Genomic DNA, 71,345 nt, shown 5'->3' with positions numbered 1-71,345 from the left:
TATAAGAACTGCCTTTTAACTGTCTTGAATCTCCCATGAATCAGCTTCATGGGATGTCCCCGGGTACTACTGTTATGAGGGAGACATATACAATTTGTCTGCACCCACACACAATTTCATACATTTTTATCATGGCCCTCCGGTTCTTTATTCACTTATTTTGATGCTAAGGAGCTTTAGAAATGGTAACCTTTCCTCATAGTGAGTTGGTCCATTTCCTCTATGTTTTTGGTTGCCCTTTCTGGCACCTTTTCCAGAGGTACAATATCCTTTTATTTATTATTATTTATTATTTTTTACATTTATATCCTGCCTTTTTTCCTCTTTAAGGAACCTGAGGCAGTGTACATAATCCTCCTCCTCTCTATTTTATTCTCACAACAACAACCCTGTGAGGTAGGTTGGGCTGAGAGGCAGTGACTGGCCCAAAGTCACCCAGTGAGCTTCTATGGCAGAGTGGGGATTAGAAACCAGATCTCCCAACTCCCAGTCCAGCACTGTAGCCACTACACCACACTGGCTTTTAGAGATGCAGTGGCCAGAACTGTACACATTATTGAAGTGTGGTCACAATATAAATTTGTATAAGGGCATTATGATATTGGCAGTTAAATTTTTTATTCCTTTCCTAGTGATGCCCAACTAGGGATATCGAAGGAATACATTTGTGAGAGGAGCTTGACAAGTTTTCCTTAGTTCACTACACACACACACAAGCACACACACATGGACTTCGTTCCATTTTCCATTGTGTATCCAGACTTCATCCACAGTGAGTTGGGCCAGTTTGCAGAATTTCTTTTTAGTATGTGCAAAATTACTGCTGAATTTTGTGCAGATGTGTATAATTTGCACAAATTGCAAGAGTTTGCAAATTTCAGGAGCAAATTATGCAAATTTGTGCACATTTTGACCACAATTTGCACAAATCTCTGTATGCTCAAATAACTGCTCCACACTCAACAAATATACAAATAATTTCTGGAAAAACCCACAGCTCAGCCCACAAATGCAAACCAAGTCAGGCACACCATGGAACACCATCAAGCCAAAAAAGAACCAGATTTCACAGTGGCAGACAGATAGCCCTATGCCCAACATGGAATTTGCCTTTTTCACAGCAGCCACACATTGGGATTATATTTTCTTCAAATAATCCACCACAACCCCAAGATCCCTTTCCTAGCTAGTCAATGCCATCAGTGTGTGTGTGTGTGTGTATGTGTGTGAAGTTAGAGTTTTGGCTTAATGTACATCACCTTACATTTGCTTACACAGAATTGCATTTGAATTTACCATTTTAATGCCCATTCTCCCATTTGGAAAGATAATTTTGTAAACCTATTTGCTATGGTTTTATATCCCACAAATACAAAAACATGATCTTAATTAAAAAAGAGCAAAAGATAAAAGCAGATTAAAAACAATATCCATAGAACAGTGGCTGATAAAAACCAATAATCAAACAGGACACACACAGCAAATATTTATTAAGATAATATGAAATACTTCTATACCATCTTTCCATTAAAAACACCCAGGCAGGTCTCACCATGACCAAACATAAAAACCTTTAAAACAAACAATATACAAATAATAAAAGAAATAAGAAATAAAAGGCAGTATATAAAATTCAAGATGCTGATAAGCTATCAAGATTAAAGCCATCTGCTTGACAAGTGAATTGCCTGCTGGGGGGAAAAGTATTTCCATACAGATGGAAAGCCATAAAGGAAGGTTAAATGAACACCTCCATGGGGCACTTCCAAAGCCTGGCCATCGCCACTGAGAAGAGAGGAGAGGGGGATGTTAATATTAGCTTCTGCCATCATCCCAATTTGTATCTCCCCTGCCCACCCCCACCCCGACATACACACTCAGCATGTATTCACAAAGAAAGAAAAGTTCCCATTTGCACCAAGATTTACCAGCTGTGACTCAGGATTTGGACTTGCTGATGAATTGAAAAGAAAGAGATGAGGTCAGTAGTTGACTCCTTTTAGCAATGGTCAATTTGCTGCAAATGCGTCTTAGGGCATTGTGAACTTCTTTGTTTCTCAAGCTATAGATGAGAGGATTGACCAAAGGAGTCAGAACTGTGTAGAAAATGGAGAAGATTTTATTGAGGTCTCTCAGAATGGGGGTATCTGGCAACATGTAGACAATGATTAATGTACCATAGAAAATGCAAACCACAATGAGATGAGAGGAACAAGTCGAAAAGGCCTTTTGCCTCCCAGTGGTGGATGGAATCTTTAGGATGGTGGCAATGATGCAAGCGTAGGATGTGAGAGTCAGGAGAAATGGGGTTACAGTGAAAATGAAGGTGAAGAGAAACAAGACAAGCACAATGATGCTTGTGTCACTGCAGGACAGTTTTTCCACTGGGATGAAGTCACAAAAATAATGATCTATGATATTTGGGCCACAGAACTGTAACTCAGCCAGCAGATATGTTATTAAGCAGTTAACCAACAAACCACTAATCCATGTCCCAGCCATGAGCTGAAAACACAATTTATGATTCATAGTGGAAACGTAGAGCAAAGGTCTACATATAGCTAAACAGCGATCATAAGACATAGCTGCTAGGAGACATGTTTCGATAGCTGCACAAGAGCCAAAGAAAAAATATTGAGCTATGCATCCACTGACAGTAATGTTTTTCTCACCAGTTAACAGATTGGTCAACATTTTGGGCAAGATGGTTGAGCTATAGCAAGTCTCTAGGCAGGACAAATTTGCCAGGAAGAAGTACATGGGAGTGTGAAGGTGCTGATCAAACAGAATTAGTAAAAAGATTAGAACATTTCCAGTAATTGTCACCATATAAATCACCAGGAAGAGCAAGAAAAGTAGAAGCTGTAGCTCAGGAGGATTCCCAAAACCCACAAGGATGAATTCGGTGATGGTTGTTTGGTTCCCTTTCTCTGAGTTCCACATTGATTTAATAGAGTGCAGGTCACACAAAAACTAGAATACAATTAGAAGAACATGCATTTTAATGGAGAAATATCAATCAAAATGGAGAGATGAGATCTTATTGTAACTGCATGACGTCTGATTGAACCCCAGGAAATTCTGAGTTTTGATATTTTTCCAGTGAGAACTCTGTCATACTGCATTGGTTTCCAAACTTTTTTTCCATTGATTTGATTTGATTTAAACATTTTTATCCTGCTCTTCATCCAAAAAGGTTCCCAGGGTGGCTTTCATGCAATCAGTAAAACAAAAACATCCCTATCTTCAGGCTTACGGTCAAAAAGAGACAATGCAAAAGGGGAAAAAAGTATGGGGAGGGAAGAGGGGGAAAGCAAACTCAGGCACCAATTGTTGAAGTTCAATAGTAGCTCATACAATGTTCAACTGGAAACCATTTAGGGGGAGGAGGAGCTTCATGGAGCTGGTCTTTAAGCAGGGCCCTTAGAATGGCCTAGTTTGCATCTCTCTCTGCTACAGCTTGATGCCAGGCGACAGATGAGCAAGACAGTTTTAGGGACCCCTGGGGTTCTTTGGAAACTTATCCAGGATTCCTTAATGACAGATGTCTTTTTAAAGACAGCTTCCCACTGCTTCCTATCTTTCCTTGCAAACTTCAGGAGCATGCTGTGTAAATTCTTGGACACATTCTCCATTCTCATGGGGCAAAGGGGAAAAAATAAAATAAGAAAGTTACTGGATCATTCCAGGTCCTTCAAGTCCAAAATCTGTTACCAAGAGTGGCCAGCTAGATAAGGCCCATAAGCAGGGATGGAACACAACAGCCCAGCCTTGCTGTTTGCCCCCTACAAACAAGTATTCAGAGGCATGGTGCCTTTGAGCCCAGAGTCTCTGTTTAGCTGTCACTGTGGCTAATAACTACTGATAGACATTTCTTCCATGAATTTGTCTAACCCACCTTTAAAGCTATCTGAGTAGTTGCCATATAACTTTTGATAGTCAGTATATGAAGTTGTCACCATCTCACTTAGGGTAGTGAATTCTATAAGTACTTTAGGCAGAGTGTGAAGAGGTGCTGCTCTTTAGTCTGTCCAGAATCAACTTAATCAGGCAAATTGTCAATCACAGAGCAAATGATATTGGCCCAGAAGGCTACGTGTTCATGGAAGATTCGACAGTGCATCATCTGCCATACACAAAGCTGACCCTTACAAGACATGCAAGGGTCTCTAAAGGATAACACAGTATATTTTGCCAGAAATGAACGCAACTGTTTTAACTGTGGGATGGCAGAAGACTATAGCATGAAAATATTTTGGTAAGGATAGATTCGATTTTTCCCACTGCCATTGGTCCAAATATCCTTGGATTCATGAGGTGGGGGTGTCGGAATGCCAAAGAAGGCCTTGAAAAACAGAATAACCCTGCCAAAGAATAGCAGTGACTGAAGTTAGAACTGACCTGCAGCAAGTTACTTTTACATTTCTGGATGTCCCGAGACTCTTTTCCTTCAAATTCTTGCTGAAAAACTGGGCTCTGAAAAATGTGAAGCGTTCACAGCTGTGAAGAATGAGTGTTCTCAAAATAGCTTCTCCTGATCACTTAAAAGAAGTGATCTTGGGAGAGTAGCTGCTGATTTTGTCACTTTCTGAAAAATATTGATGATGCAACCAGCCATCTAAACCCAAAGGAGATCCCCATGTGGCTTCTTGTCCCATGGGATTCCTGTATTGTTTAAAGCCCAGTGCTTCTGTGGTGTAGCTCAGCCATGTGTATTCTTTTTCAAGCAATGTATCTTGAGAGTCCACAGGGTCAGAGTCATGCAGAGAGCATAACAAGCTGCTTTTATTAGCCAGACAATTTGCACATCTAGCCCAGTATTGTCTATTTGGACTGGGCAGCATCTCTCCAGAGTCTGCATACTTCTGGTCTAGAGTAGGAATGGGAGAATGAGCGATGTTTGAGATCACCAACATTCTCCAAACATCGTCTCATCGCTCATCTCGTGCCCTATTCCTGTTTGCATTTGTGATCATGGCTTTCTCTACACAAGTGGGGAAATCATGTAAATCCAGCAGTGATCGAACATGAAACTTTTGCAAATTCCCAAAATGTACTCCAATTTTCCTAATTTGCACAACATTCCTCCATAGACTAAAGCAGGGAGGATCCAGTCTGCAGGGGAAACTTGTGCAAATTAACAAAGCTGTGCAAAATCGAAGTGGGAAGTTGTGCAAATCAAACATGAGCACATGCCTGGCAGTTTGCAGACATTTCTGCTTCGAACAGGGCATGGTCTCAAGTTTTGCGAGCAAAAATGAAACTCTCACGCATCCCTTGCCAAGAGGCCAGCTGCTACTGATCCCTTTAACTGGAGGTGCTGGCGATTAAATTTGGGATTAAACATTCTGCATGCAACGTATGTGCTCTACCACTGATTATGGCCAAAAGCCCAATTCATTTTCAAGGTGGACTGCAGGGGACCAGCCTCTCCCTACTGAGAATTCCAAGGTTCTTCAGTCACAAAGACAGAAAAACCATCAACCTAATACCTTGCAGAGTATAGGAAGGATAGAATCATAGAATAGTAGAGCTGGAAGGGGCCTATAAGACCAACCCCCTGCTCAATGCAGGAATTTAAGTCAAAGCATCCCTGACAGATGGCTGTCCAGCCTCATCTTGAATGCCTCCAGTGTAGGAGAGCCCACTACCTCCCTAGGTAATTGGTTCCATTGTCGTATTGCTCTCACAGTCAGGAATGTTTTCCTGATGTTCAGCCGGAATCTGGCTTCCTGTAACTTGAGCCCATTATTCCGTGTCCTGCACTCTGGCATGATCCAGAAGAGATCCTGTCCTTCCTCTCTGTGACAACCTTTGAAGTACTTGGAGTATACTATCTTATCTTCCCTCAGTCTTCTCTTCTCAAGGCTAAACATGCCCAGTTCTTTCAGCCTCTTCTCACAGGGCTTTGTTTCCAGCCCCTGATCATCTTTGTTGCCCTCCTCTGAACCCTCTCCAGTTTGTCTGCATCCGTCTTAAAGTGTGGTGCCCAGAACTGGACACAGTACTCCAGATGAGGCCTAACCAGTGCTGGGTAGAGGGGAACTAGTACTTTCCAAGATTTGGAAGCTATGATTCTATTAATGTAGCCCAAAAGAGCATTTGCCTTTTTTGCAGCCACATCACATTGTTCACTCATATTCAGCTTGTGATCTACAACAATTCCAAGATCCTTCTCTCTTGTAGTGCTGTTGAGCCACATATCCCCCATCTTGTAACTGTGCATTTGGTTTCTTTTTCCTAGATGCAGAACTTGGCATTTATCCCTGTTAAATTTCATTCTGTTGTTTTCTGCCCAGCACTACAGTCTATCAAGATCACTTTGAATTTTGTTTCTGTCTTCCAAGGTATTAGCTATCCCACCCAATTTTGTGTCATCTGCAAATTTGATCAGCATTCCCTGCACCTCCTCATCCAAGTCATTAATGAAAATGTTGAAGAGCACTGGGCCCAGGACTGAGCCCTGCGGTACCCCACTCGTTACCTCTCCCCAGCTTGAGAAGGTCCCATTGATAAGGACTCTTTGAGTCCGATTCTGTAGCCAACTGTGGATCCACCAGATCGTTGTTTCATCTAGCCCACTTTTAACTAGTTTGCTAATCAGGATATCATGGGGCACTTTGTCGAAAGCTTTGCTGAAGCTGAGATATATTATGTCCACAGCATTCCCACAGTCCACAAGGGAGGTTACCTGGTCAAAAAATGAGATCAGTTTAGTCTAGCAGGATTTTTTCTTGACAAATAGGAACCATTGAGTTAGCCTGACCAATGATCTCACACGTTATTACATGGCCTCATAAATTCATTGGCTTCACCATATCACCACCATCTGTTAAATTGCTGATAATTGCAAACATTTTCATCACAACACCTAATGGGAGATACACAGAGAGAGAGAGAGAGAGAGAGACATGCATCCTTTTTATATCTCTTTCCACCCATACAGCAAAATGACAGATACAAATAAAAACTGTTTGTTCTCCCAATGATATCTTCCAATGAGGCTTGCGACAATACCCATTTCTCTCTGGCCTCTGGCCAGATTTCTTTGCCCCTGAATACATTTAGCTGCATCCCATTTTTCAAATATTCTTAGACAATAGACCCAGTGATTGGTAGGGGGGCCATGTATCCTTGTTTACCTAGGACAATTCTCTATTTCAAGGGCTGTCCAGCCAAAGCCCGGTTTAAAGACAACCATAAAAAGGGAAAGCGGGGGCTGTGACATTGCCTGCAGGCTGGGCGGGCAAAGAGGTCACCTGTTCACAGTCTTCACCACTATGGTGAGATTAAAATGTATTTCATTTCTATTTAAATTATAGTATCTATTTCCAAATGTGAGTCTATATGCATAAATTAGCTTATGCAAATTTAATGCAAATTGGCATGCTCTTTAGGGGGTGATGCATTTCCTCTCTTTTGGCAATGCACAAGTAGCCACCCAAATGGTGGGGGTGAGGGGATTATTTGTTACCTGGAGTACAGTATACTACATCACTACATATGTAAGCCATCATTTTATTTCATAAACTGTTTGAGAGATGAAATATCATGCCCTCAAGGACCAAAATATCTTGTGCTTCCAGGTCCTGGTTGTGAGGCAGCACACTTGGGGTGTGGGTGGGGGAAACCATTCTGTTGTCACCTTGGAATCTTGAAAACTTCAGGCAGAATGGTGGGATAGATAGAAATGTTCTGAATTTATCCTCATTATTGTAAAAGTAGCTGCCCTGTACACTAGATCATTGTAGGAACTGCAAGCTTTCTAGCAACTTTTTTCACTGCCTCATTCACATCCTTTTTTCTTAGGCTGTATATGAGAGGGTTGACAAGGGGAGTCAATATGGTGTACAGCAGAGAAAAAACTTTGTTTAGATCTCTCAGGGTGTTTGTTTTTGGTAAGATGTAGACAATGATCAGGGTTCCATAAAAAACTGTTACAACTGTAAGGTGACAGGAGCAGGTAGAGAAAACCTTGCACCTTCCAGAGGTGGATGAAATTCTCAGGACAGAGGTGATGATGCAAACATAGGACACCAAGGTCAACAGGAAAGGTGGAAAGGCACACAGTGATGACAGGAGGAAAACCAAGATGTCTATTATTCTGGTGTCACTGCAGGACTGATTTATCACTGGGCCAAAATCACAAAAGAAGTGGTCGATCATATTTGTGCCACAAAAGTCTAACTGTGACATTAAAGACGTTGTTATGGTGATAGCCAAGCCCCCACCCACCCAGGAGCCAGCAGCCAGCTGGACACATGATCTGTCATTCATGTAGGTAGCATAGTGCAATGGCTGGCATATGGCTAAGTAGCGATCAAAGGACATTGCAGCTAGGAGAAAACACTCTGTGGTAACAAGTATGCCAAAAACGTAAAACTGGGTGACACAGCCAATGAATGAAATAGACCTGTCTCCTGTCAAGAGACTGTACAGCAATCTGGGCAGGATGGCTGAACTATAGATGGTCTCCAAGCAAGACAGGTTCCCCAGGAAGTAATACATGGGTGTGTGAAGGTGCCGATCATACACAACAAGCAGAACAATGAGGAGGTTCCCACTGATGGTCACAATGTAAATCACCAAAAACAGCAACAGAAGAAGAAGTTGTACATCTTGACCACACCCAAACCCCAGAAGAATGAACTCTGTGATTGTGGTTTGATTGGCTCCATTTTGCTTTTGCCAGGGAGGCATGGAAACAAGATCCAGAACACTAGAAAAAGAAAACAAAGAACCTTCTTTAAAAATTAGTTTAATGATCAAATGTAAAGCAAAGTTGAAACAAGCCGCAGAATCCATAATTTTGGATCTCATGATGTGAATGTTGTAACTTTTGTAGCACTTTGCTGACCACTATTTTCCCCAAATTTGGATTTTGTTGGCCACAGCCTTAACTAAAATTCAGGTTTTTTTATGTTGGTATCTTTTAAGGAAAGTTTGAATACTAACATGCATATTCAAGTTGGGAAATTATGACATCATTGACCAATTTAGGATACTGAAAAAAGACAGAAAAAAGGCCTACAACTCCCAGCATGCTGCAGAATGCAGCAGCTCAGCTGTTGTCAGGAGCTGCCCCTTTTCAGCATGTAACTCCTTTGCTGAAGGAACTGCACTGGTTGCCTATTTGCTACCAGGCCAGGTTTAAGGTATTAGTGTACAAAGCCTTAAACAACTTGGGACCTGGATACCGGAGAGAGCGCCTCCTTCCTTACCAACCTGCCCGGTCACTGAGGTCATCAGAGGGCACGTTCCTGGTGGTTCCACATGGACCCATGGCCCAGTTGGAGTCCACCAGGAAAAGAGCCTTCAGTGTGGTAGCCCCCTTCCTATGGAATTCCCTACCTTTAGAGGTCAGGCAGGCACCAACATTGTGTTCCTTCCGGCACCTCCTGAAGACGTTGTTCTTTCAAGAGGCCTTCCTTGCATGACCAGCCGTCGTTTGTTAAACTCCACTTTGTTGGGGTTTGCCTTTTTTTAAAAATGTTTTAACTCTTTTAACCATTGTTTTATTCTTTTATCATGTTATTCACCGCTCCGAAATCTTCTCATGAGCAGCAGTATATAAATACTGTAAATACATAAAATAAGTAAATAAATAAATGGTTTGAATATTCAAAAGTCACCTGGCACATGCCGCAATGCACCATGGGCTGTGGTGATCATGCAAACTTGGTGATTTTCAAATACTTCAGTAGGTAGCAACTCTTGGAAAATTGAGATTGCTACTACTATATAGAATGTCAGTGGCTGTACCTCTCGTGTTTCATGGCCTTCACTTTTAAATCTTTCTCTCTCTCTACCTCCTCCACTGCCCACTGTCCGTCTTTTGTATCCCCTTCCTCTAATGGAAGCAGCTGCTTTAGATTCAGCCCACTGCATGTGTATGTTTGTGTTTCTGTGTGTGTACCTGCCAATGGAGTATAAACTTCATGCATCTCACAAAGTGGACTCTAGTCCATAAAAGATTATACCATAGCAAAACTATTCATCTTTATATGGTGCCGCAAGATTGTGTTGCTTTTTAAATAAGCAAGCAAGCAATTCATTTCTTTTCTTTGTTTGCATCTTTTCTCCCCACACAGTGCCTCTCTCTCTCTCTCTCTCTCTCTCTCTCTCTGCCCCTTTTCATATGAATGTGTGAATGGACAGTACAATTCAAAGAGACAACTACATATTGATCTATATGGGGTTATGACGCTGATTTTTGGAACCTACAGAATTTCCTCAGGGATGGAATCCCAGCTCATTGGTGCTTTATTTCTTGCAGTCCTTCCTTTCCCATCTACCGGTCCCCCATTCGTAGCCATTCTGAAAACATTTGGTCTACAAATGTGTTTAAACATTAATGGCACAACCCTTATATGCCTACTCAAAAGTATTTCCCATTTAGTTAAATGTGGCTTAGTCCCAAGTAAATGGGTACAAGATTGCAGCCTAAATGAGCTTAAACAGAAGTAAAAGCGGGGGGTGTACTGACCAAAGTATCAGACAATAGGTTGGATCCATACTTAACTGTAGTTAGAGTACATTGATTTAAATCAATGGGATTTAAGTTAATCATGACTAATTTAAGTACCATCGATTTCATTGGGTCTGCTCTTTGTATGAGTAATTCTGGATCCAAACCAGAATTGGGAATGAAATATCCCATGTTAAAGGAACAGGAAAGTCTTTAAAAAAAAAAAAAAAACCGAAACAGAACCCTTTCTTAGCTTCTTAATAAAACAACAACATTATGACATTTAATGACAACATCTGAGCAATGGATCTCATAAGGAATGCTTTGTGCGCGGAGACCAACCTTTTTTCATCTGAGTATTAAGGTCTGACAATGTTTATCCTCTGGATCCTTTACAATGTAGTTGAACACAAGGAAGTATGAAACTCCTCCAGTCGGTCCCCTACACCCTGCCGCCCATTAATCATGTTCGGTGTCTCCCAATGAATATGTTGATGTGTTCAGGGATAACCTGAGAATGGATAACTTGTTCATCTTATTTCATGGGCATTTTGCTATTGCAATCTTACATGAACTTGCCTGATGTTTTATTTGTATGTGCTTTTTTATTTATGCGCACAGTTTTAAAAAGTATGGGCTTTGATTCCATCAGAGATCCTATAATTCTACAATAATATAAAACTGTAAACAGAGGTCCCTACTCATTTTAGGGAGCAATCCTATGGGGATAGATGGCCGCCTCCAATGCAGGGCAGGAGAACCACAGAGGGGATCATTCTCTCTGTGCTTCTCCTTCCCTGCGTTCGTGGCTAGACAGCTGATTTTGGCTGTCTAGCCACAGGAAGGCAGAGAAGGGGAGGAGGCTGCCAGACAACACATAGGATGTGTCGTACAGGCATTTCCACCCTCCCCGCCCCCGGAACATTCCCGGAATGCCCCATTTTGGCCATTCCACGCTCCTCTTGCGAGCACGGAGCACAGGACTGTTCCATGATGCCTGAGAGGCAGCACAGAAGGGGGGAAGGTTCCCAGAAAACCAAATATCCTATGGCCATCTAGCTGCTGACTAGTGGCCATAGGATTGCACCCTCAATTGTTTATTTGCCATGCCTACCATATTCCTCAACCCACCACACAACTGTAATTTTTTAGAAGCATGGAGCAGTGTCCTTGGTGGGCAATATAATGAGGCCAATTGCTGTGGAGCTTCATACATAGAGTGGGGGCAGATTGACACCATCAAACTGTATACTGTGACTGAGAAAAGAAGGAAAGGGGGGATTTAAATGAACATTCAGTCCCTGGGCCTCTCAAAATCATAAAAAGGCCCTGAATGGAGCATAGGTGTTGATCAATTGTGTGGCTCATTCCTGTACTTTTTCCAACGATCAACACACTATACAAATAATGAATTCATTCTCCAAAATGGCACCATGCACACACAAGACAGAGAGACCACTTAGCTTGGGGGAACCCCAAAGTTTGCAGAAATAGAGAGAGGGGACCTTGGTGCAGGTCCCACTTGTTTTATTAAAATCTCTTGATAAAAAGTGTGGTGTGAATTGCAAGATTATTTTTTTATTTTTTTATTTAGAACATTTGTATCCCACCCTATCTCATTAAGAGCTCAGGGCAGCATACAGATAAAATCAATTTAAGCATTACAAAACAATAAATAATTTAAACAGCTAAAAACATATTAAACCATTGAACAAGTTAATACCAAATAAAATCTAAAACAATGAAATAGTTAAAACAGTGTGCTACTTTAGGGAATGGATTTTAGCCCTCAAAGGCTTTGTTAAAAAGCCATGGTTTTACTTGGCGTCGAAATGAGGCCAATGTCTGTGCCAATCGGGCCTCCAAGGGGAGGGTATTCCACAACCGGGGTGCCACACCAGAAAAAGCTCTCTCCCACATCCCACCATAGTGTATGTCTCATACTGGTGGGGTGCAGAGGAGGGCCCCTCCAACAGATCTCAGTCCTCGGGCAGGCATATATACGGAGAGGTGCTCCCTCAAATATTGAGATCTCAAGCCACTTAGGCTTTGAATGTCATCACCAGAACTTTGAATTCCGAACGGAAGAGTATTGGCAGCCAATGCAATTCCTTTAAAACTGGTGTTATATGATTTTTATAATGTGTTCCAGTCAGCAGTCTAGCTTCTGCATTTGGCACTAGCTGCAATATTAAACATTTTGGGGTAGGAAAACATGGGCCCTGCTCCATCCCATTCTAGAAATATGTGTGGAAAAGGGTGACTTACGTTCTGATGTCTACCCTATGCTGAACAGCACTGGGAGTCGCAACTTCTGTCACCAACAATGCCCAGGTCTCTATACAGCTTCAAACATCCCATTATCTTCATTCCAGCATCTGGCTAAGTGCTTCTTCTAACTGACAGCTTCAGATAATCAGTCTGAATAATTATTGTATATTGCATCTACACAAATTCATCACCTTGATTTAGTATTTATCCTATAAGTTACTAGAGAGCTCCTTTCGTTATTAATTCCTTTTATCCTGCAGGAAGACAAGATCTCCCTCGATATTTGTGCACAGGGGAATTGTAAACTCTTTTAAACTTCCAGGAAATGGATTCTACTTTGAAACACACTATAATAATTTAAGGTTGGGGGAGAAAACAAAATCATATTGTTTTAATTTTATTTTCAATGTAATGTGAAAATATGTAACAAGACACTTCTAAAAGTTAATTGGGTGTGAACCAGTCAAAGTGAATCATTTTAAAATTCACTTGGATTTCAATGGAAAAGTTAAGCATGTGCTTACATTGAAAAGAAAGAACCTGAAAAGTACTTATTTTTGGCTAAGTTTCACCTATTAATAGCTTGTAGCCCTAAAATACCCACACACAGAGCACAATCCAGGCAAACATAAATAATATAGGCCAAACTGCACATGTCATTTGATTGCATTCATCAATCTTTCTTTTAGGTATATTTGAAGCACTGTAGTAACTCAAACTGGATCTGTGGTGGGTGATGGCGATCTGTTTCATCATAGGTATTTTCAGTTCATGACACAAACACACACCACAAAAAGCATCAGCACCATGGTTTGTAAAGAAAGGGAGGAAGTAATTGTATGCTCTGGCTTTTGCAATGGTAGGTCCCTCTGATTTCAAAGACAGAACATTCAGCATGTGCTTCCTTCTTCCACTGAAATCAAAGGGACTTGAGGCCAAAACACCAGGGATGGCAGAGAATTCCACCACGGATCTCAGTGAGGCCGACTGCCAGTGCATTCGGCCCCCCCAAAATCCATGGCGGAACGAAGCCCCCCTGCCCCACCACTCCGCGAAAGGTGCACGAAACGGAGCACCTACCTGGTGCCGTTCGCGCTGCTTTGCGAATGGCGGCCGCACATGCGGCTGCCATTCGCTTCATGATTTTTCCTGTGATAGGCTACGTAAATACTTACATAGCCTATCACGGCTAACTCAGGGATGCCATTTGCGTCCCTGCAGAGGCCGTGATAGGCTATGTAAATATTTACGTAGCCTATCACAGCGAAAAAAGGGAACGCAAATGGCAGCCGCCGTAGCCACCACCATTTATGTTCCCTTTTTTTTTTGCTGTGATAGGCTACGTAAATATTTACGTAGCCTATCACGGCGAAAAAAAAGGGACACAAATGGCGGCGGCTATGGCGGCCGCCATTTGCATCCCTGTGCAGCCCAGCAGCGGCTGGATGTTGCTGCAGCCAGAGCTGCCAGGTAGGCTCCATCCTGGGGGGATTCCACGGGGTGGCAGGGGGGGAGGCCATTCCGCCACGGACTCTGGGGGGCCGGATTCTAAAGAACTAGATTCCGTGGCGGAATTCTCTGCCATCCCTAGAGTCGACAAAGATTCAGCTCCTATTTGGCACCACGTTAAGCAACTGGTAGCCTAGATGAGATGCATTAGTTTCACTGAAGGATTTATCACTTCTTCCCTACATTTAATAACATCTACCCGCTTTTACTATATCCCAAATTTTGCTCATTTGGTGGTTGATTGGGGAGGTATTGTCCCCCTTCCTAATACTGCACTATTAATAATCTTGTGGATACAACTGGATTGGAGAGAAATTCAGATGCTTCAGTCCTGCAAGGCCAATGTACAGTACATGAAATCAAGCCCCCCCCGGTTTGCACAATACCAATTGTGGTGGTGTAGATAGAATGTTAGGTTTGGACTGGGGATATCTTCAGATCATCACTCAGTCATTTTATACAGCCCTTTCTCACACATGTTAAATGTGTGGATGACAGGGGAGCACAGCTTCCAGTCATATCAGTGGTGGGATCGAGGCTAACCCACACAGCCCCATGGCCCCCTCACACATTCTTTGGATGTGTAGTGGAAGGCTCTGACTCCTCCTACAGATATACCACAAAAATGCATAACTGCCTGTGAGAGGTGCTTTATGTCCAAGATTTAGGGCCAAACAAGATATGATGGTGGAGTCCTATGTATTTATTAACATGGCGGCCTCATTCACACATGAAGCAGTAGCGAGGAGCTTTTTTTGGTCATGAAATAGAGTGCACCAATGAGGAGAATGAAACCATCCCCACACTCAACTAAGGATTTGTAAACCAGCAGAACTCACGCTCATTGAGGTTCTCTGTGGGCTTTTCTACATGAATCCTTTACCCCGCCACTTTACCAAGGCTTCTGCTTCCGAATTCTTTGTGGGATCAAGATTGGGTCCTCTACACATGGGTTTTTTCTGGGAGGTTTTGTCCTTCTCTGCCTTTCTATATGTTCCATTGCATAACCTCTAGGTAGTGCTGTGGTATAGCAGAATTGTGCAACTATAATCAGGTTTAATTCTGCCATTTCCGGATATACCAGACTTTCCTCAAAACAAAACAAAATGCAAAAATAGTTGTGAAGAATGGGAGAGGCCTGGAGGATGACAACATCATGTAAAGCACTGCATACTACCATGAGTGAGGAATTGTGAGCACAAAATAAATGTCTCATGTAGAAAGGCTCTGAATTTCTACCCCAAAGCTTGTTCCAACTCATGTCCATATCAGACTGCAAGCTTTGTTTCTTCTTTTCATATGAAAATTCATGCCTATTTCTGTTTATAGTTTCCCAAATTTGCACATCAGTTGTGCACAGTTTTGAAATGTATGCTCCCATTGATACAAGTGTGTTTGTGTACAATTTTCAGAAGTATGCATTTTTTCATACCCTTTTTGTACATGTTTCTTGAACCCATTTTTTTCCTGTTGGTCTGTGAATCACATTGCAAGCTTGGAAATGTATGGACTTCAACCACGGAATGTGTTCTAGTCTACATTCCTTTCTGAGAAGTAAGGTGGTGAAAGAGGGATTATTCTGCTCCTCTCATCCCATTTCATGTAAAAAAGAAAAAAGAGGGGAAATGTTGCCCTACTCCTTGCTTTATATGTGAATGTGGCATACATGAATAAATAGATGTGGCTGCCCAATTTGGCCCATGCACACATACAAACAGTAGGGGGGAAAAAACACTTTTGAAGTTTATACCATTTGTGCACCTTTAAAAAAAGAAAAGAAAAACTCCAATTTCTCACAATGTTAATTTAAACTTCAAAATACAAGTCATTTGTAAAGCAAACTATATGAAATCAGAGAGCAAACACAAAATAGTGATTTCCCTTCTCTCTCTCTCTCTCTCTCTCACACACACACACACACACACACACATACGAAAACAAATATAAATATATTTTGGGAATTGCAACAATATAAAGAAGTTTGTTTCTTTCCCAAAGAAAAATGACATCCCTTACAGCAAAACCAGCATCTCAAGATGCAGCTTATTCAATTACAGCCCTGCGTTCTTTCAAATGTACAAAATTTAGTGACAGCTTTTCTGAAGGCCTCCTTCACCTCCCTGTTTCTGAGGCTGTATATCAGGGGATTGAACAAAGGAGTCAGGACTGTATAGAAGAGAGAGAAGATTTTGTTGAGGTCTCGCAGTGCATCTGTTTTAGGCAACATGTAGACAATCATTATTGTGCAGTAGAAAATGGACACCACAATGAGGTGTGAGGAGCAGGTTGAGAAGGCCTTTTGCCTCCCACTGATGGATGGTATTCTTACAATGGTAGATATGATGTAAACGTAAGATGCCAGGGTCAACAAGAAGGGAGGCAAGGAACACACAGCTGCTAGGAAAGTAGTTAAAAGCTCAATCACATGCGTGTCACTGCATGCCAGCTTTAATATCGGACTGAAATCACAAAAGAAATGGTTGATTTCTCTGGGGCCACAGAACTTTAATTGGTGCATTAGATATATAGTTATGTTAATAGCCAATGAACCACTTATCCAAGAGCAAGCTACTAACTGGAGGCAAACCCTGCCATTCATAAGTGCTGTGTAAAGCAGTGGCTTACATATTGCCACATACCTATCATAGGACATTGCTGCTAGGAGATAACATTCGGAAGCAGCCAGGAAACCAAAGAAGTAATATTGTATCATGCAGCCCATTACAGAAATGGCTCTTTGGCCCCCATTGAAAAAATTAGACAGCATCACGGGAAGGATGTTGGAGCTGTAGCAGGTCTCTAGGCAAGACAGGTTGCCCAGAAAGAAGTACATTGGCGTGTGCAGGCGGTGATCAACCACCACCAGGACAATGATGAGGATATTCCCAATCATGGTCACAATGTAGATCACCAAGAAGAGCAGGAAGAGAAGGAACTGCTGATCTCCAAACTCTCCAAACCCCAGCAGAAGGAATTCAGTGAGTACTGTCTGATTTTCCAGTTCTGCCTTTGCCATAGTACAAGCTCACACCTGCAAAGATCAAATAAACGTAACTTCATATGGGTGGAAATGATTCACGAAGTTCTTCTCATTTTCTCCTATAAGAATTATGTTAGTCACAATGATAAAGCAGATACTAAACAAGACAGAGGTAGACAGAGGAAGATGGAAGTGGGCTTTCCAGTGCCCAATTCCAAGTTACAATCACAGTTGAACAATATTGGATGCCTCAAGCAAGTCATTTCCATTTTGGAAAGGATGAATGGATCGAGATTGGCCAAATGTCTTCTGAAGAGTTCACAGAAGCATGTTCATCACTCAGTGATTTGTGATAGATGATGACCTTTTGGGGCAAAGCAGCCATCACAGATAAAATGTCATTGATAGAGCTTTACATTTCAATGAAGACATTTCAATAAAATATGAATCTCTACCCAATTCATATTTTATGTTGATAACAAATCCATTTTATGTCAGTACTCAGAAAGGTCTGCACTGCAAAGATGTGTTAGTATAATGGAATGGACTAGGAAGTAATGTAAGGCTGTGATTCTCAATCCACTTACTTGGGAGTAAGCCTTATTGAATTCAATAGGACTTACATCTGAGTTGATATGTATAGGACTTAACTTAATTTTGTTAACCAATCATCCTTCTGAGGATTGACTAAGGGTGCAAACCTTTGGGGATAGTCAGCCACCTCCGAACTCGGAGGCCACCATCCAATGCAGGGCGGGCATAGTGCGGAGGGGATCTTCTCCTCCATGCTCCAGCCACCCTGCATTTGCAGCTAGATGGCCAATTTCAGCTGTCTATACTGGGCGCCTAGGAGTGGTGGTGGGGAGGCCGGACAGCACATAGGAAGTGTCATAACAGTGCTTCTGCCATCTCCTTCCCTCCCTGCCCCCAGGAATGTCCCCTTTCCCCCCACTCCTCACTGCAGTTATGAGCACAGAGCCAGGGATGAGCCAAGCCACCTTCAAGGAGTGGGGGAAGGGGAGAGGAGTCAGTTTTCTGGGAACCAACTTCAGAGTGCTGCCTCTTATCTCAGTTCCCAGAAAATGAAAAATTCTATGGCCATCAAAATGCTGTCTACAGGCCATAGGATTGCACCCTAAATGTCCTTGGTGATAAATTTAGGTGCATGACTTAGCCATCCACTCTTTTTTCTTCTGAGTTGACTAAAAGGATAGGGTGGGATCTAGATTAAGTAAGTTGAACTTAGGCCCCATTGATATCAATCAGAGTTGAGCCAGCTCAACTAGTGTAATCTGGATCCAATCCATAGTATAGAAATGTGGGGCATTATGAGGGAAATAATAAGGGAATGGGGGAAATAATAGAATAGAAATAACAGAAGACCTTCATATCTAGAAAAGTTCCCCTTGAGCTTGCAAAACAAGTTCCACAGTTCTGTGGATCCTAACCTATATGAATGTCCAAATAGCATATTTGCTGTAGCACTGATGTTGTGAGGTCCTTCCTCTCTCCCTGTTTTGAACAGCAGAAACATGACCACTGTTGCAAATGTGCAAAGTGAAATAGATGGCTGGGGAATGCTGGGAGCTGTAGGACTTTTTTTCTGTCTAAACATGCATAGGATTGCACCCTAATTTACAGAAGGTATAAACTTGTGAAATACAATTTCTACCTCCTATTCCCCAACTCCTATTGCATAACATTACAGACTCGGGTCTTCATAACCAGGTTGCCTACCTCTGATTCTGTTATACAACTGCAGGATCAGCTGAACAAGCAAAATTAACATGAACACATTGATATTTTATTATTATCCCACCCTTTCTCAAAGGATCTCAAGGCAGTATCCATGCATGGTGTCCCCACCATTGCCAGTTCTACTTTTTATCCCCTCAACAACCTTATGAGGTAAGGTAGACTGCCCAAGGTTACCCAGTATGTTTTGTGACTGAGTGGGCATTTGAACTCGGGTCCCCCCAGTCTAAGTCCAACACTCTACCTACTACACCATGATGGATCTCATTCTCCATGATTCCATTCATTCTCTGTCTCCTCCCAAGATTGGTTTTAATCTGTGGGTATGTGAGTGAAGATAAGAGCCAGGACATTCATGGACAATTCTCCCAAATCCAGCTTTCAAAAACGAAAGCCACAACCTTTTAAAACATCTCTGCATATTATAAAGGGCTGGAATTCCATTTACCTGATCTACTATTCTTCTCTTCTAGACACAGCCTCTATTCTTTTCGCCCATCTTTAGGATCACAGTTCTTTCTTGAAATTAAAGGAAAAGCACACTTGTGTCAGCTTCAGTTTTTCTACCTTATATATTTGTATATGATTCTCTCTCCTGATTCATTGCTTCTGTGTTTTCCCACAGGGAGATCACAGTCTCCTTTGACGTACGTTTTATAGTAAGTATTTTAAGACTATAGCAGCATTCTACTGGCAAGCTGTGTTCTAGAGCCTAGGGACAGCAGCTAAACATCTGTCTCTGGAGAAAACCATCAGGGTTCTCTCTGTCTCTCTTCAGATGATCAAAGACTGGAAGAATTCAACAAAGATAACTTTCTTCCAGTTCGATGAATAATACTTGCATACAGAAAGAGGCAGATTAATGTATTATATTCATTGCGCTGTGTGGGAATGCAGCTCTCATCCACTCCCATGATGAGGGAACAAGTGTGTAATAAACATTTGCCTCAGGATTGCAGAAAAGGTGGCTCTTGTCGGTGCCTCAGCATGTCCATTGCCTTCTGCTTCTTCTACAGTTCTTTGTATAGGGGCCAAGATTACTTAGAACATGAAAAAGGGTTATATGTCAGTGCTATGATGATGATCATGATGTGCATTTTTAAACTCACTCAGATGTGTTCTGTTATCTATTTATTTATTTATTTATTTACAATATTTATATGGTATCCTTCATTAACAAATCACAGGGTGGTGTACAAAGTTCATTAACCCAACCATTGAAATAAAATACAATAGTAGTAAAGGAGGGGGGTTCACATCAAACTCTAAACCACACCGCATTCTCAAAGGTGACAGTTGCGCTGCCCTCTGTTGAGACAGGAAGTCCCGCCCTAGCCAGAAGTCCGACGTATGCTATCAGCCTACCCAGTCATATGACCTTCAGTCATGTGACCCCTCTACGAACTTGTCATGCCGCCATGGACCAATAGGAGGAGGTCTTAGAGCCTGGCCCTGTAAGGTCACGCCCCCCAACCCACTGACCAATAGGGACAGCCTTGCCCCCCAGAAAAACAGCCTTTTTCTTGCACAGACATGTTTTCTGCACAGAGAACATGGCACGGCCAAGCAACCCTCTGGGGTAGGGATGTACGAAAGGTACTTACCTTTCCGCGGATTATGCTGATGCTGGGGGGGAGGCGTTCCATCCCTCCCCCCGGAATCCTGGCTGGGGGGGAGGCGCTCCGTTCCTCCCCCCCGGAATCCTGGCCAGCTGGCTCCACTCTGCAGGGATTCTGCGGAGCCGCCGGCCAGCTCCTCCAGCAGCCGGACATCCGGCCGCTGGCTAGCAGGGACGTAAAGATTTACATAGCCTATCACAACTAGGTTTAAAAAAAAAAAACATGACAGGCTACGTAAATGTTTATGTAGCCTATCATGTCTGACTTTTTTAAAAAAGTGCGTACGCAAATGGCGGCGGCCATGGCCGCCGCCATTTGTGTACGTGCGTTTGGTTTTTTTAAGTCAGCCATGATAGGCTACATAAACATTTACGTAGCCTATCATGGCTGACTGCAGGGACGCAAACGGCGGCGGCGGCTATGGCTAGCCAGTGGCCGGATGTCCGGCTGCTGGCGGAGCCGGCCGGCGGCTCCGCAGAATCCCTGCGGAGCACAGCCGGCCAGCCAGGATTCCAGGGGGGGAGGAATGGAGCGCCTCCCCCCCGGCGAGGATTCCGGGAGGAGGGACGGAACGCCTCCCCCCAACCATAAACATAATCCACAAAAGGTAAATGCCTTTCGTACATCCCTAATCAGTACCAGTTCTGATGACACTGCTTTTCAACCACCTAAACTTCTACGCGAGGAGGAGGCCAAGGTTTCCCAAATGTGGCAGAACATGTTGGAAGCCATTTCACTAGAGAATCTTGTAGCACAGGTAAGATTTCAATGTTTCTATCTATGTGGATGGACGGGCAGTTGGGGGGGGATATTTTGTGGTCGTTTCTGAAGTTTGCAAAAGGGTTACGGGCAGGATATAGCTTCATAATAGATTGTTCCATTTTCCAGGATCCCTGTGTGAATAATGTTGGTGCAGAAGGCCCTGGAAAAACTGTCAAAATTAAAGGAGAGTTGCCATCACCGGTGGCATTATGGAAGATGGCTTCAATAGGAAACTTTCAAATACAGGTACATGTGATTATTTGTAGCACCAATATTAAAGACATGCTGTGTGTGTTTAGGAGACACCAAAGTATTTTCTTAATTTCTTTTTAGAGTTGTGCTGTTCTGTCAATGGAGCAGCCAGGCCATGTCATCCTGAAAAGTATTCTAGGCCTGGAAGCAGATGAAACAAGCTTCAGCTCACCCAGAAAGCACTGCAGAGGAATGCAATGCATTGTCAGAACCACTGTTTTTGGAAATCAGAAGCACTGCTTAATTGAATATCTACATGATACATGTATTGGATGTACAATCCAGGCACCAGGACAATCCTCACATGAATGCTTATCTTGGCCGAAGAGTGTCATCTCTAGAAAACTGAGAATTGTATGTGGGAAAATATGTTTTAAAAGTATACTGCATATTATTACTCTAATTGGATATAGTCTGAACTGTCTGGTTTTAATATAAGAGTCTGTTAATGAAGTATTAATCTTGGTGACTAAAATTGGTCGTTCACACAAGGCCCTGAAACTACTGAATAAAACCCTGAAAAATACCGATCATGTATTTTTAAATCATGTAATGAAAGTGATTAGAAACAGGTCCTATAAATATTTTCTTACCTCTGTAAAGCCAAACTCTGAATAAAATGGATCATTTGAAAACTGCTGCATTTTTGTTTTGTTTTGTCAGAAACATTTTTGAAAGAATCATTAAACATAGAAATCACAGGGGCTGAAAGTAAAACCTTCAAGAGTCTTTAAAAAGTAAAACATTCCTTAAGCGCCACTTAGGTTTTCTAAAAAAACCCTAGCTAGGGACCCCCAAAAACTATGCTCACCCCTGTAAAGTGATTTTGTAAAAAAAACCCTACATGGCCTGCCCTAGAACAGAGCAGGGGGCAATGGACTAGGCTTCTCACATTTGCTGTTAGCAGCTTGGTAAAATGCATTAATGTAAACATCTGATATTGGAGAAAAATTATCAATAACTGTCTTTAAAATGATGGATACATAGGTATACATTTAAAAATAAACATGATGGGGTGGTAGGGGGCATCCTCCCTTTGCTCATTTATATGTAGGGGAAAACTATGAATGTTTGTTTGTTTGTCAGAAACATTTTTGAAAAGAATCAACTTTTATCACTAGTTTCCATTACAGGGCAGAGGGGTGGGCCCCGAAATGCGTGATGCCACATTTTTTCAGATGGGGGTTTGAGATTACAGGGATCCTGGAACCCCATTACGTGTTTTGAGTAGGGTGGTACTAAATTTTAGTGATGGGTGGGAGGCCAACCTCAGGGGCGGGGGGATCCTTAATGTTATCCAATCACAGTACCAGAATTCACACAATAGGACTAGCACTGATAAAAAGAGCCCGCACTTCTCTGTTTCTTTACCCACACCCACACCTGAAGTAAAGGGCCTGGAAGCCTACCTACATATGAATATACCTTAAGTCTTTTTCTTTCTGCCAACTATTGTATTCTTATAGATGGGTGCAGATAAACTAAAATAAAATGCAATACAGTTTATGCTTCTTTCCCAATTTATCCCCGCAGAAAAACTAAAACAACCTTTAGTATTCTAAAAGAGGTGCAGTATGCCTGCAGGCAAGTTCATTTCATGTATATATTTCTCTTTCTGTGTTGGTATATTGCAAAAAAAAAAAAAAGGCTCTTTCTCTAAAACTGGTCTATCTTTTTTCTAATCCATAGAACAATCCCCAAAAGGTTTAAGTTTCTGACGGAGTACACTATTGCCATACCCCCACCAGATAATTATCACCGGCAGTGTAAACGATTTTCCACCCCTGCAATTCAGTGGTTGAGCTACATAGAGCATAAAGAAAAGATTCAGATTCAGCACGCCTTAAAGGGTGGGGAATTCAAAGCTGGCCCTTATTTTCTAGATGGCTATGCAGTCATAGATAATAAGAAGACAGCCTTTGAATTTCACGGCTGCTTTTGGCATGGGTGTGTAGTGTGTTATTCTCCAGAGGATAAGAACCCCCGGCAGGGTAAAACATATGAATTCCTGTACAACTCCACACAAAAAAGGATTGCTGAACTGAAACTTATGGGGTTTGAAGTCAGGACTATATGGGAACACGAGTGGCAGCATATGTTAAAAACAGATGAGGACCTCAAGAGTTTTCTTGCTGGTGCTCATTTTCCAGACCCTCTAGAACCTAGAGATGCTCTCTTTGGGGGGCGTACTAATGTGGTCTGTCTGTATTATAAACCTGAAGATGGGGAACGGATTCATTACTATGATTTTACAAGCCTGTATCCCTATGTGAACAAGAATAAAGCATACCCTTGTGGTCACCCTGAAATAATTTATGAGAACTGTAAACCGCTCTCAGATTACTTCAGGATTGCAAAGGCTAAAGTTTACCCACTCCAAGGTCTTTTCTTCCCGGTCCTCCCTACCAAGGTGGACGGTAAAGCTCATATTTGTCCTGTGTGCAGCTTGTGCAGCAGCTCATCAGCAGGAAACGTGTAAACATTCTGATGAGGAATGGGCTCTGCTAGGAACATGGTGCACTGCTGAGCTGAATGCAGCTGTAGAAAAGGGCTACAAGGTTGTGAAAATTTATGAAGTCTGGCATTTTGAAAAGCGGACCACCTGTTTGTTTTCAGATTTCATTGAAATGCACCTTCGCCAAAAACAGGAGGCTTCAGAGTACCCACACTGGTGTGTCAGCACAGAAGATAAACAGTGATATATCGCTGATTATCTCCAAAATGAAGGGGTGGCATTGCACCCCAATGAGATTGCCATGAACCCTGCAAAATGGCAAATTGCAAAATTATTTTTAAATTCTCTGTGGGGGAAATTTGGCCAGAGAACAAACCTGCCTAACACACAAGTGGTGAGAGACCCTGATGAGTTATTTCAGATTCTGTTTTCTGATGCTTATGGGGTTTCAATGTGTGACTTTATCGATGCTGATGTAGTCTGCGTGTCCTGGAAACATTCTGAAGACTGCATGGTGACTCTAAGTAGGATTGTTCATAGCTGCCTTTACAACAGCATATGCTTGGCTGAAGCTCTACGCTTTGTTAGACGGCTTGCAAGAGTGTTATTTATACCACGACACAGATTCTGTGATATTTTTGAGTAGGGAGGGGCAGTGGATGCCCCCTCTCGGAGATTACTTAGGAGACCTCACAAGCAAAATCCCTGCAGATGAATTTATCACAGAGTTTGTGTCGGCTGGTCCTAAGTCTTATGGTTTTAAACTTTCAGGACAAGGGAAAGTTTTTTGAAGGTCAAAGGCATTACATTGAACACTGCTAACTGTGAAAAAATTAATTTCAACAGTCTCAAAGAATTAGTTTTTGCCTTCGTCTCAGACAGGAAGCACAGACCGCCTTGTGAGATTGTCGTACAGCAGCCAGGTATTGTAAGGAACAAAAGCCATTGGACTCTGGAAACTAAGACTCTCAGGAAAACTCAAAAGGTGGTATATGACAAAAGAGTTATTACTGAAGAGTTTAACACACTGCCTTATGGTTTTTGACTATGGATACACACTGTCAACACCCCTTTTCAGCTATTCTAGTGCAGCCTAGCAACTGTGCGGAAAGCTTTTTCATCAAAAATATGCTGGACAATGCTCACAGTGTGTTCTTGGCTGTACCTGAAAATATTGTGTGGTGTTATGGTTGTTGGCAGCCTCTGTACAAAGATCTGCTATGTAAATACCCATTCATTCAGTTTGTGGAGGGTTTGCCTGCAAAATGTGATGATAATGATTTGTTACCCCTCAATAACGTAAAATTTTTGGTGATAGACGATCTGATGTTGTCGGCATCTGAGAGCTGTGAAGTTGAAAAGGCCTTTACTCAGTATGTACACCACAGGAACTTGAGTATTGTTTTCATCATGCAGAATATGTTCTGCAAAGGAAAAAGCAACCACACCATCAGCCTAAATGCAAAATATATGGTGCTGTTCAAAAACCCCAGGGATAAATTACAAATTGCGATTTTAGCTCATCAAATGTACCCACAAAACAGTCAATTCTTCATGGAGGCGTTTGCAGATTCTACAAGCAAACCTTATGGTTATCTGGTGGTAGATTTAAATGCAGCTACCCCAGAAACTTACAGGTTAAGAACAGGTCTTTTTCCACCAGACTGGCCTGTAGTGTACACCATGAAAAAAGTTCCATCTGGTTACAAAAGGCTTCGCCTTTAGTGCTGGCCCTTCTATTGATGCCCACCTCCTCTGCAAGGCAACATGTCTACCCGTATAAAGAGAAATTTGGTCCTCTTAAAAATTCTTATTAAGGCACCGCCACACCAGAGGAAAACCATTTTATGTGTGGCATCATTCTGATGACCTGATTGCAGCCATCTCAGAAATAGCACTCAATACTTTAAAAGGCAACATTCCTCTATCTCCCCAACAGGTACGTACATTAAAAAAGAAACGTAACCTTATTAAAAGCCTGAGTAACAAGAAAGGCTCTCTGAGAAGAAAGAAGCATCTGGTGAAAAAATCTGGTGGGTTTCTTGGACCGTTACTAAGTTTTGCAGTCCCCCTGCTCACCGGGTTTTTAGCAAATCAGTGATGGAGTATGCTGAAAAGATGTATTTGGCCCCTAGCCACCAGCTGGAAAAATTAAAGAGTCCACCTCCTAAGGAGGAAGACATCAGAACTGCAGCAATCAGCTCACTAGATACTGAGATGCAGGGAATTCTCCACAGGAGCGAATTAACAGAACATGAAAAAGCTAAACGTTATGCTTCTTTGCTTCAAAAATATCTAACTCATGTAAGACAGAGGGAGGCAGAGAAAGAAAACCTAAACCTGTTTCTACCTCAGCCACAACAAGCCTCTGTGGAAGCGTCAGTAATCTCTGACAATGTCTTCCAAGTAGTACTGGACAGTCTTCCTGCTAGATATAAGAACCATGCAAGGCTCCTATTGAACAAAATGCCGCAAAACAGAGAAGTTTCTTCATGGGATGAGAAAGGAGCCTTTGTGCACCAGGGGGAGGCTGTACCTGGTTCCAATATTCTGGATTTGGTGAAGGGGATCACACAGACCCTGAAAACCAAGCGTGCCCCAAAAGGTTGGGATGTTTTTATGAGTGCTCTGGCTGAACTAAATGTCCCAGCATCTGTAGTGGGTAATCCTACCAATAGAGAAGCCTTGGACTACCTAAAGACACCCAAAGGCACGATGCCAATGTTGTTCCACACATCTACGAGCAGTAAAAAACAAAAGCGATCTTATGCTCCTACCTGGCTCAGCTTATAAAGTTACCTTTTGTTTTATCAGGACTAAAAATAAATCAGTATTTTAAAAAAAAAACTTATTTAAAGTTATCTGCACTGTGCCTGTCTACTTTAAGGGTAAATGGTTAGAAAACATACAGACAAGAAATTATTTGGTTTAAAAAAAACCAAAAAAAAAACCAATAGAGGTTGTTTTATTGGGAGATACGGCTATGAAAGTCACAGCTTGATCTACAGCCTTGGGCAGGTTGGAACATGTCTAAGGCATGCCTGGACATGTTCTTCTTGTTTTTTACAAAATGTTCCACCATTTGATCATCTCTTTCTAAATTGTAAGAATTCTGTTCTTGAATCTGTTTAAATGTTAGGCCTTTACAATGCTGCTGCAGGAAAAATACACAATGGTAGCCACAAATCACAAACTTGTCAGCTTGGAGTTGTCTGGGTTGAAACACAGTCTTGCTGGCATTTTTTCTTAAAAAATTCATGATGGTTTTAGGGACGAGACGGTGGTTAGGAGGGTGCCCATAGGAATCAAAAAATTCTCCACTATTATCCTCTGTCAATTAGATGGCCAACCAGTGCTCTCCAGGGAAGTTGTGGGGATGGGTATTGACTACTAACCCCACAGGCCTTTGGTGTATCCTCCCACTGGGAAGCATGTCACAAGGAAACATGCCATAGAAAATCTTTCTGGTGTAGTGGCTTGAAGATAGCACACAAGTTAGCTGCATGCTGTCCATGTTACATATAGTCAAACAGGACATTTCTCCTGTGATTTATTTCTATCACATTGTCAAAAACACCATACACAATCATGTTGACCATGGTGGCCAGGGCTTTAGCAAAACAGAATTCTGCTCTCAAGTTCCCAGTTTTAATCAAAGAATAGTAATCTCCCCATTCTTGGTCTGGCGTCAGGTCGAATGCAAAAAGTGTGTAATATCCCCTATACAGGGTAAGGTCCCCATATATTTTTAGGATGACCATTTTAAGTTTAAAATACCTAGGATCTCCGGGGGCGAAAGTGCAGCTTCACAACCACCTTACCAAAACGAAATGGTACACTTTTGTTCTGATCCATCTTTATTTCAACAGTGATGGTGTCAATGTGATGCTTACTCACACGTATGTAGTGAGGCTTGTCATAACCAACATTGACACATTCCTTGTTCTGTCCACGCACTGGCACACAGTGCAGTAAAGGTACATAAAAGTCCCCAACAATCTGGTGCTCCACAATGCCTGTGTAGATGTATAAGGTGTTAAAGCTGCCTGTAATGTCAGGATTTCCAGTTAACAGCCCCAATATGTGGATCAACTCTGTACTGGCTAGTAAGCTATATGGTTCTGTGGCTTTAACAACAACTTTTCCAGACACCGCATCGTAGTGCATAATCACTTCCGGGCCACCCTGTTTATCTAGTATAATCTTGTTTATGTTTTTGACCAGATTAAGAATGCTCGCATAATAGCCACTGCGCAGAAAAAAGGTCCACTTGCTTTTCGCTTGATGAATTTCAAATTGTGCATTGCTAGTTAGAGTGTACCAGCTGTGCGGGTATTGTATCTCAACCAGACCCACTTCCCATGACCCTGGAAGGTCCAGAAATCTTGCTAGGTGTATAGTAAATGCCAAGATGGTGTTCTGTGGGAAAACCTCTGCACAGGTGTTACTAGGCAGGGTAATGTAAAACCCACAGTCACCCATCCTGTTCTGCCATTCTATACAGGTTCACAAAGATCAGAAGCATGCACCCAACTGTTGAACTTGCTAGGCCAGCCTAACCATTTCACTAGGTAATACTTTCTCCTACCCCTACCTTTTGCAGCCAGGACTTCTTCGATCCTGTACACCCTATCCTCCATGGCATTAACCTTCTGTAATTCTTCAGGATAGAAGGTCCCCACTACAGTGTCTTCTTCATAATCTTTTAACTGGTAGACAGGTCTCTTTGCTCTTTGGATGACTTGATCCACTATACATAACTCTGTGGTGAAATTCTGTTTGTAACCCTTGGCAAAGACACCCTTGCTTTTAGAAATCTGCACATGATACCCTTTACTGAGCAGGGGTACCTCCTGTTTCCTTTTTACAGAGCTCCCATAGACTACTTTCCAAATGGCCAGGGAGTTATACTGATTAACATCCACAGGTCTAGCTTTGATGGCTCTGTGAAAGCTATGGTTATAACTTTTTAGGAATGGCGGTAGCACGTCTATATAAATGAAGGTGTTGTTGGCTGTGAAATACCTCCACATTTTTGTTTTTAAAGTTCTGTTGAACCTCTCAACAACCCCAGCTTTGACCTCGTTTTTGGAAACAAAGTGGTATACCCCATGTTTTTTGAATAGATGACCCACATCCTTGTTTAGGAACTCCGTTCCTTTGTTGGCCTGTATTTTGATAGGCTATCTTCCATCTTGTGTGAAAACCACTTTAAAAGCTCCAGACACCTCCCTGCCCATTTTGTCTTTTAGAGCGCAAGCCCAGGCATATTTAGACAGAATGTCTATCACTGTTAAAATATACTTGTAACCGTTGTTGTATTGAGAAAATTGCTTCATGTCGACTAAATCAGCTTGCCATTGTGCAGCCACTTCAGACACAATGGTCCTATTTCACTTAAAATGGATCCTGGCTGGTTTATGCAGTGTGTAAGCCTTCTGATCTGAGAGCCATTTGGTAACCTCTTTTCTGACCAGTGTTTTGCTCTCTTTCTTTGCCTCCTGAAATAAGGGGTTCACTCCACCCAAACTCCCAACATCACCGGGGGTATAATAAATCTTCTTTAGGATTTCTTCATGCTCTGACATTTTGTGGGTTAACACAAGAATGGACGCATAGGTAGGGATGTCAGAGAATTCCGCGATGGATCGTGGTGAGGCCGAATGCACTGGCATTCGGCCCCCCAAAATCCATCGCGGAATGAAGCCCTCACCCCCCCAACCCACAAAAGGTGCGCGGGACAAAGTCCCCGCCACCCCCAACCACAAAAGGCATGTGAAACGGAGCACTTACCTACTCCAGTCTGTGCTGCTTTGAGAATGGCAGCTGTCCTGCGGCCACCATTCGCTTCCTCTACATAGCCGTGATAGGCTACGTAAATACTTACGTAGCCTATCACAGCTAATGCAGAGATGCCATTTGTGTCCCTGTGGAGGCTGTAATAGGCTACATAAGTATTTACGTAGCCTATCACGGCGGGGGGGAACCCAGCGTATGCAAATGGCGGCTACCGCCATTTGCGTATGCTGGGTTTTTTTCCCCTGCAGTGATACGCTACGTAAATATTTACGTAGCCTATCACGGCTAAATACAGGGACGCAAATGGAGGCAGCTATGACAGCCGCCATTTGCATCCCTGCAGGGCTGCCCAGTGGCCGGATGTCTGGCTGCGGGTGGCCGGAGCCAGCCGGTGGCTCTGCGGCTTGGCTGCGGAGCGGAGCCAGCCGGGTAGGATTCCAGGGGTGAGGACCAGATCATCTCCCCCCCATCAAGGATCCCGGAGGGAGGGACGGAGTGCCTCCCCCCCCAGCGGAAACAGAACGGAATGGAAGGTAAGTGTTCCGTCCATCCCTACGCATAGGGTTACTACAAAGCATTTTTATTGGTGCAAAAGAAACAACCACCACAGAAAGCATTATATTTCTATGAAATGTTGACTGTTGGTGAACTCTTGATGTTCAGGTTCTCAGTATCACCACACATTCCATGTTCCTGTGTAACACAATGAAAAGCTTAGAGTCAGCCGCATGTACCGCTCCCGGATTTGCTCTCTAAATACTATTAAGAACAAATCTCAGAAATAAACACTTGCCGGTGTGCCTCCTTTCTCTGCCACAACTTCCATCTCCTCTTCCAGATCCTCAAGGGCTGTGCAGTAAGTAGACCAGTCTGTGTCAGGATCCCCCAGTTCCATTTTCTCTAACAGCGAGGTGGCTATTTTCATAAGCATCCTGCCATCCATGTCTTCAACAGGCTTCACCTCAGTGCTATCCATACTCCAATCAGCATGTAACTCAGTTTCAGGAGAAGTTCTTTGTCCCATGGGAAATACAGCAAAAGGTAAGCTCTCTGTTACAGCTGCTGTGACACCAGCTCCCTTCCCTGGTTTAATGTTTATGACTGCAGGTGTCATAGGTGCAGTTTCCATCTTTCTGGGCAGAATGCTCAAAGGTACCAGGGGATGAGTGAAACCTGAAGGTCCCTCAGTTACTCTTGGCCACTGCACGTTCTTTAGCCATTCCATGTTCTCTGTGCAGAAAATGTCTGGGCAAGAAAAAAGGCTGTTTTTCTGGGGGTAAGTTTTTCCCTATAGGTCAGTGGGGTTGGGGGGGGGCATGACTTTACAGGGCCACATGCGGCATGATGGGCCGATCTGAAGTTCCTGCACATGTCAGGGCTCTAAGACCTCTTCCTATTGGTCCACGGTGGCATGGTGAGTTCGTAGAGGGGTCACATGACCCCCACTGGGCCAATCTGAGCACAGCTTGGAAATGGCCCTGCAGGCCATCTCCACACCCGTACCTGCTAGGGCTCTAAAACCAAATCCTATTGGTCCATGGAGTCATGGTGAGTTCGTAGAGGGGTCTCATCACCCCACCTGGCCAATCCAAGTGCAGCCTGGAAATGACCCTGCAGGCCATTTCCTCGCCCGTGCCCCTTAGGGCTCTAAAACCAATTCCTATTGGTCCATGGCAGCATGACGAATTCATAGAGGGGTCACGTGACCCCCATCAGGTGACCCTGAAGGTCATATGACTGGGTCAGCTGATTGCATATGTCGGACATCCAGCTAGGTTGGGACTTCCCATCTCATCAGGGGGTGGCGCAACTGTCACCTTCAAGAATGGGGCCTGGTTTAGAGTTTGATGCGACCCCCCCCCTTTACTACTTACAATGCTACAATAAAATAAAAGGTCTACTAAGCTAGATATTCAAAACAGCAAATGCTTGGGTAAACACATGAGTTTTTAACAGGCACCATCAAAGTTGGCAGCTGTCACACTGCAAGGGGAAGAGAATTCCAAAGGTGGGGCACCACAACAGAAAAGGCCCTCCTGGTTGTTGTCAGATATACATGTGCGGGAGATGGAATAACTAGGACAACCTTACCTGTAGATGTCAATGAATGGGCAGGTTAATATGGGTGATCCCAAGTTGTTTAGGGCCTTATATGTCAAGATAGCCTTGTCCTGCTCTGACAATGGCCCTCTGAGATGACAGCAGATCAGAAGGCCCCCACAGGCTGGGTTGGAGTACTGGAGTTCAAAAAGCCAAGGACAAGACAAAAGTGTGGTCAAGAAGCGTGCCAAGGGTCAAGAATCCAAAAGGTGATAAACATTTGAAGAGTTCCAGGGAGCAGGCAATAAAATGAGGATGTAGACAGTCCAGGGGATAAATCAAGGATGATGGCAGGAGCAGCAATGCCAGGAATGCCAGCTGAGGAAACAGAACTGGAACAGCTGAGCAGTTTGGGTAAGGCCTCTTCCTCATCTAATGGGGAGTCTCCAAGGCTAGTCATGACAAACCTTGAACCTGGCCCAATAACATATTGGCAGCCAGGGCAGTTCTCTGAGCAAATGTCTAACATGTTCACAGTAGGCTGTCCCACTCAGCTATCTAACCTTTACAGCTAATTTTATGATGGGGAGTGGGGGGATGTCACAAAGGCCTTAGTGAATTCATGATCCATATTGCAGAGTTCCCTGCTTAGTCAGCCCTGGACATGCCATTGATGAGCAGGGATGTGCAAAACATTGTCTCACTATTTCTTGGAATATTATTGTAATCTTGCAAGACAGTCGCAAACATCCTCTGCTTCCGAAGCAATGAGTCACATGTCTGTGCAGGTCTCAGGCCTTGTTCCTTGTACCAGTGATAGGGTACATGCACTTTCAGAGGGAACTAAAGCCAGTGCAGTTTGGAGTAGCCTTGATGAAGGAACAAGCTTTCCTCTCCTCCAGACCCTGGGAACAAAAAGATCTTCAATGGGAGGGGGTAAATATGCCATCTGTATCAAGGCCTTTGTGAACTGTGTGTACCTTCTTCTCATCTCCTACACAAGCAAATGTACTGTATTCCCCCAGCCCCCTAGCATGAGATTTGTCCTTAAAGTATGCAGGAGATAGCAAATCTCATTTCAGTTCACCTTTGATAAGGATTTAATAAAATTCTCCAAGTTCTTCATATTCAGGAGGGAAACAACTTGAGAAGTAAGAAGATTGAATATGGTAGAAACCACAATTGACAGATTCATCCATCCAGGCCTCAGCCTTTGTGTGAATAGCTTTTAAAAGTCTGGGTTTGAATCTCTGTGTATCTAACTATGTTTGTGATGCTGAATTAGGGTTGTCATCTCTTCTTCTGACAGGCTCCCCATCTTTAACATCTATTTGGCAGGCGGGTACAGCATAGTCCTCCCCATGCTGGTAATAGCTGTACCTATTGAATTTAATCATTGCAGATGGGTAAGATTTTTATTTCAGTTCATTTAAAAAAATATATATTTGCCAACATTTGTATATTTCTTCCTGTTCAGGATGGAAAGAATTTAAGATTTGAACAATTCAAATATGAGAGAAAGTGAAACTAACAGATTCATCCATCCCAAGGTATGATCCCATCATGAGTAGTGTAAGACCTAAATGTTCTATCCTGATTGGATGGAAAACACCAAAATTATAGGCAGAACAAACCTCCTGGCTCTTCCATTGAAACCAGCTGGGAACAAAAACGAATCCAAATGACAAAAATGGGCAAGATCTGTGACAAAACGAATGGTATTACAATGAATCAACAATACCCATAGAGGTGTTAATAATGAAAATAGAGTTTACAAAATTCTCTTACCCCATTCTACTAGCTACACAGGCTTGCGTCCCCAAAGGAGAATATATGGTTCTGTATAGCAGTTATCACACAACTGTTTTGAATACAGATGTTTGTTTGAGAAGTTCATTTAGAATCTCTGCCAAAAAATAACATGTTAATTCCCTTTGCACAATTACATATTGTACAGGGAAAACCGAAAACCCTTCTGGAAAATATATAAACATGCAAACAAGCAGCAGAGCACTTTGGAAACACAAGCATTCAAGAATGCTCAGTTCAACAATGGCAGCAAACTGAAAGAGGAAGTCTCTGCCACCATCTACTTTGGAAATAAATTCAACTGGTGCACAAGTATGCCCTGACATCTAGTCTGATTAATTCCATTGCATTAGGTAAGGAGCAACTCATTAAATATCCCAGATTGATGTTTAATATAACACAGTAATGTCAAGAATGTCTCAGTTATTATTATTAACAATGAGGAGGTATTAACATTACCTTCGACATGTAATGGATGGGAATGTAAAGTGTGAAGAAAACCAGCACTGTATGATAGGGCACTATAATAATACCAACAGAAAACAGCAAAGATGTATCCCATCCACAGTGTTTCAGACAGGCAAGACTGTTATAGATATATGAATTAATGATTGACCAATAGCAAATTTCAGATTGACCAGTAGTAAATTTAGGTTGGATATTAAAGTGCCTAATTATCAGATCTGTACAATTCTGGAACAAGTTCCCCAGATGGTATTTTAAAGGTTAGGGTACAAGGGATGTATCCAGACTGGGTCATACTTAGGGTAGATACATTGTCATACTGAGAGTAGACTCTTTGATGGCCTTGTAGGCCCCTTCCAACCCTACTATTCTATGATTCTATGAAAGCAATAGGACTGGTTAGTCATTACTAACCAAGTCCCATTGATTTCAATAGGGCCTACTCTAAGTACAACTACATCTCAGTCCAGCTTCAAGAGTTTACAAAATAGATTTATTTAACACCACTTCGCTATGTTATCCATCACTGTGGAATGGTTATGGAAAGACTGGAGGTCGCAAGATTCAAGGTACATGAAATGAATTTCTGACACAAACCATTTTTTCCCCTCTAATATCTCAAATCTGGCCAATTCGGAGCATAAAAGGATTTATTTCCTGCCACATTTAAGTTGTGTGTGTGGAGGGGGGGGTCATTTCCATCAGATACTGTCACAATCAGAGACAGGATGTATGATCATATCAAATTACAGCTCCAATGTGTTGTTATTTTAAATGATCTGGGAAAGTCTAGGATCCTCATGCCTAGGCTAACTAATGGATATATATTTGCAACCAAAAGGGAATTGTCCCTCAGATCAAAGCAGGGTGTCTGTCTCCTTCCCTACCACACACACGCAAACACACTGCACGTCTTCATACTGTATTGCAAAGCATATTTGAAACTGGCTGGAGAAACCCAGCTTATCATTTGGTGCATACAGCTGTTGTCATGACTCTATGGGTGGTAGATTAACTAAGACACAATGTTTCAGATTGAATCTGATTCCAGCATTCAGTTTGATGTTCATGCTTCATAGAGAACAGATCTGTCAGTGTAATCAGCCATGATTAATAAATGTGATTTCGGAGCTCAGAGGTGGCATCTTACTAAATGCCAGTTGTTGGCTAATTTCAGGGGAAAGGCTGTTGCCTTTGTGGGCTTCCTCGAAGTGGCTAGCTTGGCCACTGTTGGAAACAGGATGGTGGACTAGATAGGCCTTTCCCAACCTGGATCTCTCCAGATGTGTTGGCCTACTACTCTCATCAGCCCCAGCCAGCATGGGTGATCAGAAATGATGGGAGTTGTCATCCAAAACTTCTGAAAGGGACCAGACTGGGGAAGGTTGGACTAGATCAACTTTTGATCTGATCTAGAAAGACTTCTCAAATGCTGTTATGTTCTTATAAAAGTCATCCTTCTATCTGTTGAAAGCATTTGCACATCAATATATCCCTGTCCTGTTGCCATGAAGATAATCAATTATCTTTTCTTAGATTGTTGCCAGTTAACATGGAGATTCTGGTTCCCTATGTATTTGATTTTTTTAAAAAAAAAATGATCTGGATAAAGGGAATGCTGATGAGATGAAATCCACAAGGAACCTCAAAATACTATGAAATTTAAGTATGCCATTTTCCTTGGTTTGGGTATTTCTTAAACATATAGAGCTGGATCCAGATGTAGTCATGATTAGAGCAAACCCATTGACATCAATGGGAAAGTAAATCATGGCTGACTTTTCAATGAGTCTACTTTAAGGATAACTAAGTTTGGCTCCAACCCATAATGTAATGTTTCCTAGGTCCATCTAATTTGCATTTTTGGTTCACTAGCCAGGCAAAGTGGACAGATTTTGAGTAATTCACAGGTCCTTTTCTCTGTCTGTCTTTTGTTTTGATTATTCCATTTGCAGTTGCACTCATTTAAAGTCTCTTTCATGTTTCGTTTGATTTCTAGCTGATGCACTCCACGAGTAGCACTCAACAAGGAAACCAAACACTCATCACACATTTTCTTCTACTGGGATTTGGTGATCACCAGAATCTGCAGCTCTTCCTCTTCCTGATTTTTCTGTTGATCTACCTTGTGACCATGGCTGGGAACATTCTCATCATTGTGCTCATGGTTGCTGACCAGCACCTTCACACCCCCATGTACTTCTTTGTGGGAAACCTCTCCTGCTTAGAGACCTGCTATAGCTCAGCCATTCTGCCAAGGATGCTGGCCAGCCTTCTAACTGGGAATAGAACCATTTCTGTTAGGGGGTGCATTATACAACTCTGGTTCTTTGGATTTCTAGCAGCGACAGAATGCTATCTGCTGGCGGTGATGTCTTATGATCGCTACCTTGCAGTATGCAAACCGCTTCACTATGCATCCCTTATGAACAGTCGCCGCTGCATCCAGTTAGTGCTTGTCTCTTGGCTAACTGGCTCGTTTATAGTCACCACCATTATACTAACCATGTCCCAGTTTAGTTTTTGTGCCCCATATGAAATTGACCATTTCATTTGTGATTTCATGCCTTTGATGCAACATGTCTGCAGTGGTGCTCATCTTCTGCTATTGTCTAGCTTCATAACCACCTCTGTGTTAACCTTGCCCCCATTCTTACTTACACTTGTATCATACGTTTACATCATCACCACCATTCTGAGAATCCCATCCACCACCGGGAAGAAGAAAGCCTTTTCTACCTGCTCCTCTCACCTTGCTGTAGTAACCCTATTTTATGGGGCATTGATAATAGTGTACATGCTCCCAGATACTGACACACTGCGCAGGATGAACAAAATCTTTTCCCTCTTCTACACGGTCTTTACGCCTCTTGTCAATCCTCTCATATACAGCTTGAGAAATAAGGCAGTGAGCAAGTCCCTAAGAAGAGTCATCACCAAATGCGTGCCAACTCAAGCACTGACAATGTGTTCTAATTCATTTTAATGGTTGTGAAACAGACATCATCCCGGTGCACTGATGCAGCCTGGAGAGGGTTGGCAAGTGGCAAACCTGAGACCTATGCTCTACTTTTAAGTGCCCTATGCAGCAAGATAAGAGGCAGCCACAGCTTCTCCCTCTCATTTACTGTCTGATCCTACCCCTGTTCTCCTGAGCCAGCTGTGCTACACACCTGGAGTCCTGCTCATTGCAGCAGCCAGCCAGGGAAAGAATGAGTGGGAAATGTTATGGCTTCCTCAACTCCCACCATAGCTGGATATTAAAGGTACAAGGCAGTTTTTCTTGTTGCAATCTGAAAACCCTAGCACTGGATCTAGTCCTGACCAAATCCAGGGGTAGGGGATTTGTTGTATCTTACTTAACTGGTTCACATTTATTTGTTCATTTGGAAAATGTCTACTCCTCCTTCTTCTCAACTAATCAATGTGGTCAGGAATAACTTTAATGAACATACATGCAACTCTTAAAAGGATACAGATAAAAGCAGTGAGAGCAAAAACCTCAACAAGCATACAGAATTTCTCAATGCCTGATCAATGAGGAAAGTGTTTTCTGAGTTCCTCAAGCACTGGGGCTTTGGTGGAAAACCTTGAGGAGCAAATTTTGAAAGAGTGGGTTATAACTGAGAAGTTCCCCTTTGTGCCTTAGTAAACACAGTGTGCACATGTGTGTGTATGTATGGTGAAAAATACATTATCAGGCATTGTGCTTCCTTCCATTGTCAGGAAACTGTTGTTTAGGCAGAAAATACTCCAAGGTGACTGAGAGATAATACACCCATTAGGTTACTTAGCTCTACCTATGCATGAAGTTGTTTATATTAGGGCCACAGTCTTTACTTTCGAAAATCCATATTAGGATAGGACCTATTTTAGGCTAATTCAAAGGTCACCCCTCCCCACCCAAAAAAAAGGTGAAAGTTTTCAAGATCTCTTCATTGCCTGGCACCCACATTGCACTCCGGCCAGGTGAGGACCTTTTTATTTTCCTAGTGTTTTAGCATTCTAGTCTTTTAGCTCTGCAGTTTTAAATCTGTATTTTAAATCTCTGCATTGCTGCTAGGTTCTATTCTGGTTGTACTTTTATACTGTAGTTTAAGCTTTTATATTTTATATTATTTTATGCTGTACCTTGAGATTTAAATTTTTGTGAATCACGCTGAGAGCTTCAGCTAGGGGTGGTATAGAAATAGACAGACAGACAGACAGACAGACAGACATTTTAAGAGATCATGAAACTTGAAGCAGAACTTCCTATGAAGTTCTTAACCATTATGATGGAATTAGAGCTTTTCGTCATGAGGCTGTAAACTGACAGTTAATTCACTGTATCTACTTTTGGTTTTGTCACAGAACTGAGATCCGAGTACTGCTCAAACAGCATTTCAATTCTTGTTGTTCTGCTACATAACCTCTAAGTGGCACTGTAGTATAATGGAATAGCATCAATTGATTAGGCAAAATGGGACAATCCAGTTCCCTATTCCATTCCTGCCTACGGTCCTGTGTATCTTCTTTATTTACCAACAGTAAGTAATTATAAACATGGATCATGGGTTAACATAGCTGATCAGCCTCAGTAAGTGTTTCCAATAGCAAAGAAGACTCTGAAATAGTAAAAGCAGTGGGGCCAAACCTAGATTCTAACAAATGTTGCAACTTCAAGTATCTCCATTCAGCCATAGCAGGCAAATCGTATTTGACACACAAAACGGAAAAAGAAAAAGACTTATCATCAGCACCCACTATTGATAAAAAAATCAACTTATCCATCCAAGTCCAGCACAGAAACATTTTCTTGTCTATTTAAAATCTAGATTTCCCCATAGAGTCCGTTTAGTGTGAGAAAATGGATGGAAATGCAATTGACATGACATTGCACACCACACATCTCTAACAGCCGTAACTGTAGGAGGAACCCTATGCATTTTAATATGCCTAGAACTTAATGCCATTAGCAATGTCTGAGAGTCTGAGAAGGGGGTGGAGTCCAATGGGATCCCCTCTGCTTGGTCTCATGGACCCAGTTCACCAAGCACTGCCATTCACTGGACCCACTCGTCAAACGCCTGCACTGTCTGCAAGCACCCAGATACCAATCTATCAATCTTATAAACATTTATTTGATGCAGCAAAGATGTAGAAACCAAAAAATAATCTAATCAGAAGCAATTATGATGAACAGGTGAAATAAAGGTACAGTCTCTCTTGTCAGGATGCAAAACTCAAAAAAGGAACACATTTTTGTACTTTAAGCTAGCTCATAGTATACATAGCTAATCACTCTGATATTAATAACTTACAATTAGCATACACCAATTATTATGAATAGCCCTCTTATGAAATACAATTAATTCTTATCAACAACAATTTACATTCATATTTTGTGACAAGTGTGCCCAAGCAAGCCAGGTTTAAATAAGGGTTTGGTGTTGGCTTAAGAATCCTGATTTATTTGGGTGCACCCTCTCGGCCTGACATACTGCTTCTCAGAGTTGGTCTGAAGATATAATGAGGAAGAATTGTATACACTGTTTGGACTCCCCCGGGGAAGGACAGGATAAAAACATGTCATAAATCAAATTTCTGGATTATGTGATTATAGATTATTTGACGATGGATTATGGTGCAAAATACCCTGGAGGGCTAAAAGTGGGGACAAGTGTAGAGGCATGAATGCTGCCCTCTACATCTCTGTGTACTCAGCCCACCCCCTTGGAACCCAGACCTCCTTGCATTGGGCAGGGAGGTCTGAAGGGGAATTCTGTTCATGTTTGCTTGAACACAAGTACAGCTTTCCACAGGACTGAGGACTCTGTTTTATCAGGGTGCCCAGTCTTGGCCCCAATCTAAACTGAAACACTTTGTGAAGTGATTTGGGCAAAATCCTCATTTTCACAGAATCGCATTAGCTCTTTCCATGGCACACGCATTGCTGCATTCCTCCGCCTTTGCGATGTATATGGGAACTGAAGCCACATTCGTTGGAGCGGGGTGGGCGAGTCCCACCTCAAGTAGAAAGGAACATCAGCAATTGCGTAGGTGCAGGGCAGCCAATGAGCACATGTTTGCTCCCCCCCTTCCTCCCTCACGTGTTCAATGAAGTGCAATGGAGGATTTGCTTACAAGTAGATGTTCATGAGAAACCCCACATACCCCACATACACACACATTTATGAGACAGGCAGGCAAGCAGGCAGCCACTGCCACCTGGAGACTAAGCAGAATGAGTGGGAGTGCAAGAGGTGCTGAGAGCAGAGAGCATGGAGCCAGCGAGGAGGGAGAGTGACTAGTACATTGTCTGTGATGTATATTAACTGCTCAATCAAGAGGCTACACACACACACACACACACACACACACACACCAGTTCAATGAAGTGCTTCTGAGTACATGTTTGTGAAAATCATCTGCCCTGGCATCCACCGTTTCTTAATTGCGCAGCTTCGAATCAACAGGCGTCCACCATTTCTTAGCTGTGCTCCTTCATAGCTTCACAGTTTTAAAACAGCAGGGTTGGGTCCCGTCTCCACTCCCAAGCTCAATGACTATTGAGAGTAAGAGGCAGCGACTGAGCCCATGGTCACAACAGCGCAGTTTCAAAGCAGCAGGGCTACTCCTGTACCCAGCAAAGTGGGACTGAAGGCAACTCCCAGGTTGTCATGTTTACCCTTCTGCTCTCCCAATGCCCCCACCCCATGCTACCTTCCCTTCCGTCAATCAGAGCCACTTCCACCAACCCACACTGAAGCCAGCTGAGGTCAGACTCCCAAACAGCACTGAAGCAATGAGTTGGAGGGAGGATGGATTTAGGGCAATAAACATCAGGCTAGCTCCAGAGAGCAGTGTGTGTCATCTGACACTATCAACTTGGGGGTGGAGTAGAACCAGAGTAAAAGCCCCATGTAGATGGGGCCAAGCAGAGAGTTGTACTCATGTTCAGGGTGAACATAAGTCGAACTCCCCCTCAGACCTCTCTGCTTAATGCTTTGTTGGACTAGAAGTTTCTAGCATTGCCCTAATTTACCATATGGTAAAAAAGCATTTTGTGTGAAATGATGTTGTGAGGAATCAAACTTATCTGTGTTACTAGATTTCCAATGACCCATTCACACATGCGAGATTTCTGTTGATGCTGTGATTACCAAGGGATGAATATGCATGTAAGAACCAGCTCTAGGAAACCTGAAGATACATTTTCTCAGGCCAATCCAAAGATAGAAATGAAAAGCTTACAGATAGAGACTGGCTGCCTGGATCTTTTTGATTATTTTGCCCTTCCTCTTCAAAGACCTCTAACTGGGGAACAGGACTTGCACATTTAAAGATCTGTGTTTTCCTTCACAGGCTCAGCCAAAAGGGAACCAGGGGAAGACAGAGGAAGAGGACAGACATATTTATTGTAAAATATTGTTTGCACTTTATTACACTTCTATTTCTCTATACATTTCATGTGCAGTTCTTGCCCCTGTGTGGGCGCAGCACCTGCATGCATGGGGCTCAATATGGGACTCAATGGAACACTATCTCTTCCCTGCCTAAGCTTCAGAAAAGGTGATTGCATCAAAGCCCACTGTTGTTAAAATTAGACAAATATCCCCCTCAGTATTTCCAGTAACATTCTGTCACATGTGCCTATAGCAGTAGCAAAGGGAGTTATTAGTTCCTTCCACATAAGAATTCGGGTCATCCAAATGAGGTCCCAGGCAAATCAACAAGTTGAGGGGAGGTGGGGGGAGGCACTATATAAATAGTATAAGTCAGCCCAAATTGATTGGCATCAGTTGCTGCCAAATGCTACATCCTACGAAGGAGAAGGACCCTGTCAGGGGAAGCATCCATAGTAGGAAATCACCACCACCACCAAGGTTAGTGGCACTTAATCCAATAACTGGGTCTCCTCCGTTGTGATCAGTGGCACAGAATTCTATGAAATTCAGAATTAAGGTGCAGGGTGACAAAATGAATAAAAGCAAGGAAATTCAACATCAAGCACTACCCTGCCCTCAGTGGCTGCTGTAGTGAGTGTAACCCTTCTTCCTCCACCCCAATCTGTGCTGGGTGGAACTGTGGGTCCCAGGTACATTGATGAGGCGAGGAGGGTTATGTCAGGGGTTTAGTTTCCTTCAGATTGGAGAACACAGGGGACTTCAGGTGTGTGTCAAATTGGCTTTATTTTCAAATATACAAGCAGAGCATAAACAGAGGCACTACTACAAGGTGGTTAACCTTCAACCAACTCACAGCTCTCACGTACTCTCTGTGTCTCCATTTATAGCCTTCATTCTCTGGCCTGTGGTAACTCTTGGCCCTTCATATCCATGGATATGGCAAGCACTGTTTCTCCCACACAATCTGCCAAGCCAAGTACTCCTCTCTGATCCCATCCCTGCAGGGGAATTGCTCATTCAGGAAAAATCCAATACCGTTAAAGAACATTAAGACCATTAGCACCTGCTATAAAAGTTATCCAAAGGATTTTGTTTTATTTTGTTTTAATTCGGTTCTGATGTTTTATTGTTGATTGGTAAATTGTTTAAGTGTGTGTGTGTGTGTGTGTGTGTGTGTGTGTGTCCTGTCTGTTTATATGTTTGTACGTAAGTGGTTTTTATTTTATCTACACTCTTGTATTTTTAAGGTTTTTGATCATTATAAACTGCCCAGAGAGCTTTGGTTATTGGGCGGTATAGATACGTAATAAATGAATGAATGAACAGTCAGTGTGACTGTAGGCTGCATTGACAGAAGCATAGTGTCCAGATCATGTGAAACAGCAGTTTCTCTCTATTCTGCACTAGTTGGGCCAGTTCTGGGTGCCACATTTTAATTAAGAAGGACATAGACGCCTCCAGAGGATGGTGAGGTGGGGAGCTGGATGGTGGGTTCTGGAAATCATATCCTAGAAGGAAAGATTGAAACACCTGGGTATGTTTAGCCTAGAGAACAGAAATCTGAGGGGAGACTTGATCCCTGTCTTCAAATGTAAGAAGGGCTGTCCCTTAGAAGGTGAAGCAGGCTTGCAACAGAGGGCAGGACTTTGCAAGGAATAATCTGCCTCAGGAAGTGGTGGGATCTCCTTTGCTGAAGGTGTTTAAACAAAAGCTGGTTCACCATCTGCCAATGATACTGTAGTTGCAAGATTCCTGGACTGAGCAGCGGGTTATACTACATGACTTCAAGGTCTCTTCCAACTCTGAAGTTCTATTATTCTATTTTTTCTTTCAATTGTGTCATAATTCTGATTGCCATTCTAAGACATTCAAAGTAACCAAGACGGTGCACGCCCATAACCATATTTTGGGTTTACAGTGCCCTCCATAAATGTTCACCCCCTTTGACTTTTCCACATTTTGTTGTGTTACAGCCTGGAATTAAAATGGATTTAATTAGCATTTTTACCATTTGATTTACACAGCATACTTCACACTTTGAAGGTGCAACATATTTTTTATTGTGGCACAAAAGTTAATAAAAAAAAAACTGCCCTTTGTTGGTTGCATAAGTATTCACCTATCTGAGTCAATACTTGGTAGAAGCACCTCTGGCAGCATGTACAGCTGTGAGTCTTTGGGGGATAAGTCTCTACCTGCTTTGTGCATCTCTATCCTGCCATTTTTGCCCATTCTTCTTGGCAAAATTGCTCAGACCCTCTCAGTTTGGATAGGGACCGTTGGTGAACAGCAATTTTCAAGTCTTGCCACAGATTCTCAATCGGATTGAGGTCTGAGCTTTGACTGGGCTATTCTAAGACATTCAGTTTCTTGTTTTAAAACCACTCCCATGTAACTTTGGCTGTGTGATTAGGGTCATTGTCCTGCTGGAAGGTGAACCTCTGCCCCAGTCCCAGGTCCCTTGCAGACTGAAACAGGTTTTCCTCTAGAATTGCCCTGTATTTGGCTCATCCATTTTATCCTCAATCCTGACCAATTTCCCAGTCCCTGCCATTGAAAAGCAACCACACAGCATGATGCTGCCACCACCATGCTTCACCGTGGGGATGGTGTTCTCAGGGCGATGAGCACTGTTGGCTTTGCCCCACACATAGCATTTTGTGGTAAGGCCAAAAAGTTCAAGTTTGGTCTCAGCAGACCAGATATCTGCTTGACCAGAGACATGTGTCTCCCACATACCTTTTGGCAAAATCCAAATGAGATTTGATATGGGGTGTTTTTTTTTCTATCAATGGCTTTCTTCTTCCCACTCCTCTATAAAGCCCAGGTTTGTTGAGTGTCCAGGTGATACCTGTCCCATGGATGGTTTCTCCCATCTCAGCTGTGGATCTTTCCAGCTCCTTCACAGTTACCACTGGCCTCTTGGTTGCTTCTCTGACAAATGCCCTCCTTACCTGGTCACTGAGTTTTTGTGGACAGCCTTCTCTAGGCAGAGTTGTGGTTGTGCCATATTCTTTCCATTTTGTAATAATGGATTTGATGGTGCTCCATGGAATGTTCATAGTTTGGAATTTTTTTTAATAACCCAACCCTGATTAGTGCTTCTCCAGAACATTATCCTGGACTTGTTTTGATAGCTCTTCATCTTCACGATGCTGTTCATTTAGATATGCTCTCCCTCAAACTCTGGGGCCTTCCAGAAACTGGTGTATTTAATCTGAGATTAGGTGACACTTGTACACAGGTAGACTCCATTCAACTAAGTATGTGATTTCTGAAGGCAGGTGGTTGCACCAGAGCTTATTTAGGGGTGTCACAGCAAAGGGGGTAAATACTTATGCAATCAAGACACTTCAGTTTTTTATTTGTAAATCATTTTGTAAAATATATAGATTTTCCCTCACTTCGACATTATGGACTATTTTGTGTAGATCAGTGACAAGAAATCCTAATCAAATCAATTTTAATTCTACACTGTAACAGAACAAAATGAGGAAAAGTTGGGGGGATGAATACTTATGCTTTATTTTACATATATTTTGTGTGACAGGTAGCTTGATTTCAGAACAGAATCTTCATCAATCTACACACTGATCAGCAATCCAAACAAGAGAATCTGTGTTTTATTTGGATGGTTTATGTGTTGAGTGATGGGTTTATCTAGTAATGATGCCTCCTGTTTGAAAGGCAATTGGCAGAGAAAAACAAAAGGCAAAACAGAATGAGCATTTACCAATCCCACATGCATACAAGGCTATCTCAAAATAATAAACGAGGGGACAACACCATTCTTCAGTGAAGGAAAGAAAGCAGCTTTACTCACAAATATTCTTGCATTAAAAAGATGCAAGTACAGCATAAAGTTTCAAAATAAGTTTGTTCAATAATATTTTCTGTTCCATTATACAGGCAGGAGCAAGACAGCAAACACAAGTGCTCCCAGCAATGGTGGAAGTCAGAAAGGGGGGGGAGGAAGGGGAGGAGCAAAAGGAAGAAATCACAGGAAACCACACTGTAGGCCATAGAGATCCTAAGGCTCACTGTGGTCAAAATTCCCATGAACTTACTAACTGCAACATTGTCCCCTTCCAGTAATTTGAAGATGAGGTGACAATATTTCCATGTGTGTGTGTGTGTGTGTAAAGGAGGGGATATTAAGAGGGGGAGATGCTCCTGGTTTGCAGCAGAGTTAGACAGTGACATTTCTATATCTTCCATTTCCATAATTTAGCTTTGTCAAACTTTAACTTTATTTTCTCCCTTCTACCCAAAGCATCTATGAATCATATGCAATGGACCAATCAAACATCCATCACCAGCTTCATCCTCTTGGGCTTCAGATACCTACACAAACTTCAGATCTTACTTTTCCTGCTCTTCATGGTCATTTACATTCTGACTATAGCTGGCAATGTTCTCATTGTGGTGCTAGTTGTGACCGATCGGCACCTTCACACCCCCATGTACTTCTTCCTGGCTAACCTTTCCTTCTTGGAGACCTTGTATAGCTCTGTGATCACCCCCAGAATGTTGGCTGACTGCATGGCAGAGGTCAGAACTATTTCTTTGGGTGAATGCATTACCCAGTTACTCCTTTACACCAGCTTGGCTGGCATGGAATGCTTTCTTCTTGCAGTTATGGCATTTGACTGCTATTTAGCCATATGCAAACCACTCCTCTACAATGTCATCATGAACTTCAGAGTTTGCCTTCAGCTAGCAACTGTGTCCTGGTTATCTGGCTTTTTGCTATCTGCACTCTCAGTTGGGACAGTTTCTAAGTTATACTTCTGTGGCCCCAATGAAATGGACCAATTTGTTTGTGACATGGAAGAGCTGATTAAGCTGTCCTGCAAGAAAAGCGCTTTGGCAGAAATGACTGTCTTCCTCACCTGTTCCATTGCAACACTGGGTCCCTTTATCTTCATTGTTGTCTCCTATGTGTACATCCTCTCAGCCATCTTGAGAATTGCCTCCTCTTTTGGGAGACAGAAAGCCTTCTCAACTTGTGCCTCCCATCTTACAGTGGTCAGCCTGTATTATGGAACCATCATTATCTTGTATGTAATACCTAAAACAGGCCAGTCCCCAGAATTCCATAAAGGGCTCTCCGTCATGTACACTATCATCACACCCCTGTTCAACCCCATTGTGTACAGTCTCAGGAACAAGGAAGTAAAGGGGGCCTTTAAAAAACTGCTGCTGCATAATGCAGGGATAGGTTAGGCTGTGAATTTCAGTGGGAGTTTGGAAGGAATACTTGGCAAGCAAAGCCTGTTGAGAGATCAGCAAGGTTTGCAACAGATGGCAATCTTCAGTTATCTAAAAGGTAGTCATAAGGAAAGGGGAAGAGAGCCCATTTACGAGGTCATTTCAGGAATGAAAGAAACGCTACACATATGAAATGTAGCATGCTGTAAGTTGGACGTGATCTGCCACAAAGCCCTCCTGTTCAATCCCTGTTGAAATGAATGGGATGTTGCAGGACTGCTGCGCAAGTCCAGTGCAATTCAGTGGGGCTTGTTCAAGGGAGCTTCCTAGTGGAGCCTTCCCCAGCATGGTGCCCTCCAGATGTTTTGGACTACAACTCCCAGCCTTCCTGAACATGGCCCAAACATGGGCACCATGTCAGGGAAGGCTGTTCTAGTGGATTGTGGCCTTAGATTGCATATCAGGAAATACTTCCTAAGTGTAATAGCAGGCAGGTAAGGGAAGGTGTAAAAAAAAATTAGTCAAATGTGTGGATAATACAGACTTAAGAAGAATCCAGATATCAGAGAAGTATTCAGCTAGGGAGTTCTTTAAGGAAGTTCTGGCGTTTGGGTTAATTGGGAATAGGGATGGATGAATCTGTCAATTTCCATTTTGTTCATCCAGAAATTTGAGAATTGGTAATTGTTTTAATTTCACATAGAAATTCATGGTCATTTTGCACACATTTCTCTGAATACACAGCATTTTTGAACATACTTTTGCCTAACCTACACATTTTTTGCAAGTAATTTTCAGAACATGATGCATTTTTAAACATTCCCACTACTGTATGCATTTTTATATTTGGTTCAGGTATTTCTTCAAAAGTATGAAATTAGGCAAGTTCCCATTTAAATGTGAACTAAATTAACTTCTCCCCCATCCCTACTTGGGAGTTGTATTGAATGCAGTGGGACTTACGTCTGAGTAAATATGCATACGATTGCACTATTCATCACTTAAAATAGAGCCAGGTGTAGGATTAGAGTGGTGTAATGGCTGAAGTGTTGGATTTGGATTGGAGAGATCTGAGTTCAAATCCCTGCTCAGCTGTGATGCCCAATGATTGGCCTTGGGCATGTCAGTCCCTCTCAGCCTAACCTACCTCACAGGGTGGTTGTGAGGATAAAATGGGATACCCCTGAGCTCCTTGGATGAAGGCTGAAATAGAAATGTGACACAGAGCATCTTCTAAATTACCTTAACAGTATCCACTACAAAATGTAAAAGAAAATGAAGATATTTATTCAAGTGCCAGAAAAAGTTTGGTGCATCCTTAATGAGTTTTTATTAGTTCATTCTGTGTATATAAATACATTGTTTCATCAGTAATAACTCATATTTCTGTACATTGTACTATCTTTATATAGTCTGCCCTAATATAAAACACATGGGCCCTAAGCCAACTAAAATTAATTTTGACAACATTTCTAAAGCCATAGGGCTAAAGGTAGTTAAGACTAACAGTTTCCATTGGTTTGGCTTAGTCACAACTCATTTTAGCTTAATATGGGGTCACAGCTACTAAACATCCAGACAAAATCATGGATTTTCTTTTCTTTTTTTCAGTTGTCAAAAAGACATGTTTATCAATGCTCACAATTGTCAGTGTTTTCACTATCCAATCCCCAGATTATTCTTATTAGTTAGGATTATTGTATCAGAACTCAAGGCACAACAATTATCTTGCTGAGGTTCCAAAATATATTTTAATAGACAAAAGAATGAAATCTCTGGATCATCAGGAAAAAGGTATGACATCATAAATCCCATTTATTATTATTTCCAAATGCACCAGTATTAAACTAACATTTCCACTAGATATTCATGAAGTTTGCCCCACAGTGCCAGGTCAATCTCTTAGTTTAGTTGATGTAAAATATAATTGATATAGGAATCACAATGTGACACAAAGCGTATATAAGCTCATTGATTTCCAGTGGGCCTCAGTCCTCTTAAATTTTGAATGGCAAGAGGATAAACTGTTTCACAGGGGAACAGATGGCCTCAGGAGGTAATGTGCTTTCCCTCACTGGTGATATTTAAACAGAGGCCGGGCTGCTATCTGTCAGGGATGCTGTCATTGCAAAATCCCTGCACTGAGCAGATTGTTGGGCCTGATGACCTCAAAGGTCCCTTCCAGGTCTAAAATCCAGTTATTCTAACTCTGTGTTAAGTTGTAGCTATAGGTGAAGGTACAGGTTACATTGAATGCATAGTGTACTGCTCCCTATGCATTTGACTTTACTCAGAAGTAACTGTGAGGGAACACAGCACACCAAATGGGCAAGTGTAATCTTCCCAGCCATGATCCCCCATGAATCCCCCCTACTATTACTTAGAGATAGTTTTAAAAACACAGCAGTTGATGTCAGTGGTTACACCTTTAGCCATTTAGAGTGCAGTCCTACAGGCTAGATGCCCAAATAACAGAGGTCTCTCAGATTGGATCCCTCCATCCATCCTATGCCCTGCCAAGCTCTTACCAGCAGGGCAGGAGGAGTGACAGAGTCTTTGTAGCCATTCCATCCTCTGATACAGCATTTTTGTAATTAGACTGGCCTCTGACACCATCTAACTCACTTGCTCTTCTGGGGACAGGAACAGGGCTGAGAGGCTGTTGGATCCTGTGGATTCATGGCCTCCCCTCCCCCCCGACTAGGGGTGGATGAACTCACCCAAGTCTACCTTGAACTCCACTCGCCAAAGCCCTGCTGGCTGGCCAGCCCTGCTTACCACGTGCGGCAAGCCGGGTGGTCCACGGGTGCTGGGCGAGTTGTAGGCGGCCACCCGCTCCCTCAGCAAGCCACCATTTTGCATAAAAATGGTAGCTTATTCATTTATGTCAAGGGCTATTTATGCCAATGGCGGCCGTAAAGCAGCCATTTACTCAAGATTACAGGCGTAAATGGTCCATGGACACATGTAATCTTGCATACGTGGCTACTTTACAGCTGCCATTTGTGTGAAAGGCCCTTTATGTAAAAGAATGAGCTGCCATTTTTATGCAAAATGGCAGCTCAGTGGACCAGCGGTGACTGCTGAACTTGCCCGACTTGGCGTGCACCGAGTCAGGCAAGCGCAGCAGTCTGCAGAGTGGAGTCCAGGAGGCTGAGCATGGGGGAGTTCTGACCCAATGGACTGCTCCCAACACACACATTTCCTCCCTTCCTGAGGTTGAGCATCAACAGCAGCTGCTGGGTGGGGGGGCAGTTGAGGTAGTGATGGGGAAACCCACAATTGGTCCTCCTCCAAATCTGGAGCTCTGTCTCTTGCCTGTGAGGGGCAGGGGAATCCACAGCCTCCTATGGACCCTCAGACTCTAAGGGCCACTGGTTCAGAATAGTCAGATTCCGGTTTTGCTCCTTTTTTTTCCTATTTATGCTTTTTGAGTTTCCTGGTTTGGAAACAAAAATGGTGGATTCTACTGAAGACTTGGCTGGTTAGTTTATTTATTTATTTGTTTGTTTATTTATTTAATTTCTTAATCGCCCATCTGGCTGGTCACCCGGCCACTCTGGGCGATGTACAATAATACAACAGTTTAAAACAATAAAATTACACATTAAATCATATTTCTAAAAATACCCTAACCTACCCCAAATGCCTGCCTGAACAACCACATTTTTAATGTGTGGTGGAACCTCATTAAAGAGGGGGCATGGCGGAGTTCCCTAGGGAGGGAGTTCCACAGAGTGGGGGCCACCACAGAGAAGGCCCTCTCCCTCGTCCCCACCAGTCTAGCTGTCCTGGCTGATGGGACAGAGAGAAGGCCATCTGAGGCTTATCTTCTTAAGCGGCCTTTCTGGTGTTGCTGGAGGCGCTCCTTGAGGTAGCCTGGGCCAGAACCGTATAGGGTTTTAAAGGTCAAAACCAACACCTTGAATTTGGCCCGGAAAACAACTGGTAACCAGTGCAACTCCTTCAGCACAAGAGTGATGTGATCACACCAGCAGCTGCCTTTAATCAGGCGATGTGCCGCATTCTGCACCAGCTGCAGCTTCCAAACTGTCTTCAAGGGTAACTCCATGTAGAGTGCATTACAGTAGTCTAGACGAGTTCAACTAAAAATGTTAAGTTCAAATGTTTCAAATGTTAAATTAAAGGAGGGTTATTTTAAGTGATCCCCTTCATGGATCACTGCCTTGTTGTGGCAAAGGGGCTTGCGTAACTCAGTGAAGCCATAAGCTATGCCGTGCAGGGCCACCCAAGACAGACAGGTCATGGCAGAGAGTTCTGACAAAATGTGGTCCACTGGAGAAGGAAATGGCAACCCACTCCAGTATTCTTACCAAGAAAACCCCATGGAAACTATCCCAAGGCTAAAAGAGATGACGCCGGAAGATGAGCCCCTCAGGTCGGAAGGTGTCCAATATACTACTGGGGAAGAGCAGAGGGTATTTCCAAGTAGCGCCAGAAAGAGTGAAGCGGCTGGGCCAAAGCCGAAAGGACACTCAGCTGTGGATGTGTCTGGTGGTGAGAAGAAAATCCAATGCTGTAAAGAACAATATTGTTTAGGAACCTGGAATGTCAGCTCAATGAATCAAGGTAAGCTGGAGGTGGTCAAACATGAGATGGCAAGATTGAACATCGACACCTTCGGAATCAGTGAACTAAAATGGACAGGCATGGGCGAATTTAATTCAGGTGACCATCATATCTACTATTGTGGGCAAGAATCCCTTAGAAGAAATGGAGTAGCACTCATAGTCAACAAAAGGGTGGGAAAAGCAGCACAACAGCACAAGAGATCTTTTCCAACAGCACAAGAGATGACTCTACACATCGACATCACCAGATGGTCAATATCGAAATCAGATTGATTATGTCCTTTGCAGCCAAAGATGGAGAAGCTCTATACAGTCAGTCAAAACAAGACCTGGAGCTGACTGTGGCTCAGATCATGAGCTGCTTCTTGCAAAATTTTGGCTTAAATTGAAGAACGTCGGGAAAACCACTAAACCGTTCAGGTATGACCTAAATCATATCCCTTATGAATATACAGTGGAGGTGAGGAATAGATTTCAGGGATTAGACCTGATAGACAGAGTGCCTGAGGAACTATGGACGGAGGTCCGTAACATTGTTCAGGAGGCAGCAACGAAATCCATCCCAAAGAAAAAGAAATGCAAGAAAGCCAAGTGGCTGTCTGATGAGGCTTTACAAGTAGCTGAGGAAAGAAGGGAAGCGAAAAGCAAGGGAAAAAGGGGAAGATATATCCAACTGAATGCAGAGTTCCAGAGAATAGCAAGGAGATACAAGAAGGCCTTCTTAAATGAACAATGCAAAGAAATCGAGGAAAACAACAGAATGGGAAAGACTAGAGATCTCTTCAAGAAATTCGGAGATCTCAAGGGAACGTTTTGTGCAAAGACGGGCATGATAAAGGACAAAGAAGGCAGGGACCTAACAGATGCAGATGAGATTAAGAAGAGGTGGAAAGAATATACAGAAGAACTATACAGGAAAGATCTTAATGTCCCTGATAGCCATGATAGTGCAGTCACTGAACTTGAGCCAGACATCCTAGAGAGTGAAGTCAAGTGGGCCTTAGGAAGCATTACTAACAACAAAGCTAGTGGAGATGACAGTATTCCAGCTGAGCTATTTAAAATCCTAAAAGATGATGCTGTTAAAGTGCTGCATTCAATATGCCAACAAATTTGGAACACTCAACAATGGCCGCAAGACTGGAAAAGGTCAGTTTACATTAGGGGTGCACGAAAGCCACTTAACTGGTCTCGCAGCTTGCTTCGTGGTGGGGGGGAGGCGCTTCGCTGCTCCCCCCGAAGTTCAGGCTGGGGGGGGGAGGCTTCACTCCTCGCCTGGCCGAAATTCAGGCTGGGAGGGAGGCTTTCCACCTCGCCCGGCCGAAATTCAGGCCGGGGAGGAGGCGCCTCGCCTCGCCCAGCCGCGAAATAAAAAGTTTTAAAAAAAAACGCCCCCGTGATAGGCTACGTGACGATTAACGTAGCCTATCACGGCTAGATCTGCAAAGTCAGCCGTGATAGGCTACGTTAATTGTCACGTAGCCTATCACGGGCGACTTTAAAAAAAAAAAGCGCGTACGGCTAAGCGCGTTGCCCTTATTTTCGCTGTAGTCTACGTAATCTTTACGTAGACTACAGCGACCAAATAAGGAATGCGAATGGCGGCTCCCTATGGGGGCCGCCATTAGCCATACGGGCTTTTTTTTTTTTTAAGTCACCTGTGATAGGCTACGTGACGATTTACGTAGCCTATCACGGCTGACTTTGCAAATCTAGCCATGATAGGCTACGTTAATCGTAATGTAGCCTATCACGGGGGCGTGGTTTTTTTTTTTACTTTTATTGGAATGGCGGCGGCGGCAGCCGGTCGAAAGACCGGCTGCCGCCTCTGACCCTGTCGAAGACCTGCCGAACCGCCGCCGGGACCCGCCACTGGGAGGGACATTCGGGAAAGGTAAGTCCTATCCCGGGGGGGGCGGGGGGCAGGGGGCAGGGGGGGCAGAGAATTTCTCCCCGAAACTACTTCAGGGGGCCGAATACGTTGGCACTCGGCCCCCCGAAGTTTCAGGGAGAAATTCTCCCCCATCCCTAGTTTACATTCCAATTCCAAAGAAGGGAAACGCCAAAGGGAGTTCAAACTACCGCACAAATGCGCTCATTTCACATGCCAGCAAGGTGATGCTCAAAATCCTACAAGCTAGGCTTCAGCAGTATGCGAACCGAGAACTACCGGAAGTACAAGCGGGGTTTCAAAGAGGCAGAGGAACTAGAGATCAAATCGCCAACATTCGCTGCATCATGGAGAAAGCAAGAGAATTCCAGAAAAATGTCTATTTCTGCTTCATTGACTACGCTAAAGCCTTTGATTGTGTGGATCACAACAAACTGTGGCAAATTCTTAAAGTGATGGGAGTACCAGACCACCTTACCTGTCTCCTGAGAAACCTGCACGAGGGTCAAGAAGCAACAGTAAGAACCAGACATGGAACAACCAAGTGGGTCAAAATTGGGAAAGGAGTACGACAAGACTGCATATTGTCACCCTGCTTATTTAACTTACATGCAGAGTACATTATGAGAAATGCTAGGTTGGATGAATCAGAGGTCGGAATTAAGATTGCTGGGAGAATTATCAACAACCTCCGATATGCAGACGATACCACCCTAATGGCAGAAAGCGAAGAGGATCTCAAGAGCCTCTTGTTGAGGGTGAAAGAGGAGAGTGCAAAAGCTGGTTTGAAACTCAACATGAAAAAAACGAAGATCATGGCATCTGGCCCTATCACTTCCTGGCATATAGAAGGGGAAGAAATGGAAGCAGTGACAGATTTTACTTTCTTGGGCTCCAAGATCACCGCAGACGGTGACTGTAGCCATGAAATTAAAAGATGCTTGCTCCTTGGGAGGAAAGCTATGGCAAACCTAGACAGCATAGTAAGAAGCAGAGACATCACCTTGCCGACAAAGGTCCATCTAATCAAAGCTATGGTTTTCCCAGTAGTAATGTATGGATGTGAGAGCTGGACTATAAGGAAAGCTGAGAGCCGAAGAATTGATGCTTTCGAACTGTGGTGCTGGAGAAGACTCTTACGAGTCCCCTGGACTGCAAGGAGGTCAAATCAGTCCATCCTAAAGGAAATCAACCCTGAGTGCTCATTGGAAGGACAGATACTGAAGCTGAAGCTCAAATATTTTGGCCACCTAACGCGAAGAGAAAACTCTCTGGAAAAGACCCTGATGCTGGGAAAGACTGAAGGCAAAAGGAGAAGGGGACGGCAGAGGATGAGATGGCTAGATAGCATCACCGATGCAATGAATATGAACTTGAGCACGCTCCGGGAGAGAGCACAGGACAGGAAGGCCTGGCGTGCTATGGTCCATGGGGTCACGAAGAGTCGGACACGACTGAACGACTGAACAACAACAACAAATTTTAAGTGCATTTTTAAGATTGCAGCCAGAGCCAACATGATGGCCTTCATTCTGCATTGTGTTAACATCTGTGGAACAACAACAATATCTACAGATATAAACTTTCCATGCAGATAACCAGCAATAGAGCTTCAGAAGAATGAGGCGCCTTGTTCAACTGTCCTTTCTGGCTCTCTTTCATGGTTTTCGTCTTTACTGTGACCTTTTTTCTGGATGTTTCTTAGCCTTTTCTCATCTCTTTCTGGCCTGCTCAAAGCTATGAGGCAACGGGGATCTACAGTGAGAGAAAAACGAGTGTTAGATGTTTCACTTATTTATTTGGTCTCTCTGCACCAATAAATGAAAAACAGAGACAATTTTGGAGCATTTTTAGAGACAGGAAAAACCTCTCCACTAAAAGGCACCAAAGTGTGTGAGCTCCTGTGGAGGGTGAGGCAAAGCAGCCACTTCAGGTGGCATAATCTGGACACCACAGAGCAATCATTTAATTTGTTATGTTTTGGGTAGGCAACCATTTTCCTCCTCAGGCATGAAACAGTCTCAGTCTTGCTCTGTCCATGAACACTGTTTGCTTTCTCTTGTCACTACTCATGTACATCAAACTCAAATAGCTGCAAGGAACTCCTGGGTAATGATAGGATGAATTCAGACTTAGTGGGGTTCGGGATATGGAGTCTCCCAGTTTGGAAAGCCTTATCTCACTGCTGGTCAGGCTCAGATCTCTTGAAATTTGGATCTCGCTTTGCTGGGATTTGTCCCCAGGCTCACTGCTCCCAAAAAGTGAGCAAGCCTGCATGAATGAGCAGGATTGGGGCATACCCACTTCCCTTGCTCCAAGGTCCAGAAACCTACCTTGGAGCACAGGAGAGAAGTAGCAGGTGGTCTCAGACCGCAGCACTGCCTTTTCCCATTAAGGACTGGGAATACCAGTCCCAGAATCTTTGACAGGTAAGTAACTATCCACATGTCATTTCCACTGAGAAGGCAAACCTCTAAGGCATAGTCCCAATCTTCAGCAGGAAAACAAACTCCGCCAGGACACTTCAACTAGGGATGTTGGAGAAATCCACAACAGAATCAAATGAGTTCAGATTTCTATGAGACTGACCTGCAGATTCCACAGCAGACTGGCTTTTCCTAAGTTACACAGATCCCATGGATTTGCAGACTGGTTGGTGTTTATATATATATATAATAACTTTCTGGAATGTTACCCAAATGTTATTATAGAAAAAGACATAAAATAAAAAATGGCTGAAAATGCGTATTTCCCCCACAGGCTAAAGCATGAAAATGTGCATTTGGGGGGCAGGATTTCTGCATTTTAAGAGAGATTTGTGTATTTGCACAAGTTCAAATTTCCACAAGTGTGAATTTGCATAAATTCACAAAATTGGAAAAACTCAGATTCTGCCAATGGACAGACGATGTAATGAAAGGCACCTGACAATCTGCAAAATGCAGATGGAACAGATTTTACACAATCCATACATCCCTACTGTCACTTCCACTTTCCCCTCCCTTGCCCCAAGGTAAGTCTCTCAGCCATGGGGCAGGGAAGGGGAAGGCAGCAGTGGAGGGCATTGTGTGAGCACCTTCTAAGCTTTTTGCAAGCCTTTTCAAGTGTTCGGTTAGAATGCACACAAAGGCTTGATCCCTTTCAAGGTGATAGGATACTCATATATTCCTACTAGGGATGGTGCAGGTGCCCAATTCTGTCTGGGAATCCAGCAGAACCCCCCCTGCCCACACCCCTGAGCCCCACTCGCTGAGCCCCTGCCCTGGCTTGCCCCCTGCCCATGGTCAGCAAGCAGCCTGCACTCACCCTGGCAGCCTTGTCGAGCTGCACAGTTGCCATTCTTTGAAAAATAAAATGGTGATTGCAAAAATCAATGTACACATTTGCATATGTGTGAAAATTCACATTTTTGGCAAATGCACATATTTCCATATGTGAAAATGTGCATTTTTGTGAATGCGCATATTTGTGACTGCCATTTTATTTTTCAAAAAATGGCAACCCCGGAACTCGATGAGCCCACTGGGGTGAGTGTGGGCTGCTCGTTGAGTGCGGGAAGGGCTCAAGTGCGGTCCAGGGACCAGCAAGGGGGCCAGGGGCTGGGCAGGTGCCCTTAGAACCTGGATGGGGTGGGTTCGCACATCCCTAATCCCTACTAACTGGTGAATTTTTAACATAATCAGCGCAGCCTTAATTTCATCCCCCTTTCTGTTTGCTAAAACAAGAGTATGTAGAGCAAATATTAAAATAAAGTCTATTGTGTATTGCAAGGGGGATCAGATGCTGTTAGCACTGACATATTTAAAGTTCTGAAATGGGGACCTGTCACCTTGAAGAGTTACACTGAAGAGAGAATATCCATTAGGAACCACTTTTCCCATAGTTCGTAGTAACAAGTTGGTTGTATGAGCTGCAGCTGAGGGAATCCTACTGACATAATTATTTCAAATGCAGGATTCCCGTTCCCTACTGAACTCTGTCACCTGCACTGATTCTATTATGAAATACAGACAGCTTGAGGATAAGAAATTTGGAGCAGTCATTTCTCATAGCTGGAGGATACTGGAACAAGAAATGGGGGAGAAAGTCATTCAGTTCACATTTTAATTTTAATGTGAACTTACCTAATTTCATACTTTTGGAACACTAAGTAAATTGAAACTAGGGCTGTGCACTGCTTCGGCCCGAGGCCCAAGGCCCAAGGCCCAAGTCAAAGCGGGCTGCTTCAGGCTACTTTGTGCCCCTTCTGAGGCGAAGCAGGGGCTCGGTGCACTTCGGCCACCAGCCCAGCCCCCTCCCCGGTGCCTCCAGGTCCTTACCTGAGCCGCATTCTCCTCACTGCTGCCGCACCTCTGCCACCACACTGCCTCTGCGGCCGCCTCTGCCGCTGTCTCCTGAGGCCTGGACGCATGGCAACTCTTCTTGCAGGGAGTCTCCATTTTTAAAATGGCAACCTCCTGGAAGTTCCAGGAAGTTGCCATTTTACAAATGGTGACCCCCTGCAAGAAGAGTAGCCATGCATCCAGGCCTCAGGAGGTGGCAGCGGGTGGCCGAGGCAGCGGCAGTGGAGACATCAGCAGTGGGTGGCGGCAAAGGTGACTGCAGTGAAGGAGGCGCAATGGAGAAGGTGAGCAGCAGAGAGGCAGCAGCAGACGAGGAGACGGCCCAGGAAAGGAGCTGGAGGGTAGCATGGGGGTGTCAAGGGGGGACCCGGTTCAAGGACGAGGCAGGTCGGGGGGGGCAAATCTGCTGGAGCTAGATCGGGCCCATCCAGGTCAGGGGGTCCCTGCACAGCCCTAATGGAAACCCAGTTATCCGTCAACATTTGCACTTTTCCTAATTTTTGCAGTGGAGTTCTCCAATCAAAAAATGTGTACAAAAATGTGCATATTTGGGAAAATAATGAACTTAATAGCAAATTCATAGTTCATTGATCTAGGCTTACTACAATGGTGAGCACTATAAATGGATGAATTTCAACGAACGAGCTGCAAATTACAAAATTTGGTGGCATCACTAATTATATTAGGGAAACTGCTTGCAAAAAATCTGCATATCAGGCAAAAATACATACAAACATTAGGGGAAATGTGCATATAAATGCTTGTGAATTGTCAAGCAAATCACAAATATCTCAGCCCTTGGGACAAACTGAACTTAAGACTGGAGAAATTCTCAAAATTTGAGATGAACTGAATTTAAGATTGGGGAGATGAGAAACTAAGAAGCTGGAACTGACAGATTCTCCATATCTAACAGAAACCACACTAAGCTTTTCAATTCCTCTCTGAGACATCCTTACCTGAAGGGTCACAGTGAGTCCTTTCTTGATCCACAGAATAGATAGGCTTCCCAGCAAGTACTAAAATAGCAAGGAGGAGAATAGTAAGCAAGAGATCTCCAAAGGAAGGGAGTTCCATAACTGCAAAGCACTTTCTGCCCTTATCATCTTGATGTGCCTTACAGATGGAATACTTAAAAGAAAGTTCTTGGTCAATGGATTGCAATGGACCATAGAAGAAAAAGGTATCTCAAATATCTAAGGCCCAAGCCATTTAAGGCTCTATAATTCAGTATTAAGGTCTGAACAACCTATGACTCATCAAGCTGAATTGGACCCACCAGCCATATATTGTGGACTGGCACACGTTCGACAAACCCTCAGTTCCGTTTTCCTGGAGAACCAGCTAAAGCAGGAAGTTTATTAAGCTCCTGGCAGGTTAAATCCATGGCAGAGTACCTGGCTTGGTAGATCACAATTTGTGCAGGTGTGCCAACATCAGAACCTCCCATGGTATTTGTCTCCTATAACAAAGGGATATACATTTCCACATTTCTTTAAATTTCCCCAAATCAAACCACCTTGATCTGGAAATCCTATATTAACACAAACCCTCTGCAGGCATTCTAATCCTATGTAAGATCTATGTGTGAGGAGGGGGAGCTGGGACAATTTCCAGGGTTCTAAATTATGGGGAAAGCCTCCACAGATAGAGGAGACTCTCACCTTCCCCACCCTGTCACCTTCCATGTGTACAGGGTGATGACAGAGAGGGAGGAGCATGCATTTGTCTCTTTCTCACATATAACACTTCCACAGGATTAGAATGCCTGAGGGCTCCAGTTGCGCCAATATATGGAAATACTTAGTCTGAAGGTTATAAACAAAGGTTTGGATCTGAGTCAAAATTTGCTTTGCCCTGTAATCAGGTGATGACCACGTACAATTTTTGTATTTTAATGCTTCCACTTATAATTATAGAAAACCATCTTTCTTTCTTTCTTTCTTTTTTTCTTTCTTTCTTTCTTTCTAGTCAGGTGGTCTTAGGCTGATCCCAGAGAATGGGAGCTACAAAGTAATTGTATCTTTTACTGACCTGGTCTGTTTTGGGGGCAGGGTATGCAAAGTTTTTGAGTTAGAATTCTTTTGTTATCAATAATATACATACTCCCACATATGTCAAATTAATAAAATACCTCACTTTTTAAAATATAGCTCACTCTTATAGATCAGGGGGTGGGCAGAAGATAGATCAGGATCAACTGGTATATCTCTGGGTTATTTGAAGTAGGTTGGCAAATATCTCTGACTCCCTCCCTGAAGAAAAAATTATACTACTGAATGGAGAAAGCTTTGCAGTAGGGGAGAGTAACCAGGAGTTGATTTTTGTGTAGAAGGACTGTGAGTTCAGTTCTAGTACTCAAAATCAATTCCTGCACTTAGAATTCTTTAATTCTAAGTACACATCTTTTGCACCAGGCTCTGATTGGTGGATCTCAGGATTCCAATGAAAAACAAAGCAGATCCTTCAAGTATGAAATCTGCCCACCTCAGCTACAGGTAATTGGCACTACAGTTGCATCCCATTTTCTCCAGCATTTTTTTTAATAAATTTTCCATTTCATTTGTAAAGAAAGTAGGGATGTACGAAAGTCACTTACCTTTCCGCGGATTATGTTGATGGGGGGGGAGGCGTTCCGTCCCTCCCCCCCAGAATCCTCCACAGCCGGCTGTGCTCCGCGGCAGCTCCACAGAGCAGCCGGCCAGGCCCAGCCAGGCCAGAGCTGTCCACAGCCGGATTTCTGGCCACGGAGGGCTCTGGGGGTGGGGGAAACCACGTACGCAAATGGCGGCGGCTACAGCCGCCGCCATTTGCGTTCCTTATTTTTGGCCATCTTAATCTACGTAAATATTTATGTAGACTATGACGGCGAAAATAAAGGAGAACGCAAATAGCATAGCGGGCGCTATTTGAGTCCCTTTTTGATTCACCGTTTTAGCCTACGTAAATATTTACGTAGGCTAAAACGGCGAATCAAAAACGGACGCAAATAGCGCCCACTATGCTATTTGTGTTCCCCTTTATTTTCGCCGTCATAGTCTACGTAAATATTTACGTAGACTAAGACGGCCAAAAATAAGGAACACAAATGGCGGCAGCCATAGCCGCCGCCATTTGCGTACGCGGTTGTTGTTTTTTAAACCCAGCCATGATAGGCTAGGTAAATCTTTACGTAGCCTATCATGTTGTGTGTGTGTTTTTTAAACCCAGCCATGATAGGCTACGTAAATCTTTATGTAGCCTATCACTTCATTTTTGTTTTTGTTTTTTTACAAGAATGCAAATGGCAGTGGCAGCAGCCGGTCGGAAGACCAGACGCCGCAGCCGCAGCCACCGCCGCCACCGCCTGGAAGATCCGCCCCAGGTAAGTCTCGTTCTGGGGGGGATCCACGGGGGGGCGGAGGGGCAGGCCGTTCCACCACGGAGTTTGGGGGCTGAATGCACTGGCATTTGGCCTCACCGAGATCCGTGGCAGAATTCTCTGACATCCCTAAAAGAAAGGCATTTCTTCCACAACTTTCCCTCTCTGAAACTTCCATCTGAAACAACAGCCTGAAGTTATTGGTTTTCTTGTCAGTGCTCCAACAAGTTCATTTGTGTTCCTTATTTTTGGATAAGTTCATCTCAACCTGGAAAGCCTTGCAAACGTGGATAGAGACAAGAGTGGTTCGGACATGTGTCAGAGCATTCACAAGAACTATAGAAGTCAACTCCTAGTGACTTTAGTATTGTTTATACAGGATTGTACCCCTATCTTATCTCAAGTCCTAAAGATGGCAGACAATAGCTTTGAATGAAATAGCTACTGGTCCTCCACTCTATTGAGTCAAAACAGAACTGGATTTCCCAGCAACTGTCATCCCCTTTGGTATTACAGACCACTGTGTTGGAGAAGGAATCAGTCCCAGCAAAATTTTGGTGCTTTTTTCCCCCCACTACATATACCATGTTTTGCTGGTTATCATTAGACCAGGAGTTACAATCTGCTGCTTGTTGCTTTGGTCTACATAACCCCCACAGTTGAGTAGTACAAAAGTCTCTGTATCAAGAACCTGATAGTCATGGGCAAGCTTACTGGTATCAGCACAGTAGCTCCATTTTCCATCTACGTCATAATTGCTGGTTGTAGCACACCAGAATATCCTGGGCTTTGCATGCTCATCTGTGCAGGTATAGAACGTCCGGCCCTTGTAAACAAAGGGAAACACACAAGGCTTTCCATGGGAGTTCCCACCATGCTCTGTTTGGAAGAAATAAATATATAATAGATGAACATTAGTTCGCCAGTCTAGCAGAGCACTTAAAGACATCGAAACAAACAGGTTTAAGCATATTAAGTCTGTGTTGGATTACGACTGTCATCTTTCACTGATGTTTTGTCATTTAGAACACATTTATTTTTTAATTCATTGAACATTTTTGTCCCACCTTTCTTCCAGAGAGTTTAGAGTGACATGCATAGTGGTCCCACAACCTATTTTATTCTCACAGTGGCCCTGTGAGTTGTGCTGAGACGGGGGTGAGGGGCAGGGGATGTTCAAGGTCAGCCAGTGAGCCTCATAGCTGTGTGGTGATTGGAAACTGGGTCTCTCCAGTTCTAGCAGCAAAACAACTGGGCTGGGCTCAGGGTTGGGAGATACCTCCTGTTTTGGTTTGCTCTCCCCAGTTCTAGTCAGACATTCTAACCGCTATATTACACTGACTCATCCCCACCCCCCGAAATTTCCCTATTGCAGTGGAGGAGCACTCCGTTGGGGCCGAATGATGGACTGGATGCTGCCAGGGGGTGTGGCCATACCGCCTGACATCATTCTGTCACCAGTTGAAGCACCAGTATAAACATATACGTACATTTCTTATACTTTAACACAGTACAGAGCTGGGGGCTGCACAACCTTAGCCAAGGCCCCATGGGCCAGATGAACTGGCCTGGAGGCTCTCCATTCCTGCCCTATTAGATGCCAGTCATATTTGGAAGGGTAAAACACATGACTGAGGTGGGAGGACCCCACAGGGGCAAATATGGCTTGTAGAGAGCTGTTGTGGCAAACTGATTGGCAGGAAACGGTCTAAACACCTATGCCACTTTCTTGGAAATCACAACTTCCCAAAGCTGATTCTCCATAGACAAATCAGTCACCAGGGTTTTTATGCATTTATTTTCATGGGACATGTAGCTTGGTCCTTAATCTATTTGGCTCCAGGTAAGGTGTGGTTCTCACAAACAACTGATGAGGTGGGAAACCAGTTTCAAACTACAGGTGCGTGCAATATGACTGACATGTCCTCCATACCAAAAGTAAAAATAAATTTAAAAATCCCTGCAGTTAGAACACAAATATGTCAGAGAGAAAAGGTGGACTAGCTGGAAAGCCCTCCCCCTGGCATTTAGTTTTCTACATACAGGACATATGTTTTTATATGGAGGAGCATTCTATCATTTGAGCCTCCCCACCCCCCATTTCAGTCTGGAGTGGCACAGTCCAGAAACAGGTTTACCACCTCGTTGTGAGGACTAGGCATGAGTGTATGAGCTTAATAATCATACATATTCAACATTCATTTTAAACCAGATATCCATCTTCGGATCTCCCTTACTCTTCCATCTATATGCTAATTCATCTCTGGCAGTGAGAATAAGATTTACAATCAGTTCCTGATCTTTGTATTAGTAATGTCTTTTGTAAAAATTGAGATATCTTTTGTTAATGGATTCACCAACAACACCTATTCTTGGGTTCTGCAGATCTGGCCATGGTAACACATCCTTTAGTTCCGTCAGGTTGGATCCGAATTTAGCTATGTGCAACTGGAAAGATGGAAACAGACGTCCTTACGTATTTCTCCAGTTGCAAGCCCTCCTGTCCCCTAAAAAAAGGCTCTTTCTCTGGTCAGGGGGTCAGGGAACCCTGCTGAATGAGGTGAGCTGTAGTGCAAGGGGGGAGGGGGGGTTCCTAAAGATCTGACGTATTCTATCTGTCCTCGATGGGGTGCCTTGTTAGGACCAGCAAAAGAGCTTTCCTGGTACTCATACCTAGGGACCGAAATTCCCTTCCAAGGAATTTGGAATTCTTGCCCCCTCTCTAATGGCCTTCAACCATATGGTAAAGGCTTTGGGATAGGTCACTGTGACACTCTTGCTCCAGGGTTATACCTTTTCCAGCCTCCACCTGTTGAAACTGAAAAACCCCTCAGGATATCTGCCTCCACTTTGGTCAGTTGTCCTCACTGACACACAAAGCTTCAGCCCTTTTACTCTGGGTCAAGAAGGCACCCAATTAGATTAACTGGTTTATTCTACCCAACACAGGAAAAGTAACAAGGAAATAGGGGTTTTTTAAAAAAAAATCTGGTAGTGTAATAAAACAAACCAATACATGGGATTTTGAATTTATAATAAAAACAAATAAAATTTATCAACCACAAAGAGTTATATATATTATTATTAATAAATCTGTACTAATCTACTTACAAAAAACCTTTTCCTGCATTTCATATTACGATAAATAATATGCCAGTTGAGCAAGTCTAGGGATGTACAAAAGCCACTTACCTTTTAGATGGGGTGATTCGCGGTGGGGGGAGGCGCTCTGCACCTCCCCCCGAAATCCTAAACTGTCCAGCTCCACTCCACAGTGGCTCCGCGGAGCCACCAGCCAGGGCTGTCTGTAGCTGGAGTTCCAGCCGTGGACGGGCTGCTGCGGACACAAATGGTGGCCGTCATAATGGCCGCCATTTGTGTCCTGTGAAGCTGCTGTGATAGGCTATGTAAGTATTTACATAGCCTATCATGGCAAGCCCCCCCCCAAAAAAACCGCGTACGCAAATGGAGGTGGCTACGGCCGCTGCCATTTGCGTTCCTTATTTTTGGCCGTCTTAATCTACGTAAAGATTTACGTAGACTATGACGGCGAAAATAAAGGGGAATGCAAATAGTTCCTGGGAGCTATTTGCGTCCCTTTTTGATTCGCTGTTTTAGCCTACGTAAATCTTTACGTAGGCTAAAACGGCAAATCAAAAAGGGACGCAAATAGCGCCCGCTACGCTATTTGCATTCCCCTTGATTTTCGCCATCATAGTCTACGTAAATATTTACATAGACTAATACGGCCAAAAATAAGGAACGCAAATGGCGGCGGCCGTAGCCGCCGCCATTTGCATATGCGGTTTTTTGTTTTTTGTTTTTTGTTTTAACCCAGCCATGATAGGCTACGTAAATCTTTATGTAGCCTTTCACGTCATTTTTTGTTTTGTTTTTTTTTACAAGACAAATGGTGGCGGCAGCTGCCAGTCGGAAGACCAGCCGCCACAGCCGCCACAGCCTAAGCTGCTGCCGGAGCCGCCGCCGCCCGGAAGATCTGCCCCAGGTAAGTCTCGTCCTGGGGGGGATCTGGGGGGGCGGGGGGGCAGGCCGTTCTGCCACAGATTTGGCGGAATTCTCTGACATCCCTAGCGGCTACGGCGGCCGCCATTTGCATTCCCTATTTTGAGCCATTTTAGCCTGGGTAAATATTTACGTAGGCTATTATGGCAAAAAAAAAAAAAAAAGGGAATGCAAATAGCGTAGTGGGTGCCATTTGTGTTCCTTTTTTCCCCTCTGTTTTAGCCTATGTAAATATTTACGTAGGCTATTATGGCAACAACAACAAAAAAGGAACACAAATAGCGCCCACTACGCTATTTGCATTCCCTTTTTTTCGCCGTAATAGCCTACGTAAATATTTACGTAGGCTAAAATGGTTCAAAATAGGGAACGCAAATGGCATCCGCCGCAGCCGCCGCCATTTGCGTACACTGTTGTTGTTTTTTGGTTTGCCATGATAGGCTACGTAAATACTTATGTAGCCTATCACTATCATTAGCCATGATAGGCTACATAAGTATTTATGTAGCCTATCACTTCTATGATCAGGAAGTGATTGGCGGCCGCAGGGCGGCCGCCATTCGCAAGTCAGCGCGGACGGCAGCAGGTAAGTGCTCCGTTTCGCGCGCCTTTCGTGGGTTGGGGGGGGCTTTGTTCCGCCACGGATTTCAGGGGCCGAATGCACTGGCATTCAGCATCACTGAGATCCATGGCAGAATTCTCTGACATCCCTAAGCAAGTCACAAAATACAAATACCTAGGAACTTGACTCAATGAAAGAAATGAACAAATAAGCACAAGAGTGGAGATGGCAAGAACAGCATTTGTTAAAATGAAATGATTATTATATAATCAAGACCTAAATCTTGCAGTATGGATTCAGATGGTAAGATGCTACGTGTTCTCCATGTTATTCTACAGAGTGGAGGTTTGGACACTTAAAAAGAACAATCTGAGAAAAACTGACTCATTCAAAATATGGATATACCAATGCATGCTGAAAATACCACGGACTGATTGAGTGACACGTGAGAATGTACTATACAGAGTAAACAAACAAAAAGAATTGGTAAAGACCATCAAAAGAAGAAAGTTAGAATACCTTGGTCATATTATCTGAGGCGAAAAATATGCCCTACTCCAACTCATTATACAAGGGAAAATGGAAGGGAAAAGAGCAATACGAAGACGACCAACATCATGGTTAAAGAATCTGAGGGAATGGTTCAGCTGTAATTCTATATGACTATTCAGAGCAGCAGCATCAAAAACAAAAATAGCTGCAATGATAGCTCAGCTCAGATAGGAGATGGCACCTTAAAAAGAAGAATCCACCTACCTACCTACTCTACCCCTTCTAAATCCTATTCCCCAAACCCCAGTTCTAGATGTATGCTCTGTCAATCCTTAATCCCTACCTGACAGTGTAACTGCCAGTTAACCTATCTTTAAGCTTCAGAATATTGTCACTCACAAGCCCCTCCCACCTTTCACTCACTCTCTAACATCCTATTTGCCCCAACTTACCTGGATGACATTTTATAAATTCCAACACATACATTTATATTAAGAAGCATATGTAACAACCACATATTCTGCTTAGATTAAATCCATTATAAGTAGTGCTGTGCTGAAAATTTCTCCCATATTCGTTTTGACCATTCTCATTCAATTTGATAGAAAATAAATGGCTTTTGAAAAGAAATTCAAAGGAGAAGAAATTTCAGAGGAATCCCTGTGGGTTGGGTTCCGGGTTCTTGTGCTTGCCTTACTTAGGAGGGAGCCAACGAGTGTGTACAAGTGTCCTGCCTTTCATTGTACAATCATCTCTGTGGCAGCCTGCAGCCTCCTTAGCTTCCCACACTTCAATTAAAGCCCAGAGGAAGATACAATAAAATCATTCCAACTACGGGGCTTTTTCAGATCAGGAAGCCCCTGGAAGGCTGCAGAGCAATTGGGAGATGTGTAATAGAAAGAAAGCACACATACACAGCACCCTTCACCACATTGCAATGATTAGGTAAGCTCAAAAACACCACCAAAATAAATAATAAAATGCCCTGAGAACGAGGCAGAAAAGCGGAAGCCTTAATGCTTGTAGTGGCAGCAAAAAAAAAAAAAAAACCCTTAGGAAAAAAGAGAGAAGCTGTGCCACAACCGCTGCCATTTGTGAGTCCTATCTATGAGAAACTGTTGGAGAATTTATCTCCCCTTGGAGAAATTTGGTGAAATTGTCCCTCCAATTTCTCTGCCCCCAAATACTCTGGAGAATTTTGAGAGGCCATTGGGTGCTATGCTATATTTGCTAGTGTTTTATTGAATTCACTTTTATTGAATGTATATCTCACTGTTTTATGGGTTTTTAAAATTGAATTTGTACACTTACTTTGAATGTTATTGTTTTTCCTGCATATTCTTTTATTGCATATTGCTTTGGAGTATTTTTAGGAGAGGTGGGATAGATATCTATTATTATTACTATAATTACTATTCTTAAGACTAAGAATAGCAGCAGCATGGCTATGAATTGTGATAGTAGGTGGTGCAGAAATAATTGGGAACATTCAGTCCCCTGTAGCTTATTTCTTGTAGCAATAAAGCATATGCAGTTCTTAAGCTTAATGACCCCATCTCAGTACTTTAAAGGCACAATCCTATGCATTTTAGGACAGAAAAAAGTAGTGCTGTGTACAGATGTGCCCCCCAGACTTAACTTTGGATGCCAATTCAGACCTTCCAAAGCAGCCCCGCTTTGCTTTGGACCAATTCTGACGCAGTCCTTTTCACTCTGGATTCAGATCTGAAGCGAGATTCAGATATCTGAATTATTCAGATTTGACATCTTCTCATTGACTTGAATTGGAAAATAGAAACGGCCATCACTTTTCAGTTTCCATTATAAATACATGATATTTGGAGACCTGGGGGCCCCCATGGATGAGATCCTATCTGCCAAATTTCAGACAGTTTGACCTAGTAGTTTTTGTGCTAGGCACAGATATATTTTGATTTTTTCAACAAAAATTCTCAGAGTAAAGAGCTCTAAGTTTTCACTGTTTCACAGAAGTGCATGAACTTTGGTAAGGATGGACAAAAGTCCCTTACCTGGTCCCGCAGCTTGCTTCGCGGTGGGGGAGAGGCGCTTCGGTTCTCCCCCCGAAGTTCTTGGGGGGGGAGGCACCCCGCCCCTCCCAGCCGAAATTCAGGCCGGGGGGGAGGCGCCCCATCCCTCACCGCCGAAATTCAGGCCGGGGGGGAGCGCCCCATCTCCCCGGCTGCGAAATAAAAAAGTAAAGTAAAAAAAAACACACACATGATAGGCTATGTAACGATTTACATAGCCTATCACGGCTAGATTTTCAAAGTCAGCCGTGATAGGCTACGTAAATCTTTATGTAGCCTATCACGGCTGACTTTGGGGGGGGAAAGCACGTACGCAAATGGCAGTGCCCATGGGTGCTGCCATTTGCATTCCTTGTTTGGGCAGGGGTAGTCTACATAAAGATTTATGTAGACTACGGCGAAAATAAGGGCAACGCAAATAGCGTTGCCCTTATTTTCGCCGTAGTCGACGTAAATCTTTAAGTAGACTACCCCTGCCCAAATAAGGAATGCAAATGGTGGCGCCCATGGGCGCTGCCATTTGCGTACGCGCTTTTTTTTTTTTCAAAGTCAGCCTATCAAGGCTGACTTTGAAAATCTAGCCGTGATAGGCTACGTAAATCGTTATGTAGCCTATCACGTGTTTGTTTGTTTTTTAAGTTTGTAAAGGCAGCAGCAGCCGGTCGGAAGACCGGCCGCCGCCCCCGCCCCCGCCGAAACGCCGCAGAAACGCCGCCGGGACCTGCCGCCGAGAGGGAAATTCGAAGGAGGTGAGTCCCATCCCGGGGGGGGGGCAGAGGGGTGGTGGAGACTTTCACCACCGATTTCGGGGAGCCGAATGCATTGGCATTCGGCCTTCCGGAGATTTGTGGAGAAATTCTCCACCATCCCTACTTTGGAGACCTGTCAGCCGCCATGGAAGTGATTCCACCTGCCAAATTTCAGCCAGTTTGGCCCAGACATTTTTGTGCTAGGCACAGATAAAATATGCTGTTCTCAGAAATTCAAACCAAAGGTCATAAAGGGATAATCAGAGAAGTTAGGTGTTTAAGCAGTGATTAGGAGAAAATCACTATCCCTAATCTGGTGGAAGCTGGAAAAAGTATAACCCTGGAGCAAGAACGTCACAGTGACGCTTTACCATAAAGGCTTTACCAAAGCCTTTACCATATGGTCGAAGGGCATTAGAGAGGCCCCTTTTCAGCCACTCCATGCTCCTCTTGCAAGTGCAGAGTATGGGGCTGTTTTGTGCTGCCTCGGAGGCAGCGCAGAAGTGGGGGGAGGTTGGTTCTCCGGGAACCGACCTCAGAGCATGGGCTTCAAGGTTGGTTCCCAGAAAACCAGATATCCTATGTCCATCTAGCCCCTGTCTAGTGGCCATAGGGTTGCTCCCTAAGCTGCTTTTTAAATTGTCCTTGTTTTTTTATAAAGAATCTAGAAAGAAAGAAAGAAAGAAAGAAAGAAAGAAAGAAAGAAAGAAAGAAAGAAAGTGAAAGCTACTAAGAATGGCTGAATAATTCAGAAGGGCAGTGATAGGGGGAGCCAAAGAACAAGAAAAGGAAAGGAGGAAACTACAGTAGTTTTAAAATATTTCTGGGTTTTTTAATAAATAATCTAGAAAAGAAAGAAAGAATAGCTGAATTGAGAAGGGCTGGGTGGGAAAGAAGAAGAATGACAAAGCTGCAGTACAATACACACACACACACACACACACACACACAACAGCTCTAGCCAACTAACCGAATCTAAGCTCTCACAATCAACTCTAACCAACCAGCACTCTCTTTTACGATAAAACAAATGCAGGCCGATCTCCAATATATACAGTATTCCGTTCCCCCCCCCCCAGTTACTGATTGGAGACTGCTGCATTAAGTTCAGCCCTAATTTGGCAACTAGAGTTGCCATTTGTCAAAGTTCACTCCCTCCTCCTCTCGCCCCATCCCTGGTCTTTCTCAAGTTGATACATTTAGAGACAGGCTCTCTGGGCTTCAGAAGGCATCAGAATAACTCCAGATCTCCAAGGTGGACTGGGGCCTTTGTGTCGGGAGGTCGCCCCTGCTGCCTTCTGAGATCCTCAGGTAGCCAGAATCAACGCGCAGACAAGAAGGCTCTTTTCCAAGGCTTTATTTCCATTCAACCTGATGATGCTTACAGATGCTAATTGCTTGATCCTACGAGTGAGACTTAAGAGAGCTGCCTACTCGGGGGTTCTAACCTTAGGAATCAGTTGAACTCCGTTTGGAGGGGAAGGCAGGAAACCTCTGTACTTATGGGCTAGGAGGAGAGAGTCCACCCCTTTCCCATGGGACATCAGGGCGCTGCTGTTGCCATCTCGCCAAGCGGGCTGAGCACCTCCTCTAAGCGCCCGCCATCTCCCGCTTGACGCTGCGCTGGCGCCTAGCATCCAGAAACGGCTGTTGCTCCTCCCTCTCCCTGCCAGGGTCACTAGCACTCCCAGGAATGTGTACTGAGAGGGGATCTCCCACTGGCTGCTCCTCTGAACAGCGTGCGGGTTCCTCTCCCGCGGTTTCTATCTCTTCCTCAGAATCAGAACTGCTTTGGGGCTCTCTGGGCTCAGATCCAACCCTGACACTTTGGCAGTGAACTGCTTTGCTTCGGACTACCTCGATGCTGGTCTGCTTTGCTGTGGATCTCACCAAAAGCACCCCTGAAGCACCCCAATCCACTTTGGTATTCAGATTCTGCACCAAAGCAATGCGCAGCCCTAGAAAAAGTCATAAAATATTTAGACTCCCTTCTGTCTAAACATGCATAGGATGGCACCATAAACATATTAACTAGGGCTGTGCACCACTTCAGGCCGAGGCCCAAGTTGAAGCGGGCTGCTTTGGGTCACTTTGAGCCCCTTCTAGAGCGAAGCAACCCGGAACGAGTTGGGGGCTCTATGAAGCGCTCGGTGCACTTTGGAGCTTCGGCACCCCTGGTCCAGCCACGCCGGCACCTTCAGGTCCTCACCTGAGCCGCCCAGCCCCACCACTGCCACCCCCGTCACCGCTGCCTCCACCGCTGTCATTGCTGTGGCTGCTGCTGCTACCTTCTCTACCACTGCCTTCTCCTCCACTGCCGCTGCCTTCTCCTCTTCCTCCTCCTCCTCCGTCATTACCGCCGCCAGCAACTTAGGCCTGGACGTGCACTGGCTCTTATTGCAGGGAGTCACCATTTTTAAAATGGCAACTTCCTGGAAGTTCCTGGAAGTTCCATTTTTTAAAAAAATTTTGCTTTAAAAATGTTTTAAAGTTGCCAT

At 43.5% G+C, this 71,345-nt stretch overlaps 7 protein-coding genes across 7 annotated transcripts in view; 3 read left to right on the top strand and 4 right to left on the bottom strand.

Annotated features, from left to right (window-relative positions):
- Positions 1 to 1,938: 1,938 nt before the first annotated feature.
- Positions 1,939 to 2,943, bottom strand: LOC146341287 (olfactory receptor 11A1-like). The gene has a single exon (XM_084807350.1). It carries the CDS (start codon positions 2,941 to 2,943, stop codon positions 1,939 to 1,941), a length of 1,005 nt encoding a protein of 334 aa, XP_084663476.1.
- A 4,794-nt stretch (positions 2,944 to 7,737) lies between these two features.
- On the bottom strand, positions 7,738 to 10,935 carry LOC146341286 (olfactory receptor 2AP1-like). Its single transcript, XM_084807349.1, has 2 exons — positions 10,865 to 10,935; positions 7,738 to 8,719 (listed from the first exon to the last, which is right to left on the bottom strand). Exons 1-2 carry the CDS (start codon positions 10,933 to 10,935, stop codon positions 7,738 to 7,740), a joined length of 1,053 nt encoding a protein of 350 aa, XP_084663475.1.
- Positions 10,936 to 14,129: 3,194 nt separating this feature from the next.
- Positions 14,130 to 22,254, top strand: LOC146341284 (uncharacterized). Its single transcript, XM_084808312.1, has 5 exons — positions 14,130 to 14,209; positions 17,155 to 17,226; positions 19,609 to 19,642; positions 21,491 to 21,610; positions 21,698 to 22,254. The coding sequence occupies exons 4-5, from the start codon at positions 21,581 to 21,583 to the stop codon at positions 22,052 to 22,054; spliced, it is 387 nt and encodes a 128-aa protein (XP_084664438.1). The 5' UTR covers positions 14,130 to 14,209; positions 17,155 to 17,226; positions 19,609 to 19,642; positions 21,491 to 21,580; the 3' UTR covers positions 22,055 to 22,254.
- On the bottom strand, positions 16,296 to 17,264 carry LOC146341285 (olfactory receptor 2AP1-like). Its single transcript, XM_084808311.1, has one exon. It carries the CDS (start codon positions 17,262 to 17,264, stop codon positions 16,296 to 16,298), a length of 969 nt encoding a protein of 322 aa, XP_084664437.1.
- Positions 22,255 to 36,207: 13,953 nt separating the features above from the next.
- Positions 36,208 to 37,170, top strand: LOC146341283 (olfactory receptor 11L1-like). The gene has a single exon (XM_084807347.1). It carries the CDS (start codon positions 36,319 to 36,321, stop codon positions 37,168 to 37,170), a length of 852 nt encoding a protein of 283 aa, XP_084663473.1. The 5' UTR covers positions 36,208 to 36,318.
- An 8,683-nt stretch (positions 37,171 to 45,853) lies between these two features.
- Positions 45,854 to 46,801, top strand: LOC146341282 (olfactory receptor 5AP2-like). The gene has a single exon (XM_084807346.1). The coding sequence runs from the start codon at positions 45,854 to 45,856 to the stop codon at positions 46,799 to 46,801; it is 948 nt and encodes a 315-aa protein (XP_084663472.1).
- Positions 46,802 to 61,547: 14,746 nt separating this feature from the next.
- Positions 61,548 to 71,345, bottom strand: part of LOC146341281 (epididymal sperm-binding protein 1-like) — a 13,641-nt gene continuing 3,843 nt past the window's right edge. The window contains exon 3 of the mRNA XM_084807345.1: positions 61,548 to 61,852. Within this exon, the coding sequence (XP_084663471.1) occupies positions 61,548 to 61,852 (305 nt within the window). The remainder of the gene's footprint in view (positions 61,853 to 71,345) is intronic.

This window comes from Heloderma suspectum, chromosome 6 (genome assembly GCF_057233095.1).
Source record: "Heloderma suspectum isolate Gila_16-S chromosome 6, 16-S_ref, whole genome shotgun sequence".
Lineage (NCBI taxonomy): Eukaryota > Metazoa > Chordata > Lepidosauria > Squamata > Helodermatidae > Heloderma > Heloderma suspectum.
This window is presented reverse-complemented; position numbering and strand designations above follow the sequence as displayed.

Bases quoted from the DNA above. Each gene is read 5' to 3' on its own strand.
- LOC146341284 (XM_084808312.1), top strand. From the start codon at position 21,581: ATGGCTTCAATAGGAAACTTTCAAATACAG. The intron at 21,611-21,697 runs GTACATGTGATT...ATTTCTTTTTAG, and splicing joins TAGGAAACTTTCAAATACAG to AGTTGTGCTGTTCTGTCAAT.
- LOC146341287 (XM_084807350.1), bottom strand. From the start codon at position 2,943: ATGTGGAACTCAGAGAAAGGGAACCAAACAACCATCACCGAATTCATC.
- LOC146341286 (XM_084807349.1), bottom strand. From the start codon at position 10,935: ATGATTAATGGGCGGCAGGGTGTAGGGGACCGACTGGAGGAGTTTCAT. The intron at 8,720-10,864 runs GTAAAGGATCCA...TTCTTTTTCTAG, and splicing joins TCCTTGTGTTCAACTACATT to TGTTCTGGATCTTGTTTCCA.
- LOC146341285 (XM_084808311.1), bottom strand. From the start codon at position 17,264: ATGGCAAAGGCAGAACTGGAAAATCAGACAGTACTCACTGAATTCCTT.
- LOC146341282 (XM_084807346.1), top strand. From the start codon at position 45,854: ATGAATCATATGCAATGGACCAATCAAACATCCATCACCAGCTTCATC.
- LOC146341283 (XM_084807347.1), top strand. From the start codon at position 36,319: ATGGCTGGGAACATTCTCATCATTGTGCTCATGGTTGCTGACCAGCAC.